This window comes from Pseudopodoces humilis, chromosome 5 (assembly GCF_049639895.1).
Source record: "Pseudopodoces humilis isolate 2021_Gansu_Grassland_sample_001 chromosome 5, ASM4963989v1, whole genome shotgun sequence".
In the NCBI taxonomy this organism is placed as follows: domain Eukaryota; kingdom Metazoa; phylum Chordata; class Aves; order Passeriformes; family Paridae; genus Pseudopodoces; species Pseudopodoces humilis.
Window position 1 is genome coordinate 43,444,302 of NC_142204.1, and position 63,092 is coordinate 43,507,393.

Genomic DNA, 63,092 nt, shown 5'->3' on the forward strand with positions numbered 1-63,092 from the left:
GTTCAACAAAGAGTTTAGATGGCTGGTTGAATGAATTTCCTGGAACCGTGGAACTGAATCAATAGACAACTGGGCAGAGTCCTCTCGCATGTAAAAGGTTCTGAGTGCTTCTTGATTGTATCTTCGGTTGGGCTCTCAGAGTGAAGTATCCAAGTCCGGTGTGGAGTCGACGGATATCTCGGCTGGGCTTCCACTTATTGTCCGGCCTGATTGCATCTTCAGTCGGGGTTTGCAGGAAGGGGTGCCCAGGTGCGGTGTGGAGTCGATAGCCATCTCGGCCTGGCTCCTTTCTTTGTTTAGCTTAATTGTTCGTGTCCTGCTCTTTCTTTCAGGCTGATGAACGTGGCCTAGGGTCGTTACCGCCTGAATGGGTAGTTACTGCTGGGTTTGGGGAAATTCTTCGGCCACACTATATTTTATATACTTTTTACATTGTTACAAATCTAGTTATATACTTATTTATTCTTTCACGATTTTTTTATCCAAGGTTACATTTATCACAAAGGACAAGCAAACTTCAGGTGGGAAAAGCTTCACTGCAAAAAATCCTGGCATAAGTGACAAGAATATTTTTTAATGTAGTGTCTCGGTTCTAGAAGACAGGTGTTTGCTAGGGAGAGCAGGAGCCTCTCTTGGGATGAAAGAATGTAGACCCCCTCCCTCCGAATTATTATAAATTTGAAATCAAGGGGCTTTCAGGCAGAGATCTGGGGATAGGAATAACAGTTCTTTACTAGTATAACCAGGCAAACAAACAAACAATAACTACAGCAATAACAAGAACACAGAACCAGGGACCCCGAGACAGCTTTCTCGGCTGAGATGGGATGGAGGAGAGGTTTTGTTTTCACAAACCCCTCGGACAGTCAGTCCCGGTGCTCCTGCAGGGCTCCGAGGAACAGTCGGCTGGAAACAGCAGGGATGAGCTGAGATCCTGGGCCGGTGGATGAGGTGTATCAGCAGCTCCGCGGCGGTGCCTGGCACTGCCACACGTCCCGGCAGGACAGGGGGTGCGAGGCCACCAGCCAAGAGGGGAGAAGGAGAAGAAGCAGCCGCTCCGTCTGGGTGATGGCGAAATTCCCTTCTCTCCACCGCAGCAGCTCCGCGGCCCAGCACACGAACGTCCTTCCCCGAAGCCGAAGAAAACCAGCTAAAAAACTGTCCCCACCCTCCTTTCCTGCCCCCTTCCCCCCCCCGGGCCCGGCCACTCTTTGTCCGTTGTGAGCACCCCTAAGCACCGGTAGTTAGGTTGTCCCAGCACATAATGGGTAAAAATTCCCCGGGCAGGCCAGAAGGACAAAACAAAAAAAAAAAAAAAAAAAAAAAAAAAGACACCTAACCCTCAACATGTAGCTATAGAATAAAATAAATCAAAACAGGCTAGAAAAACCCCAGAGAAATAGACCTAAGAAATAATTATATTTCTCCTTAATTTTATGACCTGTGGGTAGTCTCAGCAATTCAACAAAACTTGTCTCAGAGCATAAAGCTAACACTTCCTCTAGACCAGCCTTGATGGTGGCTGCATGAATGTGAGCACCATAACATTAACAACTCCTCCACCTAGCTGCCTTCTTCCATAATGTCATCCTGAGCAGCTGCAGAGAAGCAGAGACTTATTAAAATGTTATTTTGGGGGAAATGTCAGAAATAATTAATTTCAACACAATTTTGAACATACTGTTCTCAGAGTGTATTAAGTGGGGTGTACTTTTAGTAGAGTAGATGCTTAGTTTTTCTTTTGAGTAAAAAGATTGTTTAGTATGCACTAAAAATACTCCAGTGGTATTATATATGATTAAGGGATGTTCTTTTTAGTGGTGCCCTTATTAGTGAGTGTGCTATGAACAAATGTGTTTATTAGATAGCAAACAGCACTTCAGTTTGTATTGGACCATCAGCTAGCAACCTCTCTGCTGACTCCACTGGGTGATCAGCTGGGGATTACTGCCTAGGGACTGTAATAACATAGCCCAGTTTGGGTGCAGAAAATCACTAATTATGCTGTCAAGATAAAGTATTTGATAATAATACAAAACTAAACGACTGTTTGGAAAAGCTGATGGTGGTAGTGTTGGCAACTGATGTAATTCATGTGAGCTATACAGCAAATAATCTGAAGCCTGAAATTATTTTTTTTAAAAGTTATGGCCAAGTTTTGTTCTTATTTTAGTCACTTGGATTATTGCCTGTTATGCTTAAGACAGGACATTTTCTGAATGCATTTAAAGAAACACACACAACTCTAAAAGTAATTAATAGAAATGGCCTGAAAGTCCTCCAAGAAGCTTCACAGCCCCTGAGAGCTGCTGCCTCAGAGCAATTCCTTTTTCCATCTGTAAGACACTGAATTACATTTCTGTTTTCTACCTTCTGTGAAGAAGAGCCATGCAACCATCACAGGGAATCAACTTTCCTGACTCAGTGTTACTGAAAAGATGAAATTAACTATCTCAAAATCAAAACAATTAAGTAAAATAATTTTTTCTCATCACCATGTCACCAAAACATTACCAAATGTGAACATGGATTGTATTCTGCCCTCTCTGGGTACTTCGTGACAAGCTTGACTGACTTACGTGGAGCAATCCAAGAGGATATTTTCATCTCCGCTAATCTGCTTTTCCATTTTGCTGGTTACCACCTCACAAAAGTGAGCACAAACAATGTTTCAAACTGCATGGCAGATTATTGTAAAGAACTGTTGAGTTTGGGATTTATTTCTATTGTGTATTGTATTGTGTACTGTCTTTGTATTGTGGTTGTGTTTGGCTTTTTTTGTCCAAAATGGTAACCCTTGGGAGAGGGACAGATTAGGCAGGAGGGCAAGGTAATGTCTCTTGGTATGAAAAGACAGACATTTTCTGGAGACACTGTTCTGCATTACATTCTCTTGCACCTCAACTTGATGGCATGGTAGGTTGGATTTCAGAGACTCCTGTTCATCCTGCTACTGCCATTGCTAAACCAGAAAGTTATGAATACAGATTCCCTCAACAGGAGGAGTGGCAAGTGCAGGAAACTTTGAGAAGTCTGGTGTATTCAAAATCTCAAGGAAGGGCAAAGGACACGGCAGGATTCAACATGCTGGACAACTAAGGAAGACGAAGATTTCAAAGCACTTTTGAACTGTAGTAGTTAATCAATACTTTAGAGAAAGTAAATCTGTGCTAAAGATTCAGCATTTTAAATTAAATATAAGGAGCTCTTCTGTAGTAGAACCAGCAAAGGCCAAAGAGCGTTCTTAATCTCTCAAGGTTAAATAAGGAATTTCAGAAAAATCAATCTGTCCATATCTTACATGTAAAAAAAATCAACTAATGGACATTTTGCATCTGTCTAAAAAATAAAAATTCTTTTAGATATTCACGTGAGTACAAAAATATTGATTCACATGAAACAAGGCTATTAGATTGGAGTATTAATGTTCTCCAGTATGGTTCAGATTGCATAAACACTTGATAGATAAGATGTTTTCATCCCTTGAGGTAAACAAAAATAAGAAAAAAAGACAGGGAAGGAAGACTGTTTTCTAAGTTTGTTGATGTCCATGAGTTCTGGGACATAGTAAAGAGAAGTTCCTGTCTGTGGAGTGCAGCAGCCCGGTGCTTGGCTGCTGGCTGGAGTTAAACCATGACACCAGTTAGCTTCATTCCCTCTTATCCTCCTGTCATACACGGTCCCAGAGCAAAACCTTTTCATCCAATGAGTTCAAGCCCATGTGTGCCTTTAATTTAACTTTGCTTTTATTTGGCTATCTCCTACAGCTCTTCTAAGATGAAGAGTGGTACTTACACTCAACACTTTAAACAATATGTTACCCTGTTGTTACACCAAGTTTGAGTGAAACCAGTAAGCCTGTTCAGGGTGGTGAAGAGAAACATTATATAATATGGTTCAGCTTAAGTTCAGTGGACTAAATTGGTTAGACAAGTCATCAATCCACAAATTAGAACAGATAATTTGGAGCAAGGATAGAACAGTGGCTATTTTTGCTATGGAGTGCACTGTTGGATTTTTGTTAGAAATTGTAGGTATGTACGTACTAGTGTCAAAAGCTCTGAGGATTTTTTGTCTTAAGACTGTGAATAAATGTGGCTGGTCACAGCACAGTGAGGATGCTCTTGGGAACTCTTGGAATAAGTAAAGAATGGTGTCTCCATGACATGATAACACCTATTCCATTTCTTGCCAAGGAAACAATATAATAAATTCTGGCATTAAACTAATGCAGTTTCCTCACAGCCCTAAACACAGGAAGCCTTTTCTTCTTCCAGATATTCAATATTGCTGTTAATAGCATCTTTAATTTCTACAATGGGACATATTCCAGAGAATTCCAGTCTATCTCCATGGAGCACAGTCAAAGTGTGACCAGCAACCTGGCATAAAGAGAAAAATTGCAGCCAAGACCACTACAAAATTCCTTTGATCCTATACAAAAGGGTTGCTGCTACCCACAAAGAACAGAGAAAGTCTGATATCCTAGGGTTTTGTCCAAGATCTTCAGCTTCAGAGCTAGAACATACTTTATTTGAACAGGAAACTCCTAGGGACTGACATGTAGATACTGAATATGGAAATACTGTGAATCTGATATGTGTGCTGTCAAATTTGATCTGATCTGATCCTGTCCATCTTTTGAAACTCAGTTCTGCCAAAGATCAGGCCAACTGGGACAATTGTGTATACTCTACTAAATGGCAAATACGTTAGGTTCAAATGTGAATAGTTGAACCAGTAGCAATTGACCAGCACCTTTGAATGAATTATAAGACCAAAAAAACCCAAAAAAACCCAATAACTCAAACAAGCAACAAACAAAAATCCAATGCAGAGGATTGATAACTTTGTTTCCAACATGGCTATGGCTGCTAGCATTTGTGATTCTTGGGTTTATCCTGTGTAGGGCCAGGAGTTGGACTTTGATGATCCTTCTGGATCTCTTCCAAATCAGAATATTCTGTGATTCTGTGATTTATTAAAACAAATACAAAAAAAAGAAAAAAAAAAAGAAAAAAAAAAAAAGGAAATGTAACAGTTGTCTACTGTGACTGACTGTACTCTCAAAAAAGACTTTTTTTAGGTGTTAGACCATACTTTCATACTCCTTTTGGCTAAAAAGAAGTCTGAAATTCCTCACTAGTCTGTGTTAACTCATCCCACTTATTTAGAGACTATCATGCTGTATTTCTAAACAATGAAACTTGCAAGCAAAGACATAATGCATGTAAATAAGAAACTAGTCTCTCAATCAAATGTATTTTAAAACAAGAAAAAAATGAAAAGCTCTATCACTGAAATAATGTTCTCTGTGCAGCCAAGTATTTAAGGCATCTTGACAAAGAAAACATACAACCTACTTACTTGGATATATATATATATATCGGAATTTCAAAATTAAAATTTCCCTAAAAAGAAAGGAGAATTCCAGTACCATAGAGAGAGACTTTAGAACACTTTATTGGAACAATGAGCTAATTCACTTAGTTTATTTTCAGTTAATTGTTTTTTAGCATAATATATAAACACAAGACAAAGTTGAATTTCACATTAAAACAATAAAAGTTTATTCCTGGAAAGAGGGAGAGACAGAGCCCCAAAAAAACTCTCTGAAAAAATTATCAAGTTAACAACTTTTAATTACTTCAAAGTTAAGAAGAAGACAATGTCCAACACTAATTTTTCAAGAACAACTGCTGCCAAAGCACTCTCATTTCCTTTTGTAGGAAAGTATCAAGCCCCTTGGATAGGGCACACAAAGTACTTACCACATATTTGATTTTAGTAGACCTTTCAATGTTGCTTAACCTCAAAGAAAGATTGAAAAGGAATTAAAAATGGTAAAAGCAAATAAAAATCTGTTTCAAAGAGAAAGGGGACAATCTGATACCAGCATTCATGGTGAACAGGGATAAATGAATGGGCTTCTGATGCAGTAGGAAGGATCACAGATATGAATCAGAACAGCTTTTCAACAGTATAAATTTTAAACTAAAGAAATGGCCTGCTTGAGGAGGGAGACTTTGGGGGGAGAGTCCACCAGCAGAGATCTTGAAGAATAGACTGAGTGAAGGAGCATCATATACATAACTGACCCTGCATGGGGCAGAAAGGGTAAATGAGCTCTGAATAAACTCTCAAAATCCACCTTTTTAATGCCATTTGCATATATCTACATTCTTTAAAAGCTCAAAATCCAAGAGCCCAACAGATGAATAATTTATTACTTAAATCTCCAAATCAGACAGCAAAAGTATTGTATCATCACTAGTTTTTCTGTTCCCTGTGTATAGTGTATTTCAGTGGCTTAACTGATGAGTCCCAACAGTGTCACAGCAGGAAGAACAATCCACTATGCTAAAGTTTTTTCACCTCCTCTCTTCCAGAGACAGAACGTAGTACTGGCAGCTTCAAGACCCCAGAAATACTATTTCAGGCTCATTACATTGGGGAAAAAAAAAAAAAAAAAAAAAAATTCACTTACCTGTGCCATCATTGCAATGTTGTGTTAATGGCAAATGGTGTAGGATGGCACAGAATACTTCCAAGGTAAGAATTTAAATTCACTGCACAAAGAAGCAGTTGTCTCCATCTTCCCCTCTGTGCTCTGTGACAATTCTAGTTTCTGCTCTCATTAATAACTACCATTTTGTCCTCCAGGAGTCCCATGCTTGACTCATCCCTACTTTCATCAAGCATCATCTCCCCTCCTTTGCTCTACCATATCATTATCAAAATCTCTCAGTCAGTTCCGCCATCATCTCCCTCTCTCCCTCACCCTAACACATTCTTATTTCTAGTATCACACTCCCTGTTGCTCCCCTCTCCAAATGACCATGCCCTCACTCACACTGTTCTTCCTGCATTTGTTCCAGTTCTTCTCTGGCACATCTGGCTTCTGATCATACTCAGAGCTGTGCCATGAATATGGCTTTGCTTGTGCTTCCACACCATGCTGCCGTCCTGAATGAAATGCGAGCCAGTGAGAGGCTCCACTTCAGGGAACTTTCCAGCTCTCACGGATACTGGGAAGCTCTGAAAATGTGGGCAGAGTAAATCTCCCAAACAGAACAGGGCACACACAAGTGTGCCTTGTGCCTTGTGTGCCTTGAAAGTACTGCTAAAAATTGTGTGTCTCCTACAGCTTGAGGTTTACTCATGATCTTTCAGCAGAACATTCTGGATCTAGCCGGAAAGTGAAGAAACAGCCCTACTCATATCTACCTAGAAAAGACAATAGGCAACAGTAACTGCCTTTACTATACTTATCCTTCACCTGCAAAGGATTTATTGGTGTGGCGTCCACCTCGACTAAAGACAACCTCTGCCATCAGTCACTTGAAGAACAATTGAAGAAGCTGAAGACTTTAGAACACATTAAAACAGACTAAAAACATTATGTTTTTCCCACTGTAAAGCATGAAAACAAAATTATCCAATGTCTAAAAGCACAACATTGGCTCTCAGATCTTTAGATTTTGAATATAAGATTATCCTTTCAGCAAAACTGTCTGGTGCTGATATCTCATCCACTATTCCAGAAATGTTAACAATTTCTGTATCCATTCCTATCAACTTTGCCCCAGGTAATATTTGTTTTCCTGCCATCTTCATCTCAATTCCTAATGATATTTCAGCTATCCCTTCAGGTCAAATCATCCTGCTGTCTTGATTTTTGAGAAAAATACTAAGGGTTTTATGAATGACCAGCTAATTTATCACAGGGTTTGCTGAGATTAGTAGAAAATCAGAATTCATTACCCCCTTTTTCAATACCCCTGTACAAAACCTAAACTCCTGACTCCCCCTTTCCGCAGACACAGAGGTCACAGAAGGAGCTATATCTCATGCTCCCCTTTGGCAGAACTGACCAACTGCTCATCCTTGACAGACTGGTTCTGGGAGCAGATGTCCAACTGGACAGGACTGTCCTTCAGCCTTGATTGGACTGGAAACTCATGTATACATAGGAAAACAAAAGACATATTTGCCAAAGCTGACAGGAGGGAAGTCACAGATGTCCATCTGTCCCCCCATCATAAACAGTGTACATAACACATCCATCTCAAAAGGTGAGCGAGAGAGGGCCAAAGTCACTTGACTGTTACGACATATCTTGAAGTTATATGAGCAGCCATAAAGGCAAGCACTGGGATGAATGTGAGACAGACAGTCAGAGGATCAAATGGAAGTACAGACAGCACATCAGAGGTGATGAGTGTTTCTCTTTGCATTCCTCTCTCACACAGATATTTCTTTTCAGCTTGCCTGGCTCTTCTGTGCAACATGATCTGTGCAGCATGAGTGGGTGACAGGAACATCTCCTCGACTTGTGACAGAAACAGTGAATTCCAAGCTCTCTCTGCACCTGTGAGCCCCAGGTGTCTTAGTAAACATTTTAATTTAAATATTTAACAGTAACAAAGAGTAACATACAGTAGCTGTGTACAGTATGCCCTCCTTGCAACAAAACCTTACCCCTGTGATTGGCTAAGCAAACACACGGCTGGTTTGCTGCTATGGTTCTCTCTTCCTAATTGCTTCAGAGTCTAGTTCTGGGGTCATTCAAGATCTCAGTGTAGTCAAAACACAGCACTTGTGTTTATAACGAAGAAGCTTTCTTTAATGCAAATTTTCCTAATACCTTATTCTTTTATTTATATAATCCCATTGAAGAATTTGAGGAATTTGTTAGCCTTAATCACTTTAAAGTCAGACTTACCTTAAACACTTCATCTCCATTCCTAAATCTATGTTTCTAAACTATGGGAGTAGTCTTACTTCTTATTACATTTCCCTGCAGCCTTCCAATAGATACAGTATTTTCCTTCCTTCCTGTGGCTCTTCTTATATTCTGTCCCACAGCCTGCTCTTACTTAATTCAAGTTCTTCTGAGCTGATCCTAAATTAATACTCTCTCGTAATCATGGCAACTAATAAGCTATTATAGTTCTTGACAGACTGACTCTGACATACATTTTACTCGATTCAGGCTGTGACTTCATTCTGAACGCAAAGAGACATTCAACCAAGCCTGCGTATCTAGGGGAGCTGTTTCCTCTTCCTGTGGTTTGTTGCTATGGCAAGCGTGTTGCCCTGGGGGTTCAGCTGAGGGCTTGGCTCTCACGGCGCTTCCCAGCTCTCCTCTGAGCCCGTGTGGGGGAGCCTCCAGCAGATGCAGCCCGGCGGTGCTGTGATGCAGATGTAACGGGGCCAGCGCACAGAAGCCGCTGCTGCGCTGAACTTCTTCCCTGTCTGCCATAATCAGGTCGTACGACACCACGGCGAACTGCTTTTGAAATAGCTGGGTATGGAAATGTACGAGGATTAGACGTCACTGTGTCCGTGCAGCCACAGGCCGCAGCCAGCACGACCCACGGCTGACCCCGCGACGCCTTGGGGCCCCGCAGGCACGGCTTCCTCTCCCTGCAGGGCCGGACACACGCTGCCCCGTGCCACGCTCTCGTGGTCACAGGGCTTCGTCCAGTGTGCCTGTTGCCTAATTGTATTAAAATGCTATTAATACTATTATTAACAAAATAAATAAATAAATAAATAAATAACAAAAAAAAGGATTGGCGCTAGGCATGCCCCGCGTCGCGGCGGGATGACGTCACCAGCCGCGCACGCATCCCTCGGCCGCGCCCGGCTGCCGTGCCGCCACCAGAGGGCGTCCCCGCCTGCGGCGCGCGGCCCCGCCCCGCCCCATTGGCGCCCACCCGGGGCGGGCCCGCCGTGTCACGTGCTCTCCCGCTCCCGCCCGCCCCGCCAGACGGTGCTGGAGGACCTATCCCATAATGCTCCGGGGGCGGCGCGGGGCGGTCTGGAGGCGTGTCTCTCTGCCGTCGCGGCACCGCCTCTGCTCGAGCGGAGCAGCGCCCCCGCCCGGGCCCCGCCGGCGCTGCCGCCGCGCTCCCCCGGCCACGCGCGGACATGTGGCGGCGCGGCGGGCGCTGAGCGCGCGGGGCCCCACGAGCCCCGGCGGCCCTGAGGCGGCGGAGCGGGCGCGGGCACCCGGACCCGGACCCGCCGCTCCCTGCCTGGCAGAGACCGCGCCAGGGAACGTAGCGGCGCCAGGTGAGCGCGGCGGCTGTCTCCGGCCGCCTCCCTCGGGAATTTCTGCGCGGCGAGGGGAAGTTCTCGGGGCCGCGGGCCGGGGCCGAGCGGTGGCTGGGCAGGAGGGGAGGGCAGGCGGGAGGCATTGCAGTCCCGCTTCGGCCGGGGCCTTCGCCCCCGCGCGGAGCCCGCCGGGCTGGGGCGCTCCCGCCGCTCCGCCGGGCTGGGGCGGAGTTTGCTGCCGGCTCCGGCCGCGTTTTCCCCCTTCACTCCCCTCCCCACCTCTCCTCGTCGCCCGAGTCGTGGCGCCGACCGGGAGCCCGGCCCGGCCCGGTGCTGACGCTCGGTCGCCGTGGCGAGACGCGGGTCTGGCGCCCACATCCGCCGGCCCCCCTGGGGCGAGAGGGGAAACAAAGCGGCGCGGCCGGGGCGATCCGCCGGCCCCCTCCGTGCCGAAAGCTTTTGTGAAGCCGCACCGGGAGCAACAGCAGCTCTGCCCGTTGACCCATGAGCGGGGCTGAACAAAGATACGGCCCGCGGAGCACCGCCGTCCCTCTGCTCCCTGTGGGGCGGGCGCACGACCGGGCGCCTGGAGCTGTAAACACCGGCGGCTTTTGCTGGAGGAGCGGTTTCTGGGACCTTAGAGCTGTGGAGGAAGTTGCACGGAGAGGCTCAGCTCAGAACCTAGCTCTGCTTTTGTGCTGATGTGGGACTGCGACTTAGATATCAGCAAAGTTGTGCAGGGGAGCGCTGGAGCCTGGAAGTAATTTACCGAGCCAGTGAGATAATTTTCAGTTTTCGTGTTTTATAGTACATGGTGTCCTAGTTTCTTCCTTTTTTTTTTTTTTCCCTTTGGTGAGTATTAAAGAATATTATTAGCTTGCACCCAAAGTGTAACTCATCTTTGACAGTCTATCTCCACGTTTATAACTTTAAAACAAAGCTGTATTGTTAGGACTAAAATTGGTCCCCTCCCTCTCACTATGTTTTCCTCTTAGACTACTAATTAATTTTAAATTCTTAGGAAGAATGAGATAACAGAGAGAAAGGCCAGATAGTTACCGTATGTTTAGTATCAGTAACTAGGTGCTGTTGGCAAAGAATTATTTATTTAAAATGTCAAGAGACAGTTAAGGCTGTGCCCATCTAAGTAATTATTTTATGATGGATTGGAATGTCCCTGATTCTTGAACCTCTATTTTAAGTTTGTAATTGTATAGCTTCGGTAACCTTAAAGGGGAATCTAGCTAACTAAGTGTCCACTGTTAAGTTTGTAGATCACTAATGTGTGGGGGCTTTTGATTTTCTTTTCAGTGGGTCATAGTTTTAAGTATAATCCGACTTAAGGTTTTACTGTGTAGGTATTCAGTTTCTTACACATGGGAAAATCATTTTGTCATGATTTCATTTGCTCTTAGCATAAATAAGTAATAGGCTTCTTAAATGAAATTACAGTGACAAAAAATTTGCTGTTATTTGGTTGATTATACGTGATAATCTATGTCTCTTCTTTTTTAACTGGAAAAGCTGTATTTGGTAACTTAGAATATTAAAAGAAAATGGTTAGCATCCTCTTCAGTGGCATGGAAAATACTTGGAAATGATCCCGAGTACTTTTTCAAATGTTTTCTTTAACATTTCTAACATTTCCTTAACATTTCTAGGAATACAGTGTTTGATTTTTTATTTCCTGAGATAAGATGAGACATATTTGAGGTGGGGATGGCTGTTTAGACTTTTAGTCAGAATATTAAATCTTTTGAAGCTTTCTTTTCAGCAGTTTACATTTGCTGATGTGTCAGCTTTGAGTGACAAATGACACAAATAAGAAATATGTCTTTTTTTCATGTTTCACTGACCTTAAAGTCTGTTTTGGAATGAGCAGGGCAGGCAACACCTTTGTGTCGGTGAGGAAATCTCTCTTCCAAATGGTCATGGAAGAGAATGTTTTTTCTGACCTTCTTGAATAGCAGTGATCTTGGGTTGTTGAGTAATCCTGGGTATAGCTTACCTCGTATTTGGATTACCTTTGGAAACACTTTTCCAGGTATATAGTGAGTATTTTGGCCCTGATTTTTATGGTTCTCCATCGCATGTGAAGGCTGTTTGTTGCGTGTGTGAAGGTTGTTGAGTTTGACCCACCAGGCAATTGTAAGTTTACCTTATTCTCTAGTTAGTCAGCTATTGCATTGGAAACATCTAGATGATAAAAGAGTTCTCTGTGCTCTCAACTGGCTGTAGTTTGATGCAGTTCCTGCATGGCTTCTAGCCCCTGGTTTTATAAAACTTGTAGACAGTTCTGCTCATCATACATGATTGTTCTTCTCAGGTTACATAGATCTATTGGTTTTTCGGTTTTATCCTGTTACAGGGTATCTTTGCAGGATCTTCAGTCTTCCACTGTCCTGAGTACTAAAAAAGCATGTGCAAAAACTTTAAATTACTTAAGTGGGTTTTATATAGTCATTAAAGGGTAATTTTTCTTTCAAATGTCTTTAAACATACTTTATATTAATAGGGATGAAGAAACCACTGCTGGTAAAAGTCTGAAGGGCTGACTTGCCATACCTACACCAAATTCTTGAAGCTTGGCTTTCTGTCAGACTGATGTTCAGTGTTCAGATTTTCTTTGCCAATTAGTCTAAGGTGAGGGAGAAAATTTGTCTTTCCAGTTAATACCTATACAAACATGCAGAGCAATTCCTCATGATGGCTAAACTGACTATTCAATGCTGTCAAGCATTGTTATCAGTTTTTCTGAATAAATTCTTAAATGGTTATGGTTAATCTGGTCAACCCCTTAAGGATGAGGTAGATTTTCTAAATCTTGACAGTGTCCAATCTTTCTGCCTTTTTTTAATTGTGGCTTTGACATGCAGTGTTAAGCATCCTCTGTATTCATCAATGCCAGAGATCTTTAAATGCATATGCTTCAAAGCACTTCAAAGCAAGGGCTACTTTGTGGCTCTGAATGTAGACACATATTGTTTCATCTGTTTGTACTAGTCCACCTTGCCCTGCAAGGCAGTGGGCTTCATTGGAGAGGGTCTGTGTACAGTGATATTGTATCTTCCCTACTTGTTTAGTCTCTTTTCACCCAACAGATGATGTGGACACAATTTGCAAGAAAGTTGCTTTATTTTGATACCATGAACTGCTTGATTCTCTTGTGTAGGAACTTAGCTACAGTCCTGAAGTAGCAAGGGAGGGCTGTAGCTGGAAGATGGAAGGTGAATGAGCCTTTGTGTTTGCTAAAGCTGCAGCTCTGCTGTCTCAAACAGCTCTGTTTGAGAAGTTTGTCACCTCTGCATTTGGCTCTGGTGAAGCACCAAAGGCATGATGGGGGTGATGCCTTGGAAGGGCTCTTAAAGGTTGAATGTGCATAATCTGTATTTAAGTGCCCCACACCAAATCCAACAAGTAGTTTTTCTCTGTTGGGAGCTTTTAAAAAATCCAACCAACCAACTCTGTTGGTTTAATACAGCCTGGCTTTTAGTGGGGGCCAGGGAAGCCACAGAGGCTGCTTCTGAGTGAGAGGCTCCACAAAACTTCTACTGTGTCCAGCAGATCCAATCCCTGAAGGCTCTGACGATGGACATATTGGCTGGCCCAAACAGAGAAGTTATCAATGCCTCTGTGATAACATATTTAAGAAAAGAAAAATCTGTGCACACTCTTCTCTTCTGAGGAGTGATTAGGTAGCCACTGGGGCCATCCCGGCGCCACAAGTGGCCGTGCGGCCAGTGCCATGCAGCCGGGGCCAGCGCCAGGAGCACCCATGCAGCTGGGGCTATCTCGGCATGGTCTGCAGTAAACTGGGCTTGCTTGGGCACTTTTAGCCAGCTGTGCTGCGGGCAGAAGGGCAGGGGCAGCAGTTTCTCCTTTTCGGCATAAAGAGAGGTGCTGAATGGAGCCAGCACCACAGCGGCCGGTGCTGCCCACACCGTGCTCGAGGAGAGCATGTGGCTGACAACGAGGGGCATGATGAGCAATTCCCTGATGCGGAGCCCAGATGGGATCAACCTTCCAGCACTACAAAACTCTGTAAGAACTTTCCAATTGATAGAACTTGAGAACAAAAGAACCTGCAAATGACAGTTTTCTTCTGAGTCAGAGAAAAGGTGAGGGCATGTGAGGAGAACAGCACTAAGGTTGATGAAAGAAGTTCTCTGGACCTTGGAGCTGAGATTTGTCTACAACCTGTGGTGAGGACTATAATACAACAGTTTCCCTGAAACTCATGAAGTACATGGAGGGATGCAGAGGTCCACTTGGAGCCTGTAAGAATAGATGCTCGTGCTGGAGCAAGATGCTGAAAAGCTGTAATCTAGTGAGAAACTCAAACAGAGAGTGAAAACTGTTGCTTCTGGGGATAAAGGACCCTTGCTTCCAAAGGAGAGCAGTTCATTCTCAAAAGTACACCCCATGAACTAATGACCCACGAAAAACAGTTGTGAGAAAATGGTTTGCCTGTGGGAGGGACCCACATTGCAGCAGATTGGGCAGGACTGCTACTTGTGAAAATTAAAGCCAAGCTAGAAAAGTTCACAGAGAACTGTCTCCCGTGGGGAGGACCCCATGGCACAGCAGAAACCAAACTCCTTTCCCTAAGTGAATTGAGGAAAGATATTAAAAAAAAAAAAAAAAGCAAACAAAAAACAAAAGGACTAAAGAATCTCATGTTTTGTCTCTGTGCTGAAGGTGGGAAGGAAGGAGGGGATGGAGGGAAGAAAAATGTTTTCTAAAGGTTTTAGTTCTCATTATACTATTTTAATTCTGTTAATAAATTTTCTTTGTACCATTTAAGCTTATTTTGCCCTTTAGTGTTTTCTCCTAATCTTTATCTCGGCCCATGAGCTCTTCAGGTTTTCTTTTCCCTTCCTCTGCTCAATTGTAGCAGAAGAGAGTGAGTGTATAGTTTTCTGTGGGCACCTGGCTTTTAGCCAGTGTCAAACCATGACATTAAAAAAGACACAGAAAAGAGGAAACTGCTTCTTCTTGAAAGATTTAACTTTTCTATGTCCTTTTATTGCAGCGCATCATTTCCTAAAGACTTGCAGTTGGAGAAACAAATTCAGTATAACTCAATGTGGAAGTTGTCACTTCTAAACTTGGGAAATTGTTAACTTCACAAAGGACAATCAAAATACTGCATTTGATTTATTCAGAAAACAAATGCAGACACACTTGTGTAGGCATTGTACATCTATGTCTTACATTTGTGTATGTTGTGCTGAGTATTTTCACCTATTTATTTTTTATTAGCAAGTTACACTATCTCACAAATTTATTTTGATGAAACAGTAGTATTGCTCTTTTTTTCTTCCATGATAGCACATAATTGGAATTTGAACTCAAAAATACTCTGTCATAGCAAAAATGAAAAAGTAACATTTTAATTTTATGGTTCTGTGATTGGTGGTATTTATTCTTTCTGAGATTTTCAGATTTTGCATTTGCGTGTGTATATATGTGTGTGTATGTATAACAGAATATGTAGTGAGAATTGGGAAGTAGAAATGTCTTTGAGTAGCTGTTTTCTAAAGCCTAATAGTGTGGTAAATAGCATTATCTAATCACTTTTTCTAAAAGACACTAATAATAATGTCTCAATGCATTTTTTTATTTAAGGATTGGTGAACTCACATTAAAATGCAATGGTTAGGGGTGAAAGTACTGCTTAACCGTGATCTGCCTTTGCAGATACTATTTGTGAGTAAACTTGAATAAATTGAGTAAATTTGAAGTTTTTTCAAGCTAGTATGAAATTCCTTGGAAATACCAATTGAGTTAACCCTTGTTTTCTCTCTACTTACCACCTGGCTTTTGTTAGACTGCCAGCAGTAATAAAGAATGTGAAATTCCAGTGTCTGATAGAAGTCTTCATCTCTGTCTGTATCTTTAAATAGCAACACAGGCCAAAATGGGAGCAATGAAACTTGTGCTTTTCTTGCTATGCCACAGGAGAGATGGAGACACATGAAAATGAGTTGAACTAATATTAAAAATCTGGATGTTAAGGTAGAATCTGAAGGTATGCATATGGTCTTAATTGGTCTGCCTGCTATTCAGAGTGAGTAACTTCAGAAGTTCTGGACATAGGAGGGACAATTAAATTCTCTGCTTTCCATATAGCTACTGAATAAGCACTTTCTATACGCAGTTTTGCTTTTTTAAAAATGTTCTTGGTATATCAGTTGTTAGGTAAGAGGTGGTGACTGTCATGGATAGATGGGTGTAACAAAAAGTAATTTGGAGTCTTATGAAATAGCTGGAGAAAATCAATCTGTTAGGACTGCCTTGAGCTCATTGGAGTTTGGCTTAGAGATGTTACCAAATAAAGACACCTATAACAATAAAAGTCAAGTATATTCTTCTCTTTAAACCTATGAAATTGTGATTTTTAAGATGCAGTTTCATCAGTCCAAGCAAGAAAGGTACCTTATACAAGTCTTGGATAAGTTTTTGGGTTCCAGTGGTTATTTTGTGGCTGTTATTCTGGCAAGAAAATTTGAATGACAGTGGAGTTCCTCATTGTGGGGAGCTTCTAGCATTGTTGATATGGAAAGCTTGAAGTTCTTTTTGAAGGTTTGCAATGGCATAGAATAATCAATTATAACAAAGCCTATGTTGGTCACTTAAGAATTCACAGTAAAGTACCACTGTGTTGTAGACAGTTTCTTGATGCCATATATATGGTGAAGCGAAAAAGGTGATTAGTGTAACTGTCTATTAGACTCACTTCACAAATTGGAAGGAAAGGTGATGGAGTTCAGGTTGTATTTTCAAGCCCAGATCTGAGGTTGCCATCTTGCATTAGTAGTTTGTGTTACCTTTCTTTGCATTGCTGTTTTTGTTAAGGACTTTTTCTTACATACCTGTCTTCCGTTTCTGGCTGGGGTTTCCTAACTTTATTTAAGCTGTCCTGAAAGTTACTGCTGAGTAAGGGCTGTGAAAACAAGATCAACAGTAATTGAAACTGCTTATTCTCTGTCTATCTACTACTTTTGAAATGATGTCCAATGCATTGTTATTCTACAGATATTGTAGGAGATTTTGTACAAAATACGATTACACTTGAAATTATTATAGTAGTCATAAATCCTTCTCAAGCTCTCTTTTCCCACAAATGCAGCATTTATTTTTGTTGAGTTTTTGTAAGAGGTTAGTGTAGGTCTTTGACCTGAGCTTATGAAATTCTGTTATTCAAAGCAAGAAGGAGCTTGAGGACTGTGTTTTTGGCACCATAGTTTTCATCTAGTGGTTTTTTTTTTTGAAGTGTATGCCTTGGAGAGGCAAAATGTACTTTTAAATGGATATGTTCTTTTCTTTCTTTTGTTTGTTTTTGACTCCGTATATTTTACTCGTAATCTGAAATTTCTTTTTGCAGAAATACAATTTTTTAAATCATGAACACATCATAAACATGATGCAAATCTAAACCCTTGATTTGATGTTAAAAGCATACTTTTGATGATACAGCATACTTTTACTAGAGGACTCAGATTCAGGGTATTTTTATCAAAGCTGTGTCTATTGTTCTAATCTCCTGTAGTCCTTTTATTTCCCATGTAAGTTAAACCATAAAGTTATAGGAAAGCCTGTGCATGATATAAATTTTGTTAGAAGAATAGCCTTCATTTTGAAGGGTTTCAACATGCAGAAGCTAAAAAATATTACTACTATGGTTTAGGTAAAAAAAAAAAAATAGTGGTAGTCTGTAGTTGGACAATTGCATATTGTTTCTTCCTTCGCTGCATTTGTCCTTTTTGTCTAGAGATCAAGTTGGTTCTCTAATTACCTACCACTCTCCTTCTGTTGCCCCATTACTTTTTGCATCTTAAATATTCTTCTTGCTGCTGTCCCATAGCTTTTCATTTGAGCTCAGTCTTACTCCATTGATTTTGCCCATCATTTTTCCTTTCCCTGATAAAAGGTCTTAGTCTTCTCTGCTTCTGTATTTGCTAGGTCTTCTAGTTCAGCTCCCACATCCCTGATGTTTGAGTCTGGCTATTTGGGTGTGACTAGGATGGTATTAAGAAAAATAAAGATGGTCTTTTTAGTTTCTTTAGCATCAGAGAGATGATTGCAACAAGTCCTGCTGTGTTGCCATAGCACTGGCTGAAGTATGCTCATTCATCTTGTGGGAATGTTGTATGTGCTGTGTAGCAGTGGGATAGGAACTTAAAATTATTTGTGTATGCTAAGCACAGATTAAGTTTATGAGGGGGAAAAATTAAATGCAATGACTAGCAAAGATTCATTGACTAAATGCAAACTTTTTTCTCCCCAGATCTGTGACATGGCTGTATTTGGAAGGGTTACTTGTGTGGAAATCATGTTCTTACTCACAGTGACCCACTGCCAAATATCTGTTCTTTGGTGGAAAGCATGAAAATACTAGTGCTTCCAAGCGGCTAGAAAAAAGTACTTTAAAAAAAACAAACCCTGTTCTTGGAAATGGCTGAGCCATTTTTGCTGACTTTGGTATGTAATGGTATCCCTTCCAGCTGCAAAAGTATGCATGTGACTAAGGACCCTAAACAGCAGAAGGCAAGGGCCTGAGTTTAGGCTGATTCGATTTAGTTGCTTGAACCATGTGCACTATGACAATAGCACCTAATGCCTAATGAGCTCCTGTTATTTGTGAATCCAAATTTCACCCAGTTTAGTCACAGACTACTTAGAAGAAACACATAAGCGCGGAATTCTACATTTTGTGAGAGCGTGTTATGTACCCTGTATTCTCTTTCATCTTTTTTGTATTATGGTAATTACTACAGTATTTTTATGTTTTGTTATCAGGATATGAAATGATGTGACTTAGCCAGTGGCAAACACATGTTTTTACAGGGCTGGTTGTGGTGTAGTGCTTTTTCTGTTGAGAGTCTTATCATGCATGTGCATGCACAGGAGAAACAGCAGCACAGTGCACATTGCCTTCTGTTGAAAACAGTGGTTTGGAAAGAAAAGCAAGGTGGGCTTGTAATTTCCGTTAATACACATTTCATCACCTTGTATCAGTCTTTAGAAGGTTTTATTCATCCTGTCTTTGGTATAAATGAAGCTGTTTTTTCCCAAGGGACTTAACTACAGCTCCAATGAATGTTTCCTCCTTATGGCTATTGTGAACCCAGCCATGCACTTCTGTAAAGATTAGGTCTAGGATTGTTTTATATAATTCAGAACATCTTTGGAAAGCAGTGTTATCAGTGCAGACTTATTGAGGAGCTACCCTGCAAAATTGCCTTAGTTTAGCATGTAGGGAAGCTGCACGGCTTTGCCCTCACTGCTTTTGCATTGTCAAGAGCTGACAGAGGCTTGAGTAATATAATTTGTCCTCTAGCAGAGTAGGAAAGGGTTTTCCCACAGATTTGAGAAGTGTCACTAAAGAGCCAGCTGGGACACAAGCATAACTTTAATTTACAGTTTAGAATGATCAGCTGGGAACATATACTTTGAATCAAATGAAGCTGCACTGTGACAACTAACCACTACGTGCCTTTTTTGTTTTTATTGTGTTTCTTTCTGACTAATAAGTTTAGCTTTATCTAGTTTTTGGTCTGCAAATTGACTTTACCTAAATACAGGGCCATCTTGGTTGTCAGTGGTCACCCTGAAGCATACTGATAGTATAGAGGTGCCACTTAACTGTACTTTGACATGTAATGTCACATGGTCTTATGGGCTATAACCTCACAGCTGCTGCCAGATACTGAAAATCTTGTGGGATAATTGGCGTACATTGACTTGTGGAGAAACCTGCTGAAGTACACAGTTTATTATCACCCTTTAAAACGAGTTCAGGAGAGATCCTAAACTTCTGCTATCCATCCTAGTAGAACAAAATGTTTTCTAATAGACATGCAGAAAGATGAGAAATGAAATTTGCCTCCTGTACTTAATTGCCCGTCGGTGCATGTAAAGTAATTAGTTCAGTACCGTACTCAGAACTGCTAACTGCTGTGCAAGCTTGTGATCAGTTTTCCTCTATGTCTTCATGAGCTCCCTCAAAAAATAGGGCTCCATATTGTGTGACAGCATGGTGAGAATTGATGAATACAGAGAAAACTTCTGTGTTTTTGACAAAGAGAATTAATATCTATTTGAGGCTTTAGCTGTTTTGGTCAAACATCATATATTTTGTGGCTTGCTGGAAGCATCGGTTTTTATATGGATTGTCCCAGTAGTTATGTGGATGCTCCTGAGTCTGGCAAATCAGCCATCCCATGTGTGCCGTCTCTGTGGGGAAGGAGGGATGATAACAACAGTATTTCACAAACTTTGGTGCCTGGTGTTGTTTTAAGTTAGTTACTGCTTAAGAATGATTGATTGGCTTGTTCTTTTGGGTGGTTTCTTCCCAAAAGAAGGGAAGGATGGGATTTGGAATTTTGCTGAAGAATGATGGCTTTATTACCAGTTAACTTTCTGGACAAGATTTTTGAGTGTCATTTTATTACTGCTTGTTACTGTTCTGTAACCTACATCCTCATTTTTCTTTATTACTAGCTAAAAACTAATGAGAGCTGGTTACTTGTGGAACGAAGGGAACATGAACGTTGGTGGACTGGGAGGCCAGCTGCATGACTGGGATTCTGAGATTGAAGGGATGCTTCTCCCATGTTTGAGTTTCCTAGTATAGAGAGAGATAGGAAGTTTCTTTATAGGTTCCTATTGGTGATAGGATCTTGTTTGACGTCTGTTGAGTAGTAAATCTGTTGGTTTAGATTTCTTACAGCTTTGGTAAGTTTGTACTAAAGAACATTATATGGGTTCCATGCTGTTGCTAGAGATATTAACAGTAAAGTGTTAGTTTTACAATGTAAGTATGTTGCCCTTTTTTCAGGTTGGTAATCTGCCTGGATCTGTATTGTAGTGAAGCTTTTTGGATGGTGACTTTTCTAAGTAGAGCTAGAACTTGGTTATTCACCCTTACGCATCTGAGTAACTATGATGAGTGTTCTTCATTTAGTAATCATAGAATGCTAAAGCAACTTGGGGATCAGCATAAGATGTCAAGGCACAGAAGTGGTTTTGCTGACATTGCTAGGCTACCTTTTTACACTGTCCAGTAAACAGAAGTCTTTTGCTTGCGAAACTCTAGAGTTCAATCTGATTTGTAGCAGCACTTCAACACCCAACATTCTGTAGAAGACATGGTGTCCCCTACAGTTTATAGAATATTCTCAAATATGTGGGGGTCTTATTAGATGGCATCTTTCTTACTACCCTTTATTTTTTGCTTAAGTTTTGCAGGTACTCTTTTGTTAAACTTCATCAAGAAGCACTGCCTATTTCAATTATTTAACAAGAAAAGATCTGTACTGCAGGTTTAGAGACAATTTATAAGCATTACACATAGGAAGGAGATTACCTTGTGTGTGTGTGTCCACTGTAAGGTTCTAAGTCTTTCTTAAAACTCCTGACTTTCTGGATGGTCAGACAGGTTACTAAATGATAGTCTGCACTGCATCTGAGTCACTGGAGCAGTTCTCAAGCACATTTTGATGGAGTTGTGCCTGCATTCCCTGCTTAGGAGGCAGTTATGGTGTTGTCCTGTCCAGTGCTGACTGGACATGAGTGTTTGCAGCTGCTATTTGCATTGTTATTGTTCAGTGGGCCACAAAAATTAAAACATTGATTCAGGGACATAGCTATAGCCACAGCATCTCTAATTGAAGTGTGCATGTCAGTATCTTGCTGCTAGATTATGGAAAATCTGAGGATAATATCTACTGTGTTGCTTTGGGTGGGATGGCTTTGTTTTTGTTTTGGGTTTTTTTGATGTTGTTGTTTGTCTTTTTTTTTGTGTAGGGAAGGGGAAGAGCAACAGACAGCAGTGTACTGTTTAGTGTGGTATAGTTCTAGCCATTTGGTTTTGGTAGTTTTCTCCTGTGACTTTACCTTGCATTTTCATGGACCTGGCAGCTGATCTAGATAGATACTGCTGTGTCCTTGAAGGGAGTTTGACAGCAAAGTCTGAGCTTTTTTTGTACCTTACCACTGCCAAAAGGGGAATGCCTTTTTGTTTCTTCCCTCCCTCATTCTGTCACTTGCAATGTCTTTGGACACCTATGGCTCTTAGTGAGTCTGCTCACCATCACTAGTGGTGAGAAACATAGCTGCTTCTTAGGGTGGCAGCAAGCTGTTAGATTAGCTCAGCTCTCTTGGGTAATTTCATCCTTAGAGGGTCTGGAAAGAGTCTTTGAATCAGCAGTATCTCCTTGCCTGAATAGCAGTGATTCTTTCCAAGACACTGGATCTACATGAATAGGCTTAAACCACCTATAGAAAAAGATTTCTCTCTTTATTCCCCAAGGCATAGCACTGGTCTTTTTCTTTCTCCTCATCTTTGTTGGTTCTATTGCATTTGATTTGGGAATGCAGACAAGGTGCAATTTGAGCTTACAGAGAGTAAAGATCCTCTTTAAAAGCCTGCTTTTGAGTGTCACCGTCAGTTCTATTCTCACTAATGTGCTGGGCCAAGAGATTTTACTGCACAAAGGAGAAAATCCAGGATAAGTGCTTCCAGATTCCCAATGTAGCCCTCATTTATTGAAGGACAAACATTACCCAATTGTCACTTGAAGCAAGTCTACTTTCCAGGCTCTTCTGACAAATCAGAAGTTTTTCCAAATAAAAAAAATTAAACAACTGTGAAGGTTCTTGATGTACTTAAACAATACCCAGTAATGTGGGGTTTTTAATTTTTTTTTTTTTTCTGTATGTGTTGTGTTAGACATGGTGATACAAGTAGTTCAAAAGCTTTTCAAATGTTCAATTGCCATTGCAAATTACAAGTGCGTTCTCAGCCCATCTCTTAAGACAGCACAAAAGTTCTGGCAAAATGTTTAAAAATTTTAATCAGCAGCTGGATGTTTTCCCAGTAATGATCCAGAGATTAGGATGAGCCCATATGAGGAACTTCAGAAGATATGTGTTCTGTCATTAACTACTAAAATTACAATAATGAAAACCACCACCACCAAAAATCTGTTTTTGTGAATGTGACTAGTTGTTGAGATCTGTTTTCTTTAAAAATGTATTTGCTGAGGGAGCAGCTTAAACCTCTTTCCCAGGTTTCTTAATGACCGTGAAAATGCATAGGGAGAAACAGAATCCTACTTATTACTGCCCATAATTTTGATGGAAGTAAAGGTTGTTATTGTTGTTTATTAAGCAAATAAATTCTGTATACTAAATATATGTCTGACTGTTGTTTCATAATTGAAACTGATTGTTTCTTGAGTTCTTAAAAAATCAAAATCAAAAATCAAATCATGACTAATGAGTCCCCCGAATAATTTTTAAAATAAATTGTTTTTTATAGAAACAGAACAGTCAAAATAACTTACTACTCTTGAGTATTAATGCAACATGTATCTAAGAAGCTGAAAGTTTGATTACAAATGTTTCCTGAGTTAAATCTGTTGCAGAAATGAGTAAGGTATCTTGAACATAATTTTTCACTTTCACACTGGAGACTTTGTTGCATGTGTTCTTGATTTCCATCCCCTTTTCCAGCTGAACTGGGATACTTCTATGTAGCCGAGTCTCTAGACTGTTATTATGTTGGAGGAAGAGGGTATTTAGTTGATGCATTTTATTTACAGTGTATAAAGAATGCTTGTAAAGACTTTGTCTTGTAGTTAGGCAAAAAGGAGGCATGTGCTAATTTCATGTGACACTTATAACTAGGCTTCTGTGATTTTTTTAATCCTTTTTTTTTTTATGTCTTTTTAAGATTTTAATGTAACAGATTCATTAAGGAATTAAGAGGCATGACTTTGAACAGACCAAGTCTTTTCTTTCCATGTGCACAATGAATTAGTGTGGAAATACATCTCTGTTTTCAGGTTGTGAGTTGTATGAAGTAGTTTGTGTGAATCACACTTCTACTTTTGTGATATAGGAAATAGTTTCATGTGTGCATGGTACTTAGTCTGCTTTATGGAATTGTTTAAGTTCTTCTTGAAGCTTTGTCAGATGGACAGTGACAAATCTATTACCATAATCTACAGTTACCTCTCTTTAAGCGCGTTTGTTGGTAGATGCATTCCATGAAAATAAGAACAGGAATTTCATTTCCTTGGAAGAATAGCCTGGAAACTTAATTATTTTAAGAGAACAGAGAAATGAGGTAGTGTTGTGTACCTGTGCTAGTATCTCTGATCACTGTTCTCAGTTAAATATGCTAGAATACCCTTGTCTTTATGTCAAATATGAAATAAAGTAAGATATTTTTCTTAGAAAGTAATTCCATTGAGAATGTACAAGCACCAGAAAAGTACCATGTTGGCTGTAATGCTATGCTGTCTTGGCATTCTTAGAAAGGATTATCTGGAGTTTGGAGATGGTAGATTTTTTTTTCTTTTATTTATTGATTGATTGATTGATTGATTTTTGGTCGCAACATAGTATAGTGCTTGTTGCTGGCTTGTCACATTTTGGGAAAAATAAGTATTCCGTTTTCTATGCTGTCTGCTCTTTCTAAACCACCAGGTTCTCTTTTCCTAACTCTTCTTTTAATCATATAAATGTAGTAACAGTCCAGTGTTAACTCTTCTGTTTTAATGCCTGTGATGGCCCTTTTAAAGAAGTGGAGAAAACAGTTTTTTCAAAGTTAATTTGTTAAATAGTGTGTAAATTTAGATATCTTTTTCTTTATTTATAAAAAATTCAGTAGTATCAAATTTCACTACTGTGTTGTGTGAAATGCAATAAATATCAAACTGACAAAGTTGTGCTGTGCAAAGTGATCTGTGAAAAGCATTAGCAGCACTCAGTATCTGTTTAAATAATAGGCTTGTGAGAAGAATGGGGTAACCACATAAATGTTTTCAGTTGCTGCATGTCTTGGATTTACTGATATTCTGTCAGAATTTTAGGATTTCTGGTTTTCTAATTATTGGAAGTGTTTCAGAATTGCTGGGATGTCTGTGTCTAGAAAGAGTACAATGGAATACAATATTACTTTTTCTGGGGAAAAACAAATCTGAAGAGGTTCTGTGTTCTGTTTCTGCAATCTGTTTTAGTGAATTCAAGACTTCTATTATAATAAGTGTGAACTCAAAAGCTACTCCTTAATTTGGTATCTAGGTTGTGTTTATTTAAATACTTTTCTGTGTATGTATGCAGAGTACAGGATTCTTGATATTGTCTTGAAACTGATTCAGCTATAAGGTGTCCTGGGACTTGTAGGGTTGAAAAATGTTTGAGTATAGCTTGTGGAATTTTCTGCTTGTGTAAAGCATTGATGAGGTTTTAAGATGTAGAACAGAAGGGATGTTATATTTTATGTATAAAAGCATCTATACCGCACACTACTGCATGATTTACATTTTCTGGGGCCAAAGCCACTTGTACAAATCAGAGTGAAAGCAACAGACCACAATCTCCTAAATTCATATGTGGTTTTGGTGGTCTTACCTGCCCTAATTTCATGCAGATTTTGCTTGTTGAAGGCATTAAACTTTAAAGGAGCAGCTTGACTTGGGTTGGTTTAGTTTTGCTTAGCTTGCAAATGGTGGAGGTCTGGACAGTAGTTTTGCCAAAAGAACATGCCTGTAGCTTACAGCATTGACTACAACTCAGTGTTAGTATTAGTGCTGGTAACCAGCCTACAGTTGATGCCATGTATTAATGATATCTTTTGAAATAATTTTAGGTATAAAAATGTGATAGCAGTGTAGGGGGAAAATCTGTTATAGCTAGGCTTTTCTTTCCTTGTCCCTTCACTTTCCCCTACCCGCAGTTGGATTGATTCCCATGTTCTCTTTCAGGAATCAAAAAGTAATTTCTAATAGGAACATTGAAGCCATTTTGAATTCTAATTGCAGATTTTTAATTAGTTTCACAGTTTTAATCATTTCTTTAGCAAACAGTCTGTGTTTGAGACTCACAGATCTGAGTCATGATTTCTTGGGTTGCCTAAGAAAATGAGAGGTATATGTGATAGAAATATGCAGCAGAGTTGCTTTTCTTAGTATTAAAAAATGATCATTAAAACACTTTCTGCTCCCAAGATCGAGCAATAAAGACTTGATCAGAAGAAAAGTTTGGGGAAGCAAATTCTGTGTCTCCCTCTTCTGTCTTGATGGTAGGGGGAAAGTATTGCTTCTGAGTGAAATAAGAAGTTTATTTGAGGAGTGTGATTGTGGCGGTTTCAGCTCTATCCTGCTGCTTTGTCTAGCAAAGGTGTCGAAGCGCGAGAGTAAACCTCGGTTTGATTCAGGTTTGAATGCTTAAGTAGCAGAACTTTGTAATCTCTGATTTCTTCAATGTCTTCTGAAGTTTTAGTTTGTCCTTTTAAATACTATCAATTTTTAAAGCTTCATGTAGTTTTGAAGAAACCTGTTGTTCCCTTTGGGGCTTGGGTTGGACTGCAAATAGTTTGAATTATTTCCTTCTTGCTTTTGTCATATATAAGCTGCTTTCATTTTTCTCACTTGCCACTACTGTAGTGACTAGGTTTGTAAAACAGCTAACTCTTCTGGCGCTTGAGTGTTTAAAGTTTGTTGCTTCAACTATTTGCATAGGGCAGTTTGCAGGTGTTCGTTCCTGCAGTGTTGCATGGGGTGATTTGCATGGAAACTTAGCAATATGTTTAATTTTTAAAAATAAAAGCACCAGTGGTAGTCTTAAAACACTGCAGAAACTTTTTATCTGTTGAACAAAAGCAAATTTTGAAGTTGGAAACATCGGTTGCTAGACAGCAATAACGATACTTATAAATTGCAGACATTATAAATGCTCTCTTAACTTCTAATATTATGTGTTTCTACTCTACAATGGAGAATACTCATTAATTTTATTTTCAAGTTGCAATCTCAATGAACTGCTTCTATTTTTCAGACTACATTTTGTAAGATGAAGAACAGAAAACGATGTATTCAAGATACTGAGGATCAGACGCATGAAGGCATGGAAGGTAAAGTTTGTGTGTGTGAAAATATGGAAGCATATTATTCAGGTTCAAGTTCTGAAGGTCTGATTTTTTTTTCATTTGCTCTCTCAGTATGTTGCTTATTTTGAAAGAAGTTGTATAAACATAACCACTATCTCATAATATTTGGCTCTGGCCTGTGAGGCCCCCAAATAATTTCCTGTCTCTTCTCTTGTTATTACTTGGTAACTTCTAGCAGCAAAACAAAAATGTCGATAGCAATTGCTGTTCAGAGAAAATAATTAATTCAGAGTAAAATTTCTTTAAGAAGAGTTCATACATTATTGCATTCTGAAAACACTTTCTAACTCTTAACAAAATTTTTTATTTAATGTACATGATTAGGTAAATATTTGAAGGTATTCAGATTAAGATAATTTTAAGAAAGAAAAACTAAAGGTAGACCTTGTGTATATAAGATAATGAATATAAAATATGCTGGTGCAATTTATGTCATGGAGAGAGTACAAGCGCGCAAGGAGAAAGAACTTATGGGTGTTATGTCTAAATGATGGCATAACGAATAGGAAGCACTGTGGTGTCTGCTTTATTGAAATATCCCTGTAATTAACTTTCCTTTGTTTTAATGGCTACTGGTACAGTAGTCTGTGAAATATGTTGCTTAGCTTTTTTCACCTGAAACACAGTTTTCTGTTGTTACAAGTAAGTTTAATTCAAGTTTTCAAGTCTAATGCAGATAAGGAGTGGGCCAGAGGAGTATTGAAAAAATTCTTATTTCTTTATTATTCAAATCTAGAAGGACTTTGTTTCAAAAACTGTCAAAACTTCAAAGTGTCAATGTTAATAATACCAGGTGAAGAAAACGAGGAAAACTGTTCCTGTTCTGCTTTATTGCATGATGGCAACACGTGCCCCATCTGCCTGAACTGCCTTCTAGAACAAGAGATTGGGTTTCCTGAGAACTGCAGTCATACATTCTGCATGACTTGTATTCTTAAATGGGCTGAGGTAAGACTGAGCACTAAGGTGTGTTTTTATCTTTCAGCGAAATCTATTGCATCTAATGCCTACAGATATTTTTTAAGAAAGTTAGAGATTTTGGCTTTGCACAGAAATGTTCAATGACCAATTTGTAAATAGATTTTGGAAAACTTTCTTAATGCGATAAAGTATTTTGTGTTTTCTTTCACTCAACGGTTTTTTGTTCTATGTCAATAACTTCGGAAATAGTTCTGGAACCTTAAAGAAAAATGACTTGTTGAACAAATCCTTGATAACCTTGTTCTATTTAGTCCATTTTTCCTCACCTATGTCATGCAATCATTGCATTGTCTGGTGTTTAATCTTTTCTGTAACTTTTTCAATTATCAGTATAAAACACCGAATTAATATTGCTTTGTACTGGGATGAGCGGGGGTTGCTGCCTTTTGCCCTGCTTCTTGGCTTAAATTAGTTTGTCACTTTGGTGAGACCACTCTTTGGTTTCTTTGTAATATCATTCTTTTGAAGTAAATGATGATTTTGGTTGCAGTATTCCCTTTAGAAGGTTGGTATCACTTGTCTTTAGGTATATATGCAATATGCTTATTCTTGCTATGTTTTTAATCTTAATTTTTGTGCTGCTTATTACTGAATGGCAGTGGTAACACAATTTTCTGAAGAATTTGTATGAACTTCAGAGTATTAAAAAAAAGATTATTACATTAAAATTGCTTTAGACTTACAAACCAGATAATAAACAAAGTTTCCTGTTGCCAGATTTTCTGTTTTGCATTTGATTCATTGGAGCAATTTTATTTGTAAGAGAAGAGGAAATTCTCACCTGCAATTTTACCCTGAGTGACTTAGCTGGTTGCTATAATGACAGCTGAAAAGCATTAAACCGTGACGTGCACAGGGAAGCAGTACAGTATATTGGCTTGCTACTGGATTCGAGTTTATTCACATTGTCTAACAGATGCTTTTAAGCCCAATGAGGAAGAGAAATTTTCTTGTACTAAAGGGTGGATGAATGATCTGGCATTTTTCTTGTCACGTCAATTTTATTTTTTGTGATCTGAAGTGCTATTCAAATAGAATAAAAGCAACTTCTCTTAAGAGTTGACAGGTAAAGTAGATGTGATGCCATAAAAAAGATGTGGGGGTATTTCTAAAGCTACATAAGACTGCTGCTGCTGCTTTTCATTCGTGACATCAGATAGGTAAAACCAGCCAGGCTTCCTTTTCTGAGGTTACCTGACAGCCAGGCCTGTTGAGTTCATGGAACTCCGCTGCCTAAATCTAGTAGTTTTAATTAAAAGTAAAGTGACAAAAGAAGTGTTGAAAACTGTGTGATGGTTCAGAGGTTTCAGCTGTGAGAAGCAGATGAGGTTCTGTAGATTTGAAAGATAAAAAAAAAATATTATAAGCATGTCACTATTTAAAACATGCTGATGCTGTGTGATTTTTGCCTGTTACTAATATTTAGTAACTGAATGTGTTCTTTTTTGAGCAGTGTTCCATAAGGGTTAGCTTTCTCTGGTTCTTGGTTGATCATAACCATAATTTAAGTCATTCTGAGTAAAAAAGATATAAAAAAGATAAAAAAATTAGCTGGTGTTTAAAAAATGCACTGCCTGATTCTGAGTAAAGATTAAGGGGGTTTTTTTTTGGAGTATAAACAAATTCATTTTAGAAATGGTATTTTCTTCTTTAAGTGCTGGAGAAAAACAAAATTGAGAATAAAATTATTGAATAAAACCTTAAAAAAAAAAATACTAATATTCACATTATTTGACATGTTCTTTTGTGTGTTTTCAGCTCCATACACTTTGAGGCTTTGCCAGCAGTCTGTGTTCAAGTTGGATATTTCTTTTATTTTTCTGTATTGCATTAGGACCTCAAAATGTAACAGAAGCTATTTAAACTGTTATTTTGAAGTTGTACATAAGCATTGCTCTCCTGAGAATTTATGGCTTTTGTGTATAACATTGTAGACTCTAATCAAAACCAGGGTAGTTTAGGCAGAAGATAAGGGTTTTATGTTTCTGCTTCCTCGTCAGTCTACAGGAGATTCTCAACACTGCAACTGCAGTCGTGTTCTGTACCAGCAGATCTGTCTGAAAGCAGCAGCCATAACACTTTGAACAGCTTACTTTTTAAGAAATGAGAGAATATAGATTAAAAAAAAAGCACTTAAAACCAATAAAAAATAATATATAAAAATCATCTTTATTCTAAAGGCTAGAGGGAGGTAGGAAATTTGCAACGGAACAGGTCTAACACATTAGATCCTGTTGGCTAAATCTGAAGATTTAGTTTCAGAATAAAATAGCATTACAGTTGAGTCAGTGCTGTATTTTCTTTTCCTTTGAAGAAAGGTGTCTTAACGCCTAAAAGGAAAGTGAGGGGCAGACCAAGAATCCCCACAAAGGAGTTAATCTTCAGAGTAACTTTTTAATATGTCCCGTGAATTGTTCTGCTCTCTTTGGCTGTGTTAATTGTGGCATTTGAGAGCATTGCTGTACACAAAATTGAGTTGCCTATACTATTAAACTCTTCTATACTATTGGACTGACAACTTGTGTGCCTTTGGCCATGCTAACTAGCGCTCATGCAGTCACTGCTGGGCAGTACTGGGCTGGCAGACTGCTGGGGGCTGTTTTCAGTAGGCATGTGAAGGTTAACATAAATGTTTGTCATCCTGTGCCAGCTGTCAACCACTTCTGTAAACCAACATGGTATAATTTGCTAATGAAGATTTTTAAGCTTGAGGCTTTGTATTTCAGTGAGTCTGTGCTGGAAGATCATAAAAAGTAAAAGATGCTAAATCAGGAACTGAGGTTACTGGACACACCCTTCAGTGAGTGGGAATGTAGAAGGACAGTGTAAGTGAAGGGTTGCTTTCAGTGTAAAGAACTTGTATCTGTTAACATTATTCCAGCCACATAAAAAAAGGGGGGAAAGTGTAGCCAACAACAAAAATCCTCTATCTAGAGTCTTTAAACACTATTAGTAATGTTGTGTTACACCAAAGGAAGCAATTACATTAACACGTTTCTGTCATCTGTAATACTATTAGTACATTAAAACTGCTTGGGTCAGAACTAATTTTTTAAATTTTTTTTTCTGATAAACTTGTATTTTGTATTTTCATTGGTAAGCACATGCTTTAGTTTATAATAATTGGTTCTGAAAGGATTTAAGTGAAACTGATGCAAAGAAAAGTTAACTAGGCATTGGTGGCAAACATGCACACAGAAGTTAACACCCCCTCAGCTAAGACAACTGCTTTAGCAGCTGTGGTATCTTGTCTCTATGCATTACAGAAAAATCTCTACCTTTGTTTTTCTCTTCTATTCAAAGAAAACAATCTTAGAAACAATAAATATTTACTTTACTGTAGGCTTTTTAACTTCCTTTCTGTTCTTCAGAGTGCTGATAAATGTACTGGAGATTTCCATCTCTATTCTATTAATTCCTCTAATGAACCATCACAAGAGAAGAGTGTTGAAGAAAAGATTGTGTTGTCTGCATTATTACAATGTTGTGTAACAGACATTGATTTCAGTGACCCTCACCTACCAAGCTTATTCCTCTCGTGTTCTGGTCCTGGTTTCCCTCATTATTTTTTCCCCATCTGATTTGGAAGTTGAGTATGTGCAGTCCTAAGTTCTCCAAAGTGTTGGGGCATATTCAGGTAGGCCCTGTACAGGATGTGTGGTTAACTAAATAAAACTAAGCAGTTGGCCCAAAGAGCTGTCTGGTATTTTGTTTCTAGTGGATGTTCCTAGGGGTTTTATTCATAGATTTTGATGTTAAGTTCTTAGAGTCGTCATTGCCGTTGCTTATAAAAGGCTTGGATCATAGAGTATGTGGAGTATGCTACTGCACATGTATATTCTTCTGAGGTTAAAGAGGGTTATCTGTATGATAATTTGATTCTTAATGTGTATTCTTTCTGATCTGGATTCTTTTTTTTCTAAAGAATATAGGAAGGAATCAGCTTATGTGGCAACAATCTCTGCAGTGATCTGCAGTATAGAGCACTGTGGGCAGTATTAATATGACACAAATGAACCAAACAAATCGTGTTCAAAGAAACACAACCTAAAAACCCCAAAAATAACAGTGAAAAAAACCTTTTTGTTCAAGTATACCCAAAGTGATCTATATGTAGACAGTTCATCTGAGAGCTGATGTTCAAAAAAACTGTATTAATCAAATTGTTTTAGAAAGTGTAAATTTTAGATACCTTTTTGCAAATTACATGTTTGCTTTGTAGGATACAGTTGTTCTTGGCTATTTCTCTGCTTAAGCAGTGGAGTTGGACAAGATGACTTCCAGAAATCTCTTCCAACATCAACCACTTTGTGATTTTGCAAGAACATTTGTGTAGCAGCTTATGAATGTTAATGCTGTTGAAGTGCTGTGCAAAAGTCGGAGTGGTTTTCGTTTTGCTCCAGTTCTTGGCAATAGTGTCAATACAATTAAACTTAATTTGTCAAGACTTTATGGCAATTTTGATTTGGAACTTAAGAACTAGCTAGCTGTGTCATGTAGGTAGTTTAGATTCGTAACTAAGTTGTCTGCTGATTAGGTGTTAAAACTGTCTGCTGTTCTTTTGTATATTATTATCAGTGATTTTTCTCTCCAAAAAAGACTCTTGTCAGAAACTGTGCTTTCTTAAAGTATAACTATAAAACCTTTAAATGTACTTGCTTTTTAAAGTAGACTGAAAAAACCGTAATGGTAAGTTTTTACATGCTTCTAGAAAACAGTGCATTTTCTGATGTCTTCCTATTTTCATTAAAATGTAGAGAGGGTGTTTCTCTCTGCATGTGGTGTAGTGGTCTCCCTGTTCACTGAGCTTGAGGTGGAACTGTGGGCTTCTTACTGTACTGTTATTACAAGGTGAAGTGAAATATACAGACATTGCTTTAATGCTCTCAATCTCACTTTAAGCTTGAATTTAGTTAGGAGAATCTGATATTATTTGTGTGTAACAGATTACCTAAGAGTGCAGGATCATGTTTCTTTTTGCATTACCTTTTCAATACAAAATTTGGAGAACAGACTTTATTATGAGACACTTGAAGAAAAAAAAAAAAATTGGGGGAGGGATCTACTGCAGCAACTTGAATTCTGTACTTGCATCTTGTTGCTACTTGTTACGAAACCTCATAGCATGGAACTTGATGAGATGGGGATATCTGTCCAAGTTATTTTATCAGCCAAATATGTTTTGGGGTTAGCTTGCACCTGTTTGTATAGCTTTCTGAAAATTCCTGGCTGGAATATAGTAACTGCTTCAGCCTTTTGATTGCCTCACTTTGCTCAAATGCTGTTTGAAGTGATGCAGTTAAGTTAGGGGACAATTGCTTCTTGAGTTTGGAGATCACAGTTCTGTGTCGCTCTAGCAGTTACAGGAATATAGAAATTAAGTTATGCCTGTGGAGCTAAAGTGAGATTTTTCTAGAGGGTCATAAAAACAAAATAAAATATAATTTTTATTTTTTTTTTAAATTTGAAAACCAAACATATTGCTTGTGGATAACTTTTCAGGGCTTGCAGATTTTTGTGAATGCTTACACATTTTATGTAGTGAATTTTTCAGATATCACAGGATGGGTGAAAGAATGAATCACTGTGGATTTATCAGGTTTAACAGGAAAAGTCTAAATAGTTTCATGTGGAGAATAAAACAATTAAAGACATTTTGAAGTGTGCTGAGCTTTTCCAAGAAAATAACTGTTGGGAAGCAAAGCAAAGCAGGTCACTAGTATCAGGGCTGAGGTTCTAATGATATTGATGATTACATTAAATACTGCATGTTCTGATTTTTAAAGCTATGGTAAAGAAAGATATTGTAAAAATCTGTGGTTCTTCTAAGGTTGTGATACATTTCACATACCTTCTCTTCTCCCTTGTGCACAATAAAAGTGGTTGCTGCTCCTCGGACTTGTTCCATCTCAGCATCTTCTTTCTTGTTTTAAATGTTCTTCATCAAAAAGGACACAGTGTACATTCACTATTACTTACAGTGCTCCCTGAACAGAAACCTCAGAGGAGTGGAATTGCAACCTGCCTTTGATGAAGGAAGACTCAACACCTTTGTTACCTGAACCATGTTCTCAAAAAATGTGAGAGACGAGTTAAAGGCTGCCACTCCTCATAATTGCTTCTTGTAATGAATGTTGACTTTTTTTTACCTTTATGTAAAATAAAGTATAAATCCTGTCTTGCTCTTGGGAAAAGGGACAGGGGAGGAACTTTGGATTTTTTCTTCCAGTTTTTCCAACATTTTAAATGTTTACTTTAATTTGTAAGCAGACAGGTGAGAGCTGATGCATGTTTAGACAGAACTCCCTCAGGGTACCAAACAGCTGTACTCCACCTGGGGACTGGGGGTGTACAGCCAAATGTCCTGAGTTTACTAGAATTTCTCTTGTGATAGTGTTGTCAGCTTACTGAAAATGCTAAGGCTACAAAAAGCAACTGAGTAGGAGTGGAAAGAGCATCTGTTGTTTCTGAACATATCTGAACCTAAAGGTAGTTTTTGACTCTTCCAGAATGTTTTCCTCCCTTTCTACTACTTTGTAGAACTTTATTAAGTTGTTAAACATTTGTTCAGGAGAACTGAACATTAAACATCTTTCTAGTGGGGTAAAAACAGTTGCTATTTGGATTGCTACTAGTAACACTCACTTTATTCATTGCAATAAAGTATCATAGAGTACTAATTTGCAGTGACTTACACTTCGGAAGATTACTTGACATTCATGTGTAAATTTAATGTTGGAAGAGGTTGTATTGGATAAACATTTCAGCTAAGGTAGATCCTGAAATGAGAACAAAAATGTCTAATTACTTCCTCCTACCTATCTTTTACAATCTGGTCTATCTAAGAATGAAAGTATGTACCTTGTTGTTTGCAGTGGATTCAGAAGCTACAGTGTATTGCATGCTATCAAATATCCTGATTGAACATTTCACTACTGTGTTACTGTGGGTTAGCTGTGCCTTGACTACAGGACAAAAACTTCATGATCTGAGTCCTTAGGGAGTTGGCTTAATTACCCAATATGCTTTTCTTATCCGGGGCCATGACACTGCAGAGAGCAATAATATCCCCCAAAAGAGGAAGTTTTTAGTTAGGCTAAAATGCCAGACATCAAAGAGAGTAGGTAATGGCTTTAACTTACATTCTTGTTCAACAGCTTGTTCGTGAAGCTACCCCTGGGGTTTGTTTGTTTGTTTGGTGGGTTTGGGTTTTTTTAAAATCAGTCTTAATTTGGTTCTATCTGCTTTTAGTTGAAATCAGAAGCTCAGAAACTTTGTTAATACTCCATGTTTGGGGGCTGGTATGTGAAATAGCAGTTGAGCACTCTTTGAAACTGAGAAAATAACAGAATTGACTGGAAAATTAGAAGCCCTGATGAAAAGGCAGGAATGAGGTTCACCACTGAATTTTGGGACAGAGTTCATATGCAGGTTTTTCTTAGCTGCTTATTCACTTGAAGTACTGCATCTTGCTTGCATAGATACCCTGTAACTCTCTAAACTGCAGAAATTACATGCCTCTTCAGGGCATGCAGTTCATGTACTGGTCTTGTTCAGTGAATGAATTAGGGCTGGAGACTGGGTGTGTATTTTGGTTTTTTATTTTGTTTTACAAGTGTTGAACTGAGCCTCTGAAGGGCAATGAAATTAAGGTGCATGTGGAGGGTGTAATGATAACAAAGCCCCCAAACAAAGAACAGCTCCCCACAAGCAAACAGGTCTGTAATTAAAAGTAATAAAGAGTTCTCTCACAGCAGAAGTTAATACCCAATGTGGATTTCTCTTAAAGCTGATTCACTATGTGATCCACTTGGGTGGAGCTTCAGTTGAAATTTCCCATTTCCATGGTTAATAATGGGTTACTGTTCTCTGTTTGTGTGTGTTTAATCTGATGTAGTGCAGCCTCAATAAGAGAGCATTTAGGTGATCAGGGAAAAACAGTAAATTGCTATTTCCATCAAACAGTAGGGTAAAATAGCCTTCAGTTCCTTTTTCTTGAAAATTGGTTTGTGAAACTTTAGATGTGTTATGGTAGGAATCTGTTGTCTGCTGACTGCAGCAAAAGAGATGTGTTATAAACGCTGTTTGCTTTTGGCCTTACCAGTTTTATGTTGTGGAGGATATACAATGCAACACACTTCCTGTTGAAAATAATATTAAGAAATGAAATATTAGAACAATACAAAATATAAAGTACATTTGCATATGGTTATGCTTTTCAGTGTGTTATCAATATTAGTCTTACATAGAATCCAAAGCAGTGTACCAGCTACTAAGAAAAATGAGTTTTACCCCAGTCAAAATCAGGACACATTGGTATAAAATCAGTTACCTAAAAGGAATTAATAAACCAGAAAATGAGGGTAACTTGATGTAAAATGCTTTTCCTTTTTTAAACACAACTTCTGGGTTATGTTTTTGTTTCCTTTAGATTTTTCCTGAAAGAGCAATCTGTCTATATTAAACAAAATACTGAGTGTCCAAATGCATTCTTACTGTGAACAAGTTGGGATTTTGCGTGCTTCTGTAAGATACTATAATAGCAAATAAAAGTGTAGAAAATTAAGGCTTCTCTTTGTTCATTACCAAGTTTGTAATAAGAAAAATCATTTTTCAGACACAGGCTTCATGTCCTATTGATCGGAGACCATTTCAAGCAGTGTGCAGGCTGGATGCATTGGATAGGCAGATAAAGGTATGTTCCAGACTTATTGGCTCAAATAACTTCCATTGTAGGAACATCCAAGTTATGCTGCAGCCTTTTATTCATATAAAATGAAATGCATTATGTTACATAAGCTTTCCTAACAAAGTAATTGCTGCTTCAGTGTTTCTATTACATATTTGAAGCTAGGAATTAATCTTAATTATTTTTTTCAGAGCAAGTATTTACCATAGTTATAATAATCATAAAGCTGCTGTTGCTACTTTCTAGTATCTTTGAGCATTTGTGATACATCCAAGAATAGAAGTACAGTAATTGGTCTCAAAGTGTTTTTTAAACTAGGTTTTGTAAACAACTGATACTCCAATTATCATGCAATATTGCCTTTTTTTTTTAGCTGAGATGAATATTCTGTGTTCACAGCCTCCAAGTCCCAGACAAAAACACATGAAGGCAAGGGGAATCAATTAATGTTAAACATTATTCAACCCAAATCTGAATATTTTTCAGCTCTGAATTCTTAAAAATACTGATATGGAGAGTAGTTTATCAAGGAGGAAAAAACCTCTTCTGATAGTTGATGCTAAAAATGCATATAGAAAGATGCTGATAATTCCATGTATGATTTTGAAATTTTTTGATGAAGTTATGCTTATAAGTAGTTCATAAGCTGCTGGTCTTGCACTTTGTGACATTTAGAAAACAGGCTTCCATTACTCATTTCTTGTACTTCTTGAGGCCCAGGAAGTCACCTGTAAAGGAGCCATGCTGGCAACTAGAGATGCTTCCTTCTCATAGAAAACTGTGCTTGTGTACTTTGTCTTCTTTATTGCTGAAGAATCAAGGAAGCAGTTGAAATAGGATAAACTGAAGTTTACATTTGGAAAAGTGTAAAGGCTGTATCAAAATACAGTTTGAAAGATTGTTCACAGAACTGCAGTGTAAACAGATGGGCAGAGAACAGTATCCTTACCTGAGAAAGAGCCATGGGAGCTGTAGGAGTAGATGGAATGTGTACCAAGATATGCAGACACAGTGGTCAGCATCATCATTGATGCTACCAGGAGACTGGCAGCTTTCTCTTTGTGCTATTCAGAATTAGAATGCTTATACATTATGGGGTTGCATAAAAAGGCAAATTTTGGGAATGAGGAACTACAAAGTTTCTAATGCAAATGATTGCAATGTAGCCATTTAAGCAACTTTACAGTGTGAAATAAAAGTTGTATTGTTCTCAGTGTTTTTGAAAAGTGGAAAAAACTCAGTATTGTATAAGATACAATTGGGTGTTTTTTAATTATGAGGAAGCATATTAAGTTGAGTGGTAGTTTACCAGTTTCCCAAGGTGAATCCTGTGTACTCTGAACAACCAACTTAGATTGTAAAAACTTAACTTACGGATTCATGATGGAAACTAATGCATAGCTCTAAGACACTTGCCATGGCACTCTGAATTTTCAGGGCTTTTTTGGTCCTGTGAACTTAGTATGCATCTCAGGCATTGTCAATAACATATCAAGGTGTAGATTTTTTCTATTTTATGAAAAACAAAAGAAAAAAATTCTCAAAACTGTGAAGTCAAAGAAGTAAGACTTGAAATGTTTTCTAGTCCTTCTGTTTGAGTTTAATTTCTATACAGACCTGAAGAGACTTTGTATGAATTTAGCCCAAGTGTCATGACATTCTAGATTGGATTGACTCTATTTTACAACACAGGTTCAGGTTACAAAACAGCTAAGGAGGAAGGAGGAAGAGGAAAACTGTGCTTGCAATAAGGAAACTTACAGCCATGTGAGGACGAGAAGTTTTGTGAGGTTGGTCATCTGTGTAACTTCATGCATTTGAATTGGAATATTTGAAATGTGTAAAATCAACTGGTTTAACATGTACAGGATGAAAATTATGTAAAATTAATTTTATTTTAGAATAAGTTAGTTTTCACTAGTAGTTGTTTAATTTTATTTTTATCACTGCTGTAGTTCCCTCTTGAATAGTTAAAATAGCAAGGAAGAAGTAAAGGGCAATATATTTCTTGCATTGAGCTCTGTGAAAGTTGCATTTTTCAAGCAACCGACAAATTTTACATTAATTTGAAGTATGGCTACATCAAATTTTAACAACATAAATATTTTTCTTTGTTTATTTAAACAAACTTGCACGTTATCATAAGCACTGGTAATGTTCCTCTTCTATAAAAAATAGTTCTAGTCAAAAACTGATTTTATTCTAGTAAGCTTGAGAGGGATCATTTCTGCTGTTATATGGAATAAGCATTTCAGTTTTGGTAAACTTTATCTTGTAACATTTGCTGCATTGTTACAGGGGAAGCTCAGGATTACGTAGAATAATTTGCTAAATAGTGCTTATCTAAGGTCAGTGTTTAAAGGAATGTATGAAAAGTACAGAGTTCTTGAGGTTTAATGTGATCAGACTTCACTGCAGAAAAGATAACTGGAGGTAAATTACCTTTTTCAACTAATAAGAAAATAAGATTCACAATTTGAATCAACTCTGATATTCTTAGAAGGAAGCGGGTTTTAACACCTTTTTCACATGTTGCCGTGAAATCAAACAAAACTGAGCATTCTGATTTAATACAGGATATTAATTTTTGTGTAAATTGGCTTCCCTTTTTTTCTGTCTAAGCTGTTTGAAGCACTGTGGCTTTTAATATATGGAAGATGATATTCATGATGCAAGTTCAGGTTTTAATAGCAGTTAGAACTTGGTTTATGTGCACAAAATAAAAATACCTTCAAATAGGAGAGGATTTTGTTTGGATGTGCCTAGAAACTGCTTTTTTAATGTCTTTTTTTGATCTTGCAGAAGAGCTGTATGTCCAGACAGAGGGCAAATAACAGTAAAATTAAGCAGAATTGTGAAGAAAAAATACAGTAAGTTGGTATTTGCCAGAATTGCTGTGTTTTATTAAGGAACTCTAGAATATCTTTTCTTGATGAGCCAATTAAATTTTTTAGAATTGCTTACATTTTTATATAAAACCCAAGTTCCAAGTAGAGTAGAAGTGTGGAACTTCTAGAACAGAATTGCAGTATGTGAGACTCCTGTTTTTATATTACTGGAAAACTGCCTCTTCGATTTCATTCACAAGTCAAATGGATATGGTTTCAGCCTCAAGTAATTTTCTGCATCAGGCAGCTGGGGAACAGCTAATGACTAGCTTTTATTCATAGAAGTTTTTTTGGTGAGAGTTCAAACATAAGCAGCACTTAGCTGTGTTTTGGAGTTGCTATTCTGAAGGGCTTATTCGATAGAAGTTGTTTGGTAAGATTTTTCATAACATAGGAAATATGAAGCAAATATCTGAAGAGGTAAAAACTGCTTGGTATCTAAAATGCTATTGTGAAGGTGCGTGCATTTTCATTTTACTCAGTCTGTACGTAAGCATTGTAAATACACTCAAGATACACATTTTGTTCACCTCCCATTGCATTAATGATTTTGATGAACAATCAAGAACTAATATGCTAAAGTTAAGATGAAAGTTTTGTTCCTTGTTCCACAGGTAATATTTTGTATGACAAACAAAACAAGAAAACTTTCTCTGTGAAGATAAACAAGGTTGGTTCTGCTGATGAAATGTTTGTAAATGCTTTCTTTCATTAGAGCATTTTTAAGACTACCTTCCTGCTTATTTTCCGGGTTAACTTCTGTTTGTTAATTTTGGTATGATTTTATAATAAACTTTTTTATTTTGGCTGTTTTGGTCTTGAAGTAATTAGAATATAGTGCTAGGTTATATGAGCTTCTTTCTCAGATTAAACTTAGTTTTATGGAGGTAAATATTTTTATTTAGATTAGGATGTTACATTATAAGATTCTGAACCCTGTTTTCATCCATCTTCACCAAAGGAAGATGTTTTCATCTACAAGCTGTCAGCCAAGCACCATTATATGAAGGTTTTTAATACTTTCAATAAAATACATAGACATAATCAACCAAATAATTTGTGAGAATCTCCCATAGACATTATGGTTTGCATCAAGTTGGGTTTTTTTTAAATGTGAGATTTCTGTCAAGAAGGTTTCTGTTTCCAGGTTTCTTGTTCATAAATCTTAGCCTATAAACACAGGATCACCAGATGCCAGATTTACAAGGAGCTGTAAAGGCTCTCTTGTTTGATTTCTACCGTCCCTCCTTTCAAAAATACTGTGTGTCTCTGAGACACAAGTTCTTGATCAGTTCTTTCTTACTCATAGTTGTACCTGTAAGTGAATGTGCGTGAATAAGTTTTAGGCCATAAATTTAATTCTGAAGTGTAAATGCCATCATTTAACATTCTTCAGTCTTACCTGAAGTTTGACTATTTGGAGGAAAAGCTATGTTCAAGTCCCTGTTTTGGTTACTGCTTTGATTCATGTAGTATGGTGCATATCCTGTGTATTTTCAGCAGCTGATGGCCTGAGCTGTAACTTCTGCTCATTACACTATAGTTTTCAGGGATGTTGTTAGCCCCAGTTTCCCCATTCTAAGACAGGGATTTGGAAATTTGGGTTTCATTGCCCTGTAAACTTAAAGTACCTTTCACTTCACTGAAGGGATTTTGAACTGGAAAAATAGAGCTTAACAATAGATGAGCCACTAATATGACTTCATGGCTGGGGAATGCTTTCAGTTTTAGTTTCACTGATTTATGGTAAAGTGTTTAATAGCATTAATGTCTCAAATAGTAGCAAAAAAAGTGCATAAACAAGAATACAACCATTAAAAACCTTCAGGAGGTGGCATGGGACTCAATTATCCAAGAAATGTTCAAAATTTAAAAGAAAGCCATAATATACTAGCAACTACTTCATAAGGACATTTTTGGAACATCTGGATAGCTTTTTTAATTGGAGGGGGAAAGGTTAATTTCAAAATTTATATTATTCTTAAAGTAAAACTTAAACCCCACAGTGTTTTAGGCAAAATTTAAAATTTATATTTATAAAATGTATATTTATTTATATTTATATGCTGATAAAACAGGGTATGTTCCCAGCAAAAGCAGCTCTCCGTGCCAAAGTTTGATAGAGCATTTGGATAATGACTGCATATGGAGACACGTATTCTTATATATCCCACTACAAAGTTTATTTTTCATTTTTCTGAATTGAAATTATGGGAGCATTCTAAATTCCTGTTTTAAATTACCAGTCACAGGGAATGAACAGGAAAGTTTTAGCCAGGTTTGAGGTGGTATGAGCCCTTCAGGTGCTGTGACAAAAATGGATCAATGTATGTTAGTGCGGGAAGAGTATCTGGAGGACTGTTGATGGTTTGTTGTTGGGGGTTGTTTTTTGGCTTTTCCCCTGGAGCAGAGCTCCCTGCACACCTGCAAACGCAACAGGCCAGCGCACAGCGCATGGCTGGGCCTTGTTAGCAGCATAAATTGGTGGTGTTATCTTTTGAAGTACAAAGTGGGTTCTGAGTGTTGTGCCCCTGTGGGAGGGCCCAGTAACTAGGCACACCAGACAATCTTCAATTCTGTAATCCTACCCGAGGGCAAAGGAGAATCCCAGCTACCCTCATTAGGTTCTCTTGCTACTTGAAACAAAACATTTGGTGAACTGCTGTGCAGGGCTGTGAAGGTGCTCGAGCTGTACTTACTGTGGAACTTTTAGGTAGCAGAATTGTGCAATAGTAATGATCAAGCTTATTTATTCATAATGCCTGTGTGGAGTATTAAAAATTTTGCTTTATATAAAATATGAAGTTTATCTGCAAAGATCAGTTGTTGAAAATTTAGAGACTGAATAGAGAAAATTTGTTTGCTGTAGTTGCAAATCTCTGCATATACCTATGGAGCTATTATGGTGTCTGCTTTTTATGAGCTAAAGTCTTGCTGACCTTATTTAATTTCAGTGCATATTCATGTGTTTAGTGTTAATTAATTAAGTCTTTAATTCATAATTTATTTTTTGTGTAGCCCAGAAGACAGACCTGCTGGAATGAGTGCATCAGAACTAATTTCTTCAGCACACTTCTATCTGGTGGTAGCAGTGAAGAATCCTTTTTTAGCTGTAGAAATGACTGGTTAGTATGTACTAGTGCTTTGTATAAATTGATGGGTTACTGTATTGTGGATTCTGAAGCTCCTTCTGCTCCTACCTGTATATATACTGCCTTGAAATAGTCTCAAGATTGCCAGAGTATTTATTCATTGATGAAGAGCAGTTAAAAGATAAACACAAACGTTTTAAAATTAGTACTGTTAAGAGCACACCCCAGTTTCTGTCATGTGTTCAGGGTCAGAAACACACATTTGAGTATTTTAATCTCATTGATTTAATAAGAGTTTTACTTTAGTTCATGTTTAATTCCTTGCTGAATGGAAGTCTTGGATAGGAAAGGCTTAGCCCTGTTATTACAACAGCAGTTACCAAAACAGTTAATGGTAAATATCCTGCTTTGTATCAGAAACAATCTTCTTTGTTGTTGTTCTTTGATTCCTAGAGGAATACTTTAAACATCCATGAAGCAATTTTGCATTCAGCAAAATACTTAATTAAGCTTAATACTTAAGAACGGGTATATAAAAAAATTGTTCATTGAATAGATGGAAGAAAAAGAAGAGTCTAAAAGAATGTTATTTGGATAATTTGGCCTAATAAAAAAAAATGTACTACATCTGTATGTTTTTGACAGTCTGTAAAATAGGAACTTTTTGCCATGCATGCAACAGAATTTATCTGTCAAGGATACAAAGTTTCTCCATCCTTCAACTCCCCAGCAGACACATTTCATCCCGTTTTCCATTCCATCTGCTTTATTTATTTAGGACTTCTTTTATGTTTGCTGCAACTGTGTTTTTCCTCTAAGCAATTACCAATGCATAGTTTAATCATTGCTGTTGAAAGTTCTAATACACTTAAATTAAAGTCATTGGTAGGAGCAATTACTGAAATACAAAATTGTCAAAGTTACTTTTTATAACTTCTTGTATGAAATTTGTCTTTCAGTCCAGAATTCACAGAAGTCAATGCAGGGATCAGACAGAAGAGACAGGAACTGGAATTGTCCTGTTCATCTGTGATTGCTAGAGTTGAAAGGTCTGTGTTTTGGATTCATAGTGCATCTTCATACTTCAAGTTTGGAGTTTGATTAATTTAAATTGCTCTTTAGATAGAATATAATTTTCTCGAAACTAAATAGTGTTTGCATTTAACTTGTTAAATTTTTGTGTATTTGCTGCTTGGTGTTTTTATGTCAACAGATTCTTTTCTGTCCTAATACTTTTTTGGTACTTGTGACAAGCATAGTAACTCCATAGACTTATGCATCTTAATACGTTACCTTTTCACAGAAATGTGAGCTTGAATATATTTTCTATTTGGAAGCTAATATTCAATGAACTTTTAAAATTATTTCTATCTCTAGATATCAGACTATGCTTGCTTTAACATCAGTTTGATTCTGATTCCCCACACCACCCTGTACCCTACTTTAATGGGTTGGTTCTATCACTTTTTCTGTAATAATTTATGAAAAAATCCTGTTTACATCTAAAAAGACCTAATAGGAGTTGTATCGAGTGAAACAGAGAACATAAAATAATTCTATGGGGCTTTTTGTCAGAAAGCAGATGTGTGTTAAAACATGCCCTAAGGATATTTTTGTGAGCAGAAATATAACTTAAAAAATAATACAAAATATTAAATATATAAAATATATAACATAAAAATAACTAATTTTAAAATAACACAATAAGAAATTAGTTCTTATTAGTTACTCTTACAGAGTTATATATCTCTTTGGTATAAAAACAAAGACTAAAGTTAAAGTACCAAGTGAAGGGTTTTTTAATTATTATAAAAAATTGCATTTCTGATTAAAATAATAAATTTATTACGTGTACATTTTCTTAGGAGAAGTTTCATTCCAACTCAGTGTTAATGCAAAAATTGTAGATGTCTAGCTAATGAGCTCTGTTTTTGCCTAAGGTTTGCTGCGTGAGTCTGACCGAGTATATATTTCTTTTGTTTGTATGAAGAAAAAAAAAAGAGCCTTTTCTAAAAATCTCATGTAGACTATTTCTCATTTTTCTGCTGAAAAGGTTGCTGTTCTGATGAAGTACTAAATCAGCATTCAGACCCTTATTTCCAGGACTATAACATACTACTTTGTTGACTCTTACTGCTCTATGTTTGACTTTAAAGAAAGCCAGAAGCATATTGTTTTAACATACCTTGTTCAAGCAGTTTTCATAGATTAGGCAGTAAAATTATGACAAGGAAAGTTTTGTTCACTGTCAGCTTTGTGTTTCTCTCCAGCTGTGATGAAGTTGAAAGGGTTGTAATTGCCCAATATGTTTTGGTTTTGTGTACTGTTTCCAAGACTTGCTGCAAACAGCTAAAACAACTAATGTTGCTGCTTTTGCTTTTACTTTGCAGTGTTCCTTTAATATCTTATGGAGCTGAAGCTGAGACCTTTCTTCTCACTTCTTCTGCAGTGGCTGGAAGAGTTCTTCCAACAAATATCAGGCCTTTGGAAAACTTTGGTAAACTTTTTTTTTGTAAGTTTTATTTATAGCTCATGTGGAGTATTGTTAAAATACGATTATCAGAAATCAAACAGAGTTAGTTACACTTAACAGGGAAAAAGAAGTCTGTTTTGATGCAGCTTGGTACTATTTCAAAGTCAGCTACTTAATTTCTGAAATTAGAATACAGAATATGAATCATCCACCCCAAAGCTGGTATAACTTATTCTTTTGAAGATTAAATTAATAAGCATTTATGTAACTTAATTCCATTTCTAATTGCAACATTTGTTCCATTTATGCTCTTCTTTCTTCATTTGCCATTGTTCAAGGGTAAATCTTATTTTGATGCATTATGAATGGCATGTTTCAGGGGTATATTGTGCAGTGTGAGGAGCAAACTTTCCTGGCAGAGAAGAACATTAGTCAGGAAGCAGTGAAATGTATGGATCTCTTTCAGTTTGCCTAAAAGCTCTGCAGGGCAAAAGTACTGGAGTTCCGTGGTCTGTCAGGAAAGCAGCAGAAGACAAGATATGGAAGGAATTGCTTTCCTCCAGTTACTTTAACAGCCTCTGTCTCCATACTCAGCAAGAATGTAGTTTCTCTTCCAAATAGCTGCACAACTTCAAAGAAGTAGAAACAAAGGAATCCAATTTTTTAAGGCTAGACTTAGTACCTTAACATCTTCTTTGGATTGGGAATCACGCCATTTTCACATGTCTAGTAGGCAGAGATAGGACAGATTTGGGTCTCCTGGCCTATGAAAATTGTGTGGAAGTAAATTACTGGAAGGAATTAAGTAGCAGAAGGATCATGAAAAAGTTCCATTCATATTCTTTATTCTTTTTAAAGGTATGTATTTCACCTCCACATTTCCCAGTGAAAAATGGATAGGTTGCTTCCTCAGGTCTCTGATGTTTGACAGTGCAATGTAACTGATTCTTAACCATTTTTCTTCTAGTAGTATACATGTTGACTCTCTGACTCTCGTACCTCTTGACTTCTCTGTCTACCTTTCTACTTCTGTAGTCAGGCTTTTTTGTTAGGATGCACCAGAAGCATTAAAAAATTATATTTAGAACAGAATTTTGTCAGTTGTCTTGATTAGAATTTTAATACTTGCACTGTGGACAAAGATTGAATTTTAAGATTAGTGCCAACATACTACAGTGTTTTAAGATTCAGAGTTTTAAGTCATCTTCACATTTTATTTATATACTTTCTACTGATAAAGAGCATGCAGGAAGTAAGAGTCTTAAAATTTCCTAGTAAAACCAGAGGATGGTGGATATGAAGGTGTCCCTTGAGAATTTTAGTCATAATCTGTTAAGTGAGTGTTCCTTCTCCATTCAGTTTTTATATAGTATCTGGGTAAGAGGATGGCATGCATAAGAAAAGGTAAAGACAAAGGTAAAGAGAACCCTAATTGAATACTGTTAGAGATGCATGGCAAATATATATATAAGGAAACTGACTTTTTGAAAAGGTGGAGAAAAGGAGAATGAAGAAAATAGATGCATTTAAAAAAAGGTGCAAACTGGTTCTTGCATTTTTTAGTAAATTGGGCCTGAAAGATCATAGCATAAGCATTTTTTGTTTTCTTTTTACACTTGTCTCTTAGGTGTGGCTTGTGGTCACAACTAAAGTATACAGTTTTGCATCAGAGTAACAGCTGACAGTAGCTTCCAGGGTTGTACAAGGAGGCACACAAATATCAATGATGACCAGATAACTGTAGTGTCTGAATCGTCCCTGTAACTGTTGCACTTTTAGTAGTCTGTGTCCATTAAATAGTCTTTTTTACTAACTTGACCTGAAAATGCATTACTGAATCTACAAATACCACTATGATTTATGCTGGCGTTATGCAGGTTTTATGTGATTAAAATATTTTTCAATAAAGAGTGAGCTGAAATGTATTTTATTTGGTCCAAGTCCAAAGCTTGTGAAGCTTTTCTGTTAACATTTTACAAATAGGGCATGCTAAAAGGGGTTTGTGCTTCACATGTAGATTTTTGAATGTGTTAGAAAAGTAACTTGCCTTTTAATTCTGTCCAGATTCCCATATTCAACTTGTTTTCTACTGGGTTTTTTTTTATTATTATTGCAAGATGATTTCTTCTCCCTTGAAGAAAATGATCACATATATTAAAACTTGAAATGTCATGTAACATCTAACTTGATTTCCTGGCTATTGCAATAGGTTGGAAGACATAATTAGTCTGAGACAGCCACCTGTTGCTGAGTAAGTGCCGCTTAACCACTGTGAAGTCACTTTGTAACAAAATGATTGGTGTTAGAGTAGATACCCAAAATAGTGTCAGTCTCCTGAAATTCCTTTGGAAGTTCTTTACGATCATGTTATTTTCTTTTAAATACATGGTACCTTCTATACAGTTGATTTTGGTTTTCGTTTTCTTAAATGGTTATTCGATCATTGGGCATGCAAAACCCAGAATCACTACGTTTTTCTTTGTGTTTAAACAAATTATTGTGTGTTTGCAAGGAAGGTCAGAGGCTGTGATTATAGTCCTTAAAGGCTAGTGAGGTGGTTATGGAATTCATTCTCTGCGATTACTGTTTGCATTTGATACAGTGATAGGTTTTTTTGTTCTGTTAACAAAGTAGTAAGTGGTAGAAAGAGGCTTTTTTGCTGTTACTTTTCTTATTCCCATCTTGCTTTTATGAAATCTGTTTGTGAATGCATTAGACAAATATTTTAGTGTAGCAAAAGCATGGGAAATAATGCACAGAGTTAAAATTACATGTTTGTGATGTGAGAGATTGCAAAATCCATAGCAATTAATCTTTCTTAGTTTGCACTATTCATGTATGAAATTGAAGCTGTAAAAGAATTCATTTAAACACCACATTCTTGATGCTTCCTGAAACCTACACGAAGTGTGAAACAAATTAATGTACATCCCAAGAAATTAATTTAGTTTGAAGTATTACATTCAAGTACATTTACTTAATTATCATTAATCTTTAATTTCTGAGCTGTCCACCAGAAGCTTTTGTAGGTACTGACAGTGCAGTTTTCCCTGTGCAGCAAATATAACCCTTAGCTTCCCTACCAGGACTTCTGTCAAATGGTAGATGGCATGAAATAAATTAGTGCAGTATCAACACAAGAGCTGAGCTGCTTGCTAGGTGTGCCTTAGTCATTCTTTGTAGAGCTTTTATTTTTTTGATGCAGTGTAGTCTGCAGGCACCTTGGGTGTCTTGTGGCAGAGTTTAAGTTCAGTTTGCCCTATAACTGGTGAATAAGTTTGCACTGTGACTGCTGTGTCTGATTAACTGCTGCACATGTGATCATCCACTGATGGCCATTGGAAAATGTCCCTTTCTCTAGTACTGAGCTTCACTATCAACTGGCCTGTGGTACAGAGTGACAGGAACTGCTGTATGCTGACAGTGTTGTGTGGTTAATTCATTACTTTTCTAACAGCTTAAATGCTGACTATCTTTGAGCAGCTGTGTCAATAAGAGTTTCACTGTGCATGCTATCACTGTCCATGTAGCCAGGCTAGCACTGCTTCTAAAGTGTGTGCTCAGATGTCTGATGTGTCACTTTACCTTGTTTCTGTTCTTTAAAACAACCAGTTTCCATTTAAAAAAGGAAAAAAGCTGTGGCAGTATTTCATACTAAATCTTAAATTGTATTATTTGAGGATATCTGTTGATACCTGTTACACTGCAGAAGGCCCTTTTATGTTCTGAAATATGTTCAGATAAATGGTTATTATCAAGTCTTAATGTCTTCTGTTTTTATTAGAATCTTTAGGCAAAGGATATGCTGTTGCATGTACCCAAGAAGGAGAAGAGAAAAAGGAAGCTTCTGGTTCATCTGGCACTAGAGGAAGTAGGAGGAAATCAGTTACTACTACTCCTACAAGAAGGTCTGCACGAAACAGCAAAAATGAGCCTCTGAGTCAGTCTCGGAGCTCCCCTCGATCAAGCGGTTCTGCTTGCAGTGCCCCTGGTAGCAATAACTCATCTCTGAGTAAAACTCATTCAGAAGCAGGGAATGCTCCTCCAAAGCGCAAGTCTAAAAGAGCAGTTAAACAACAAACACCTGCAGTTAAAAAGAAACTGAGAAGTTCTGCACGTTCTGAAAAATCACCCTGTGACTCAGTGGAAGATGATGACATTGCTGAGCCTGAAACAGGCCTATCTTTAGATAAGGACCACCAGTCAGATAATGAGAGCAGTAATGCAAGCCTCCCGCAGAAGAATAATGTAGAAACGGAATCTGCTAATGGATTGGAAAGCTGTAGTGAGCATGCAGAAATTGAGGAAACTACAGGAGAATGTGATAGAGATGAAGATACTTCAGGCAATGCAGATGTAAGTTTTTCTCTCCAAGAACCCCCAGTACTAACTTCAGGAAGTGAAAGTCAGGAATTTGAAGTAAAAGATGTTACAGAAGAAAATGTAGATCTTGCCAATCAGGATGATTGTGAAAATACTCCTGAACAAGTGGAAACAGTAGCTAGTCCCAAAGATGATGTATACAACCATGCGACTTCTGAAAAAGTAGATCAAACATCATGTAGTCCTCAAAAAGAATTAATGGAGAACATAGAAACTTTGACAAAAGTAGATCAACCTATAGCTAGTCCAGAAAATGAATTGTTGGAACATCTGGAACCTTTGGGAAAAGATCAGCCATTAGAGAACCCTGGAAGTGAATTGCCTGAGCATCCTGAAGCCATGGAAATGGATAATTCTGAGACTGAACTAAAGCCAGTAGTAGACTGTGCAAATACAAGTCCTGTTCAAAATGAAGAACCAGATGCATTAATACACAGTATTTCTATAGACAGTGCATCAGAACAACCCTTAAAAGAGAATACCATTTCAGAAAGTGAAGAGGGTGGAACTTCAGAGTCACCCCTGGTAAATGCTGAACATAAACATTTTGGTGAAGATAACAATGAAATGATACCAATGGACTGTGACTCATTTTGCAGTGACCAGAATGAACCTAAGATTGAACAGTTACCACCACCTGAAAGTACAGAGCAAGAAGAAGTGAACACCTTGCAGTGTGTGGGAAACTCTGCATCAGGTTCTGATGAAAAAGATGAAACTGTTCCTCAAGAAAGAGAGTGCCAGCCAGAGGTCAGAAAAGAGAAAAAGGCTCGAACTAGAAGATCTAGATTTCACTCTCCATCAACAACTTGGTCTCCTTCTGGGAGAGAGGGCAGGAAATCTCAATCACCATCCCCTAAAAGGGAGACAACTGGAGACAGGAGCTCACGATCACCCAAGAAGGTAACTGTGAGGGAGGGAAGGAGATCCATGTCTTGTTCTCCAAAGAGAGACACACACAGAGATGAGAAAAAAACACCATCTCGATCTCCCAAAAGGGAAACTGTCAGGGAAAGCAGGAGATCATCTTCCCGATCAAGAACTAAGGATTCGTCTCCAAGGCGAAAATCCAGGTCTCGAAGCAGTGATAGAGATAATCAAAGAAGAGATCGTGACAGAGAAAGAAGAAATAGGAGGTGGTCTAGGTCACAGTCACGCTCTAGATCAAGGTCACGATCTAGGACTAGAAATAAAAGTTCTTCATTCTCTAGAAATGAAAGGGAAAGTCATTCACCTCGATGGAAAGAGAGATGGGCAAATGACAGCTGGAAGAGTCCCAGAGGAAACGATCGATACAGGAGAAGTGATCAAGAGAAACAGAATGAAACTCTTAAAAAAGAGAAAGACAGTAATACAGAAAAAAGCAATGAAGAGCAATGTTCTTCAGATAAGCAGAGGAATGACTGTCCAGACTGGGTAATGGAGAGGATAAACTCTGTTCCTGAAGTCAGGAACAGAGAGAGAGAGAACCCACATTGGGAAGAGGGCAGGCACGATAACGCAGGACAATCTTGGAATAAAAACTTTGGTTCAGGTTGGATTCCGAATCGAGGGAGAGGTCAGCGTGGCCGAGGTGGCCGTGGCCGAAGTGGTTTCATGTATGGAGACCAGAGTGAAAATCACTGGCAAAACAGAAAACCTCTCTCAGGGAACTCAAATGGTTCTGGGAATGAAGCTTCAAGGTTCTCAGAACAGCAGCCGTACAAGCGTAAGAATGAACAAGAGTATTCATTTGATACACCCGCTGACAGGTCTGGGTGGACATCTGCATCCAGCTGGGCTGTGAGGAAGACTTTGCCTGCTGATGTGCAGAATTATTATTCGAGAAGGGGACGCAATTCATCAAGCCCACAGTCTGGATGGGGAATGAGACAAGAGGAGGAGACACCTGAACAAGGTATTAATGGTTTTGAAATATAATTGTTTAATCACAGATGCAGTAGCTGAACAAAATCCTGTCACATTGCCCCGTGATCTGATCTGCAGATTAATTCTTTAAAAATCAGTTTGGGGTGAATCCATACTCTTTTTGCAATATGGAGGAGTAAAGGTGTGGAGTTCGGTGATTTCTTGTAATTTGATGGCTTCTTAATTTTGCATAAAGTCCAAATTTGGGTTTAAGGACTGTGCATGTGAAGAATGCTGCTGAAGTAAATTGATTTGGCTGAAGTAAAGGCATATCTTCATGGTTACTCTTAGCATCTGCACAACTTTAAGAAGACTAATTCATTTCAAAAATACATGAATTTGCCTGTGCAGACCTACACAGCAGATTTTAGAGATGACAATGCAGCTTGTTGATGTTTATCTTGCTCCTAGATAAGCATAGTCCTGTTTAAATGCTTTTAAAAAATTTAGGGTAATTTATAAGTACAAAACCAGTGTGTTTACTGTATTTCAGTATTAAAATTCCTCTAAAATGTCAATATAAATCTAAATCAGTTTTTGAGGGGTTTTTATATCTAAAAGACAACTACCCTGACAGAAATAAATTTTTTGGTAGAAAGTAAGTTAACTGAACTGTGGATGAGATTGATTCTGAATAGTTAAGAAGTCATCCCCAGGTTATTAATGCCCTGATTAATAATCTTGAAAGATAGATGTGAATTGAATTCAAGAACTATGAAATCCATTTCTGAAGACAACCACACTTGCACTCTTGCACTCTCTCCTTGTTTTGCCTTTCATTTTTATCCATTTTCATCCCATATGCCAGCAGTTTTCTCCATCTTCTGAGAGAGAACGGCATCAGTGGCTTCCTAGTTTTGAGGCAACATTGTCACCCTTCTATCTACTACAGGGAAAACTTAACAAAACTGTAACTGAAAGCATTTTTTGATTCAAAGACTTTTTCATATAGTTCAGGAACAATCATGCCGTTATTCACTTTTGGAACCTGAATTCAGCTGATAATAGTACAACAGTCTCTCATAACTGGATAAAACAGGCTAGGTTGCCATCATGACATGGTCCTTTAGGGCAACCTGCTTTTCCTGCCCCTGCTTGAGCAGGGAGGCTGGTCCAGGGAGTCTAAATAGGTTCCTTCCAACCTCAGTGATTCTATTATCCTGTTACCTTTACAAATGAGGTTTTGGGCTGACATGTAAGGCTTTAGATTACAATCCCTGTGAATTACATGACAGGGTTCCTCAAGGAAGGAATTCTAAGGAAGGACATCTAAATTGTAGCTTGCTTATCAATCATTTTTCCAAACTAATTTCTTGACTTCTGGAAGGCTTGCTGCTTATGTCTGGATTTTAACTTTTTGGCCTCTGTTGAAGAGAAGAAGGGATATCAAAGTAATTTAAGAAGTGCTACCTACTACTCCAAGAGGTTATTTTTACTTCTAGGTTTTACCTGTTGTACTATTAAGGGGGTTTAGAACAACTCTTTCCTAAAATGAATATCTCCTCAATGGTTTGAGGATGACTTATTTCTCAGTGTGAAAAATCCCAACAGAGTATTTCTGTAATTACCAGAACTGTACAGTGAGTCTGGAGCAGAGACTTTCTGATGTAGTTATGTGTGACTAACCTTCTGCAATTGCAGAAATGGGTAAATTATGTTTACTTCCTGCTCTTTGGTGAAAAATTGTAGTTTCATTGTGATGAAATAATTATTGGCTGTGTTATGGGAACAAGTAGAGAAAACAAATTCACAACATAGGCTTTCATAGTAACCTGAACTTTTTAAACCTGGAAGCCTGCATTTGGTTTCATGGCATGTACAGTGGTGAGTGCCATGCAATATCTTGAAAATACTCAGGTTATAGAAAGCTTTTTGATAATCCATCTTTAATTAAGAGTTTAGACACCTGGCTGCCCTTTTGCTTTATTAAGTACAGAATTTCTTCTTGATATACTGTCTGGTTTTTGTTTTGGCAGATCCAAACCTGAAAGACCAAGGCAACCAGCAAAGTGATGGTTCTCAGTTACCAATAAATATGATGCAGCAACAAATGAATGTAATGCCACAAGTGAATGCACAGCACCAACCTATGAATATCTTCCCGTATCCAGTGGGTGTCCATCCTCCCCTGATGAATATGCAACGAAATCCTTTCAACATCCACCCTCCAATGCCCATGCATCTCCCTACCGGAGTGCCTCTCATACAGGTAGCTGCTCCCACAAATATTTCTCAGGGATTACCTCCGCCTCCACCTCCACCCCCACCATCTCAACAAGTCAACTACATTGCTTCACAGCAAGATGGAAAACAATTGCAGGTATGCTTTATCAGAAGCCATGGCAAGAACAGTAGTGAAATAAGACCAGTTAAGGATTTTTTTATCTTGAATACCATAAATTTATACTTGCAGTTTCTTTCTCTCTTGCCTGTTTTCTTGCACCCTGTATCAAATTTGAAGTGGAAGCATCCATGAGCATATGGGTTGTTCAGAGACTGTAGCTTTTAAATAATAACATAAAACATCATAACTGTGTTTCTGTGGTAATGGAACACTGAAAAATTTCATCAGTGTTGTCCATTATCTTTTCTATCTTAGAAGTGAACTGCTTCCAAAACTAAATTTTGCCCTTCCAAACCTGATTTTAAAGCATTTTAGGAAATGCTTGAATACCCTTTCAGCAGCATGCAGGAAGTGATCTAAACTCCTGTGTTGCAGTTCTCATTCTGTGGGGGTCTTATCAGCAGAGGAAAATTGCCAAATACTGCATGGCACTCATTCGTTCCACACTTCCATTCTCCAGCTGTCACGATCTCAGTGGCTTCCCCATACATGTTTTTTATTCTGTTTAATCTTTTGAGCCTTTTTATTAATAATTTCTGAGGCCTCTTAAGTGTTTTTTACTTCCCTCTTCTTACCTGACTCTCCTGGTTTTGCATGCCCTGTTTGAGACCTAACTCCCATTTTATTTCTCCAGTTTCAAAAAGACTCTGCCATGCTTAGGGCAGGTCAGACCATCTTTTAAGGACTCTCAAGATACCTTTAAAACAATTCTGGTGTATGTGAGCTCCTCCTGTAGCTAGCTGTTTATATTAAGAGCTTTTGTATCAAGGAAAGGAATGTGAACAACTTGGAGGAGAACCCATGGTGCTACAAGAAGGTGTAATGCTACGTTTAGGATAAGTAAAAGGCTCTTCAGGAGTTGACTAGGGTTTATGCTTTTCTTATGCTGCTGCCTGTTCTAACCTAAACCACTTTCCCCTACATTCCAGGTTGAAAAAGTGAACAAACGATTTCTAGCCCTCTGTTTTCATGCATCATCTCTAAAGATCTGAAGTGAACTGATAAATGGCCTACATTGTTCTCACTTTTCACTGCTGTCATCTGCTCATATTCATTAACTCAGAACAAGGAGAGTTGAGTGCTGTGGGAAATACTGAGTGGGATTACAGGCCATATGAAATACACTGCAAAGTAAACCAACAATGTAGTGCTGGAACTAAAACCCTGGTAGATTGCTTATTAATTTAATTAATTCCTCCTGTCTTTATTAAAATATTTTTGCAATTGGAAATCCAGTAGATTTAACTTCCAAAAATGTAAGAAGACACAACATAGGCTTCAAACCTCTGAAATGAGTATCTAATGCAGTAATAAATATGTTACTGTAAAGATTGTGTATTGCTGCAAATGCAGTTACCTGTTGTAAAGCCCATTGCACTTGTTCTTACCTGCTTCTGTGGACCGGTGTCCATGAACCTGAATGCTCTTGCAGCTGCTGCTGCTTTTTCTTTGAGCTTTCATTCAACAACCCCTCAGTAGCACAATAGAAATGACTGAATACTGCAGGACACCACCTGTCCTTCCTGTTGAAAGGAAAATGAAGAGAGCATACTGGTGAGCATTAGCATGCTGATTATAACAGTTCCATTTCTCTGTCCTCTCCAGAGAGCTCAGCTCCATTTTGTTATTTTCCATTTAGATAAATGTAGATGTGTAAAGAGTAATGGTGATGACCTGCAAAAAAGCAGTGTTTAGAGAAGCCTGCCAGAAACATGTCAGGAGGATGTTCTGGGATTTTTCTAAAAATGGCTTCTATCTGAAGTCTGAGAGCTACTTAATTTCTCAATTCAAAAGTATGTATAGCGTCTTTTGGTTATGTCTGGAAATGGCCAGAAAATGGCTTTTTCTGAAAAACAGATCCTGGTACTTCAGACAATGTTTCATCTCTTACCTGTGTATTTATATGTGCAAGTTCAAGCTGATAACAAACATGAAAATAGATGTTTTCAAAGCAGCATCATTATGATGCAGGAATGCAAGTAAATGGCTTTGGGTACCTTTTGGTTGTGTTTTTATGTGCTGATTTTTTTAGAAAATGTTTACTTATCACAGTTCCGTTTTGTAAATCAGATTGATTCTGCAGCCATAAACTTCCTTCCCCCTGTACTAGCACCCCTGGTGCCGGTTTGCAGGTTATTTGATTACTGGTATCAGAGCTAGAAAATGGCAGCCACTTTGGTGACATGGAAGATGCTTTACTTCTCAAGCTTTTCTTTTTGTTTTTTTCTTTGAGTAGATCTAATGTAATGTGTGTACCTTCCATAATCACGGGCAGTGTGGAAATTAGGTAATGAACCAAAGCATGTGATTATTGTGCTTGTTCTAGAGCAGCTGAGACTCCTAGAAAGACACATTGCCATATAGAATGACGTATTAACTACTGGTAACTTTTTAAAACAGGGTATTCCAAATGCTTCTCATGTAAGTAACAGCGTGAGTGCTCCAGCTTTGCCTGCTCCAGCAGCAGTCCTGGGAAACGTGGGAACAGTTCAGGGACCAAATTCGGGTAATGCAACATCATCAGGTCACATGAAGAGCTCTAACGCAGCTGTAAAATTGGGAGAAAACAAAGCAAGTGTAACAGTGGAAGCCAGTGCAGATAGCTCGAAGAAGGACCAGGCAAGTTCAAAGTTCAGCATGTATTTATATATACACTGTTTATATATTTCCATTAAAACATATACATTTTAATTTTTTATATAAATTCATTTTGATGTACTGAAAAATAGCAAGTTATGACAATAACCCTTCAGTGTAACATACTCCATACCATCATGTATGTAATACTTTTGTGGCAGTCAGAGGACACAGATTAGCCTCTGACTCTTTAATGTAGTCTTCTTTAAAGCAGCACTGTTACGAATATTACTTGAATTGCTGTGGGAAAATGTTCTGTTCTTAGAGCACAGCAGCTCCCATGAGAGCTGAAATGGGGGGGGGAGCAGGGGTGGGGGTGGTTTTCTAATCTTCTGTAGCAACCTTTTTCCTCTAAAGTTTTAATTTGTGATTGATAAAGATACATAGGCAGCGGAATATAACGCTCAAGTTTGTTTTCTCTTCAGAAATTGTTAATTCAAGAAAAAGCAGCACAAGAGGTCAAGCTCGCAATTAAACCTTTCTACCAAAACAAAGATATCACTAAGGAGGAATACAAAGAAATTGTGCGGAAAGCTGTAGATAAAGTAAGTTGGTCCAATAATCCAAGCTGCACACATTTCACCTGGAGCAAGCTTTGGGGTGGGTTTGTCATTATTGTGGGAACAGCTTATAATTGCTGGAAAGGGGGAAGATGGAGAAGCAAAAATACCTTTCTTCTTTCTCCATCCACAAGAGCTTTCTTTGGCTTCTCAGAACAGAATCTGGTTATTGTGTGGAAAAGTTGAATGGGAATTCAGAAGTACTTGGGAAGCAATCGGAAAGTATTATGACTTTTAAAATATGTTTTACCTGGGATGGAAGAATCACAAGTGTCAGGAGATAAATGAATAATGTGGGACTGTGGCAAATCAATGGAAATGTTTCAAGTGTTTTTGTTTAAACTGTTGCAGGTTTGTCATAGCAAGAGCGGAGAAGTTAATTCTGCAAAAGTGGCAAATCTAGTGAAAGCGTATGTAGACAAATACAAGCATTCACGGAAGAAAAATCCTGAAGAGGCAGTCTCCTGTGAAAGGAAATAGAATATGTTTTCATTTTTTAGTTTTATTCTATCTGCAAAGTGCAATTTCAATGTGAACCGTTAACTAAAAATTGTACATGACAGTGATTTGAATTTGGTTTTGATAAAATTATTTTTCAAGGTAGTGTATAATGTTTTGTTCTAAAGAAATATAGATCTTCAGGGCAACTTCTTTATTCCTTTTTAAAACAGATTTCTAAAAAGAATAAAGGTGTAAAGAAGAATCATTAGGAATGTACGATTGTGTGGATACTTAGATGTACAGCATTTTGACTTGAATAAGAGAGTGCATTAACTTAGAACCTTTGAGTACATTGGGTTTGGAACAGGTATGTACAGTACATGTGATCAGTCAGATTAAAGTAAAATTTTTCTTTTGATTGCTCCCTAATTATAGCAAAGGTGAAATAATTAATTGCCTTGACAAATATTTCTAGTGTTAACTGGACAGGCTGAATGCAGGGGTCACAATGTGTATATTAAAAAAGCACATAGAGTTGTCTGAACACAACTGTTTAGATTTCAAAAAGAAAAGTCATAAACAGTAAAATGTGGTGCCCAAAAGCATGGGTGCTGCACAGCTGTTGTAACACCAAATAAAAATTATGCTGCTTGGTATTGTTTGTGATGTTTTTCAATTTGTTTCAAGATAGTGGGATAACTTGAATAATTTTTATGTGTTGAAAGCCCTCAATCACCACACACTGCTAACCTCAGCTCAGGTTGTGCCCTTAGGCTAGCAGGAAATTAGTGTAGTAAAGCTAGTTCAGAAACAGAAAAGTTTCTTCTTCAAGTAAAATCAAGAAAGCTGGAATTTATTGTTAGGTTCCCGGTTGACCAGAGACTGCCAGTTGTGCCAGTCTCAGTTGCATAATAGCTTTCTCCATTAGTTAGGGACTGCGGCATGAATCACCAGACTGGTATTGGTGAGCCTGTGCCACAGGAAGCCAAGTGTTCCTGCTTCCCTGAGCCCTGGGGAGAGTTATTAGAGGTACCACAGGCATTCTAAAAACAGCTGTGGGGTCACTGGGTGCGCCTGGGAAAAGCTGACACCTCAGGTAAGAGCAGTTTTACTGAGGCAGCAGCAGGGAGGGTTGATGAAATACTGAGATCACCATGTGCTCCTTAGCGAAAGAACAGCTTGAGATCCCTCTCAAAGGAGCCTTGCTCTGATTTGTTCCCTTACTCTTACACAGTTTTATTAAAATCTTGTCACACAACCCTCCGGTCATGCTGTGCCATAACAGCCTTTGGTGTTGGCTCAGCCTGGCTTCCACTCCAGCCCAAAGCCTCCTGGCCCAGAAGCAGGAATAAAACATTTTAACAGAAAGCATCAGTTGATTTTTCTGAGAAATTTATCTTTGTAGCAAGTAGTTCCCAAATTACCTGGTTTTGGCAGAAAACAGTCTCACCTTCTAAGTAACTTTTTCAGAAGCCTGAGGATGACATAAGGGATATCCACCCCTGTGTAACACACACGTAGGGTAGAGAGATGTAAAAATGTGGTTTGCCACAACAGTTGATTGCTTGGTTTTAACTATAACTTTCTGCAGACTTAATGAAGCATTTGATTGTCTATATTTATTTTTGTGTGCCTAAATACAAATGCTATGTAAATTAGAAACAGATATAATACATTTTCTACAGTCAAGTCAGGTTTTAGACTTTTCAGTATACTCAGTTTTACACTATGATAGCAATTTGTAAGATCTCTTGAACTATTTTAAGCTAAAATTGGTTAGCACTTTTTGAAAAATGTAGCAAATTGCTATGTGTATCCTGGTTTATCACGCCATGCGTACTTTATTACATTTTCCTTCTCTGAATTTTTGGATTTTAATCACTTTTTATATCTTGTTCTAGTCTATACAGTTGAGCCTTGCTATAAAGCTCCTTTCAGGAGTAAGATAAGTGTTTCAAGGGGGTTTTTTTCCTCTTTTGGAAGAGAGGTGGAAATTGGAGGAGGTGGGAAGAAACAAGGGAGGATTTGAATTGGGAGAAGGGAGGGGTCATTAGTTTCTTGTTTTGCAGCTGCTGGGTGGAAGAGAAGCTGTCACTGGCTGCCACGTTGTTGGGGCAGTGACTATAGTGATGCTCCACTGTATTTTAAAACCTAACGCAGAATAGAAGATAGAATAGAATGTGATCAGTAACTTTATTTTTTACAATTTAATACTTCAGAATTTATCAGAAAATATGCAGTTTGTTACAATTTCTATGTTGAATTAAAGAAATGCATTGCCTTAATCTGTAGACTCTGCTCCTGTTTCTCCTGAAAAGCAGCGAGGTCTCTGCTGGTGCAGCTGCCTGAGAAGGGGAGCAATCTCGGAGTCCTGGTTGTGTTCCCATAGAATGGAAGGTGTATTTCTGTTTATTGAAACACCTTCTACTGAAACGTCCCAACGTGCACCAGCTCTGAGGGCAGAGGTGGGGAGCTGAGCCCCTGTGCTGCTTTCATGGTAGTGGCGATTCCTTCAATCCAAACTGCCTTGCGGAAATCAATTACTAAAGTGTACCTTCTGTGAACTTATGCAATTCAAAAGGTTTTTCCTTGCACCCCTTCCTCTTTCTCACTGTGCATGCTGCTTGAATGTCTCATTCTAAAGATAAACCTTACAAGCACAGTGGCTGTCTGAAGTCCACAGCACTGTGTATGTAGGCTGGAGTGCTGGCTACTGAAAAAAATACAATTTAGTTTCGTGTAGTGTCTAACAGTTTCTAATAAATTCTTTTCTCTCAGCTGGCAGTGTTTGGTTTTAAATGACTCTGGCTCAAGTGGTGTGGTTTGGAAAGCAAGGTAGCTCCTGTTCCTTCTGCACACACGCATTTATCTTGTCCTGTGTTGTCTGGGTGACCCCTCCTTGACATCTAAGTTAGTCTTCACCCTGCCTTGCCAGACTGCAGGTGCTCCAAGCTAGAAAAAACAAATGCAGGTGGCAGAATCCATTCACCCTGCGACTTGCAAAACATCGAGGGGTTCAGGGCAGGAGTGGAATACTGCTGTGCGAAGCAAACGGGGCAGGATTGAAACCCGTGGGTGTGCCCTACACATGACCGACCTAAGGAGCAGCTTCACTGAAACACCCTTGGGAGTTTTTAGTGCAGGAGAGCTGGCCTGCCTTGGGAACAAAATTCCAGGCATCCCTTTGCTTCCAAGAGTTACCTCCACTGTACCTTCATGAGGTACCTCCGTAGGTAAGGGTGGCACGGGTATGAGAGTTACAGTTAGGGAGCTATGCTGGCAACATTTTTCATAAACCTTACAATAATTCACATTGATCAATTCTTGATAAATAGTAGAGATGACAGTAAGGACAATAAAATATATCACCAATTTCAGTAACTAAAGAGTACTAATTAGATGCAGCAGGTTTCAAAATAAAGGAGTGTCTATGATTTTTTTTTTAAAGTTTCTAATCACTAAGTTAGTAAGAAAACCACTAAGAGCACACGTAACTACGTGAATAGAAGGAGATGAAGCTCTGGCAAAGCACAGGCTGGGATCTGCAGCTTGAGAAACTTGACTCTTCCAATATCACTCACAACTCCCAGACTCGCCCACCAACAGTAAAGCTCAACCTGATCTTCACTGCCTTGCACTGTGCAGGAAGTACAGGGGCTGACAGCAATAAAGTCAGTGTCCATTACACGTGGTAAACTTTCCAACCCAGAGTGCTAACCCAAATCCAACACAAATTACTGCAGGAGTCAAACACAAATTTTAGCAGCAGGTTGTCATATAATTAGTCCTAACGTTCTGAAGATATTTAAAACTCACCGAGTTTCTTACAAGGAGCATCAGTCAAATATAGCCAGGCATTTCTTGATCATTTGGTGCAGTAGCAAGTGTGATGATAGAAAATAACTCATGGAAGTCAGAGTTCACTGTAAATTCCAGACCCTTTTACAAAAAAATCAGGCTGAGGACTAGGAAAGTAGCTTCACAGGGTCTGGTGTCAAGCCCTAAACCTGGCATTGCAGGGCTTTTCCTAGAGGATGATTGAAACAAATATATCTAATAACAATAGAGTGATACTTGGTAGTGGGGAAGTACAACACACACCCCGTACAGTGCAGGCACTGAGGTTATGTGGGTTGGGGTGAGGGATTCCATTTTTGATGTGCTGTGGGTCATCTATGAGTTTAGTTGCAGGTCAGTTGCTTAAAACTTCACAGGAGCCAGCAGGAAAACCGGGATGAGGGTGCAAGTTCTCCTAGAGAATGCGTTTCAGACCTTGTGATTCACCATGTAACTCTGTTGTAAACAATAAAAACACAGAGTGTGTTGCCCAGAGGCCAGGACAACCAGACATTAGTGTAAAGGAAAAATTTACTGTTTGACAGGACAACTATTTTCCTGTGGACATGTGGGCTCAAAACCCCTGAGGAACAAAACCTCCATATCCACTCAGACTGCATTTTGCAGGAAATCCACCTTAGACCAGCTGTCCAACAGCCACCCAACATCACAGCAGGAGACAGACTGTACCATGGTTCACCCTTATGAGATTTTTGTTACTCTAATATTGCACTTCTATTCACCTGCAGTAAATCAGCATTTTTCAAAGCTATGGGCTCAGATTTCTCTCTGGTTATCACAAACAGGGAGGAGCCAAGACCCAAGTGACAACTGTGATACAGGTGAAAAAAAGCAGGCTTCTGAAACCAAGATGGCTCTGAAGTACTGGTAATTTAAGAAGATACTGCCCTTTCACCACAAACAAACTGGTGATAACTTTATTCATTAAAATCAGCCTTGAATCATCTGCCACTTGAAAAAAATTCACAAACTCAAACCCCTCTGCAAAATGCCCCTCATTCATCCCCTTAGGGGAAACATCCAGCTGCAGAGTGCACCCTCTGCCACGCAGGACACCAAGCAATCTTTAGGTTCCCTCAGCTCACTGCCCCTGCCACGCTCTGCAGCCTGCACACACATTCCCTGATCCAGCAAGCCAAGGGACATCAGCCATGGAGCTCTCTGCAGCCACTCATGCAGGGAATGTCCAACAGCGCAGCAACTACCTGGTAAGAAGGCAGAGGAGGGAGGAAGCACAATGGGATGAGTACGCGTGGCTGCAGCTGTTGTGTGCCAGCAGATCTTGTGCAGTGATGGGAACTCACACCTCACTACACGCTCTGGAGCTTCTCCCTCCAGGTTACCCCCCCTGTGAAATTTGAAACTAGCAAGAAAAAATGAGAGAAATATATTTTTAGTAATACTAAAATGATTCAAATCCAGGATGTGCTTTGCCCCAAACTGTAGGCAGGCAGGCAGTACTGCCATCACACTCTGTGCAGGGAACACCAGGAACTGCATCATCAAGCACAGCCGAGCATAAAGTCATGGGAAAAAGAGCTGATCTACAGAGGTGATCAACTGCAGCACATTTCCTCTTTGAGGAAAGGGTGCTGCAATAGCTTTCAGTGGAGTCAGAGCACAGGCCAATGAAGTGCTGTGTTACTGTGCCACAACCCCTAGGGTATTCAGGCTGATGACTGAGGATAGTGTTTACTTCAGCAAGAGATGCTTCTAGCATCCTTACAATGCTGCAAAACACTTTGAAGGACAAAATATAACTATAGATAGAATTCCTGACTAAAAAAATACAGCTAATCTGGAATCAGTGTGA

At 38.4% G+C, this 63,092-nt stretch overlaps 1 protein-coding gene across 3 annotated transcripts; it reads left to right on the forward strand.

Moving 5' to 3' along the window:
* The first annotated feature begins 9,958 nt into the window (after positions 1–9,958).
* On the forward strand, positions 9,959–60,198 carry SCAF11 (SR-related CTD associated factor 11). Of its 3 annotated transcripts, none has more exons than XM_014248977.2 (15): positions 9,959–10,080; positions 26,914–26,989; positions 27,819–27,973; positions 36,624–36,701; positions 38,388–38,485; positions 39,498–39,565; positions 40,198–40,253; positions 42,602–42,708; positions 43,635–43,724; positions 45,066–45,172; positions 48,933–51,428; positions 53,416–53,759; positions 56,184–56,402; positions 56,846–56,965; positions 57,332–60,198. In XM_014248977.2, the coding sequence occupies exons 2-15, from the start codon at positions 26,929–26,931 to the stop codon at positions 57,458–57,460; spliced, it is 4,128 nt and encodes a 1,375-aa protein (XP_014104452.2). In that variant the 5' UTR covers positions 9,959–10,080; positions 26,914–26,928; the 3' UTR covers positions 57,461–60,198. The 3 variants fall into 3 exon arrangements, with proteins under 3 accessions (XP_014104452.2, XP_014104454.2, XP_014104453.2); XM_014248979.2 differs by lacking the exon at positions 9,959–10,080 and adding an exon at positions 10,461–10,838; XM_014248978.2 differs by lacking the exon at positions 9,959–10,080 and adding an exon at positions 10,896–10,914.
* Positions 60,199–63,092: the final 2,894 nt, after the last annotated feature.

What these genes read in the sequence shown, in the direction of transcription:
- SCAF11 (XM_014248977.2), top strand. Translation starts at nt 26,929, where the DNA reads ATGAAGAACAGAAAACGATGTATTCAAGATACTGAGGATCAGACGCAT. An exon ending in CATTGGATAGGCAGATAAAG is followed by an intron (nt 36,702 to 38,387) that starts GTATGTTCCAGA and finishes TTTACAACACAG; the next exon opens with GTTCAGGTTACAAAACAGCT. An exon ending in TCTCTGTGAAGATAAACAAG is followed by an intron (nt 40,254 to 42,601) that starts GTTGGTTCTGCT and finishes TTTTTTGTGTAG; the next exon opens with CCCAGAAGACAGACCTGCTG.